Genomic DNA, 70790 nt, shown 5'->3' on the forward strand with positions numbered 1-70790 from the left:
AATAGATGGACTACAACCTGTGATTATTGAACTACTAAGTGCTCTTGTGTGGTCAGAGGAGCTGATAAAATGGACACAGTGTAGAAACAAGGATGTCATAATGTTGTGGCTGGTGCAGATATAAATCGTTACACGTTTCTCCAGGTTTCTCCATCCAATATAAAGTAAAATCAGAGAAAGTGCACATCGGAGCCTCTGTGAACCAGCTGCAGATAAACTGCCAATAACAGGCTCTAGAGGGCGTTTGGAGCACCAGAGGGCATCGGAACTCCAAAACTGGGTCCAGCTGGTTCTACGGGTTGGAATCAATCTTTGAGACAGATCCCAGTGTTGCCATAGACCAGAACATAGCTCTTCAGAATCCAATAACATTGGATTCGTGTGTGTGTGTGTGTGTGTGTGTGTGGGAATGGGACGGGGATTGGGATAGAATTTGCCCTTTTGTTTTTACACCAGAGGGCATCTGAACTCCAAAACTGGGTTCAGTTAGTTCTACAGGTTGGAATCAATCTTTTAAAAAGATCCCAGTGTTGTCATAGACCAGAACCTAGCCCTTCAGAATCCAATAACGTTGGATTCATGTGTGTGTGTGTGTGGGGGGGGGGTAGATAGAATTGGCCCTTCTTTTACATTTCTTTAATAACTGATATAGAGTGATCCCTCGTTTTTTGCGGGGGATGCGTTCCAAGACCAAAAAGACAAAACAAAAAAAAAAAACAAATTTCCGCGAAGTAGAGGAAAGACATTTTTTTATGTATTTAACCAGTATTTGGACTTTTAAACCCCTCCCTGTTACTGTTAACAACCCACCCTTTGCATTAAACAGTCTTCTATAATGTTTTTCAGCTGGAACTACATCCCACCAGTTTCTTTAATAGAGTCATTCCTAAGCTGTGATTTAGCGTCAGTAAATTTCACTCGGATGTGGACATGAAAAACACATGTACTGTACGTAAGAAACACTTGTAAATGATATACTTTGTCACCTACAGGCCCAGTCTAATACATGGAAATAATACTTAAAACTAAAGTATTATTAATTAAAATTATTATTAGTAGTATTATTAATACTAAAAATACTTTTAATTTACACACCATAAGAAAATGATAGTTTTAAGCACCTAGGTCTAATAAATACTTTACAGTACACTAATAAAAAAACCTGCGAAGTAGCAAACCTGCGAAAGATGAACCGCAAAGCAGCGAAGGATTACTGTAACATAATTCATTGTATTTAATCTTTGGCCATTTATGCTGTGTTCATCCATGTCTGACAAATGAATGAAAATCTATTTAGAGACTGGAGAACCAAGAGTGACACTAGAGTCTTTTCACCTGCAATGAGTCTTGTTAAAAAAATTATAATAGGACATTACTCAAGTACATTTGAAAGTAAATGCATTACTTAAGTACATTCATTCATTCATTATCTGTAACCCTTATCCAATTCAGGGACGCGGTGGGTCCAGAGCCTACCTGGAATCATTGGGCATAAGGTGGGGATACACCCTGGAGGGGGCACCAGTCCTTCACAGGGCAACACAGACACGGTCACTTTTGAGTCACCAATCCACATACCAACGTGTGTTTTTGAACTGTGGGAGGAAACCGGAGCACCCGGAGGAAACCCACGCAGACACAGAGAGAACACACCACACTCCTCACAGACAGTCACCCGGAGGAAACCCACGCAGACACAGGGAGAACACACCACACTCCTCACAGACAGTCACCCGGAGGAAACCCACGCAGACACAGGGAGAACACACCACACTCCTCACAGACAGTCACCCGGAGGAAACCCACACAGACACAGGGAGAACACACCACACTCCTCACAGACAGTCACCCGGAGCGGGAATCGAACCCACAACCTCCAGGCCCCTGGAGCTGTGCGACTGCTAGATCTACAACGAGGACTTCTGGAGTAATATTTTACCTTGAGTATCTGTACTTTTACTCAAGCACATGGTTTGTGTACTTTGTCCACCACTGGTTAACAGGTATGGATGTGTTGAATTTATAGGTACAGTTTTGTTGTACTGTTGTAAAATTAAAATGTAAAAAATCGAATCTAATAATAAACAATTCTGTAGTTCTGTAATTAGAGAATGTAGTCCATCTGTTGTTCTGCATACTTTGTTACCCCTTTTACCCTCTTCTTCAATAGTCAGGACCCCCACAGAAAAGAATGTAGCAACAGATGGGCTACAGTCTGTAACAACTGTTACTAAGTGGAACCTTGAAAACGGACAGTAGTGTAGAAACAAAGACGTTGCTTTAGTTGCTGTGTAAATATGTTGTAGAAATTAGTTTTTATGTGTTTTATTCCAGTTGTGCAGCAAAAAGCGTCGCCGCGAGGTAACGGTCGTGCCGTGGTTGCCAGGGCGACGCGCCCTCCTTTGTTTGGATTCAAAATTCGTGACGTCACGCCGCTTGCATTTTCTCGCCCCAGAGTCCTTTGCGGCAGTTGAAAACACAGCAGTGGCTATCGGGGCGCAGAAATTATACAAATCCGGACAGAAATACGAGGATTTAAGGCCACAATACACCATCCAGCGGCTCGTCTCATCCGCGATAGAGTCCCGTACAGCGGCGGAGAACAGCGAGGTGAGTGCGCGGCTCTGGGGCAGAAACAGCGGCTGGTGTCCTGTAGCCACAGTCTTCAACAACGAGCTCTACGACCGTCCAACAAAAACACATCTCTAACTGCCGATTTGCTCGGTTTATTAGTTTGAGTTTCCTCTAGCGACTGTAATTAAACTGGATTAAAGGGCCAAGCTCACGATACTGATCTAATATCACTCCGTACACGGTCGGAGATCAGTCTACGGAGGAACACAACTGGTCTTTATTGTCATTGCTGATGTCACCCCTTCAGATTCAAACAAAGCTGTGCGAACGAATGAACAATGCGAGCTAATGAGATATTTAATACATGGCAACGACTTAATAACTCAAAAGCTGTTACAGTCGTCCCCACAACTAATCAAGTCGTTTATACGACTCAGTTAATTATTACCACGTATTATCGAATGGTCCCAATGTTTCATTAAGTCATTAGGTCATTCCCACGTATGTTTAAGTCGTTCCCACGCCTTAGTTTTGTCATAAAGGAATGTCACCAGCAGGGCTCTGAAGATTCCTCAGTATGACTTCTACTGGACAACTTTATAAGGTTTTAAAGAGCAAAATAATACTCTCTTCATTGAAAACCCAGTGTTTATCCTTGTTTTCATGAGTGTGGTGTTTAAACTAGGAGGCCTATCCTGAGTGAATAAGAGGTCAGCGCTGTGGCTGAACATTTCCTCTTTGGAAGTCTCAGAAACCCAGATTCAGACAAACCGAGGAGTTCATATGTCACAAACCTAAGGAACCAGTCCAGGTGTGGGTGGGGTTTTCAAGCTTCAAGTGAGAGGTGGAGGGGTGGGTGAACTTTGAGGTGGGAACTAGGGTTAGGGTTAACTGTATTCAAAGATATTTAGGGATAGAGTTACATCTCAACCACTGTTAACGCATTGGAATATATATCTTCTTTATTTTGGGAAATAACGTCTATTTCTGTAACTCTGTAACTGAGGGAGTTGGGTTTTAAACGTTTAAGTGATGACTGGAGGCGGACATTAATGTATCTTCTCACTGTGAGATAAAAGTCATCTGGTAAATCTCCATAATGGTAACTTTTTGGGAAGCTGAAATAATAAGATTTAAGAAGACTTTTATCTCTTATTTTTCCATTCCTTGTGAAATGTTTCTCCAATATAAAGAGTGGCTGAAAAGTGGAAATAATTAGCGATACACAGGTTTATAGTAGTGTGCTCAGTATTTCCCCATGGTTGAACTCTCAGGGTCGGCTGTGAACAAATACCCAGTCACGGCCAGTGTCTCTCTTAGAATTATGGAAAACTAAAGATTAACAAAACCAAACAAAATTTAAGAGCAAACCTGCACTAAAATCAATGACGGCAGATCCCAGTGCAAACCAAACAATAATTACTGGTCTGTGAGGGCTGAGATGAGTTCTTGTTTTTTAATGCTGCAATAATGCCGTTGATAAGAACTCGGCGTTACATCCAGGATAATGTTCTACTTTCTGAAATATATTTTCATCCTGGTTAATGTTTCCAGTGCAGTGCAACGTTTCTTACAGTGTAATCTTAGGAGGAGAAAACAGAGCAGGCCAGTCAAACCAGCAGTCGCGAATTCAAGCACTCAGCACTGACTTTGCTCGTACTTGGATATTATCAAATACTGTATTTCATATGTATGTGTTTTTATAGTTTAGAAAATACTGCCCAGGCTTAGAAGGGGTCTGTCCTCAGAGATTGCAGAGACGAGGTTTTCTGGCACCCAAATAAAGACGTGCTGCCTGAGCATTTGCTGGATCACCTGTTAGTGGAGTGTCCAAACAGGTGGTATGTGTTGTATACTGTTTTGTTCCCAAGGATATGACCTTTGGAACATGTGTTGGACATGTGTTTAACTGTAATCTAGGAGAAACAGTGGACTTGTCCTAATAAATATATTTGATCTGGTATTCAGCTGTAGGATGTAGTTCCTCCTGTCTCCTTAGGTGGCACAGACAGGTTTGTTTGTTGTTGTTGTTTTTTTTTTTGTGGGAGACACTATGAACAACAAAAATGTGCGGAGTGTAACAGTTTTAATTAAGTTCTAATTTTAACCAATTACATATGTGATGAGAAATCTCCTGTCCTGTCCCCTCTTTGCTGCAGTGTAAAATACTGTCTGTCTCTCTCTCTGTCTGTCTCTCTCTCTCTCTCCCTCTCTCTCTGTCTGTCTCTCTCTCTCTGTGTCTCTCTCTCTCTGTGTGTCTCTCTCTCTGTGTGTCTCTCTCTCTGTGTGTCTCTCTCTCTGTGTGTGTCTCTCTCTGTCTGTCTGTCTGTCTCTGTCTCTCTCTCTCTCCCTCTCTGTCTGTCTGTCTCTCTCTCTCTCTCTCTCTCTCTCTCTCTCTCTCTCGCTCTGTGTCTCTGTCTTTCTGTCTGTCTGTCTCTCTCTCTGTGTGTCTCTGTCTCTCTCTCAATGTCTCTCTCTCTCTCTCTCTGTCTGTCTGTCTCTGTCTCTCTCTCTCTCTCCCTATCTCTCTGTCTCCCTCTCTCTGTGTCTATGTCTCTCTCTCTCTGTGTCTCTGTCTGTCTGTCTCTCTCTCTCTCTCTCGCTCTGTGTCTCTGTCTTTCTGTCTGTCTGTCTCTCTCTCTGTGTGTCTCTGTCTCTCTCTCAATGTCTCTCTCTCTCTCTCTGTCTGTCTGTCTCTGTCTCTCTCTCTCTCCCTATCTCTCTGTCTCCCTCTCTCTGTGTCTATGTCTCTCTCTCTCTCTGTGTCTCTGTCTGTCTGTCTCTGTCTCTCTCTCTCTCCCTCTCTGTCTGTCTGTCTCTCTCTCTCTCTCTCTCTCTCGCTCTGTGTCTCTGTCTTTCTGTCTGTCTGTCTCTCTCTCTGTGTGTCTCTGTCTCTCTCTCAATGTCTCTCTCTCTCTCTCTCTGTCTGTCTGTCTCTGTCTCTCTCTCTCTCTCCCTATCTCTCTGTCTCCCTCTCTCTGTGTCTATGTCTCTCTCTCTCTGTGTCTCTGTCTGTCTGTCTCTCTCTCTCTCTCCCTCTCTCTCTCTGTCTGTCTGTCTCTCTCTCTCTCTCTCGCTCTGTGTCTCTGTCTTTCTGTCTGTCTGTCTCTCTCTCTGTGTGTCTCTGTCTCTCTCTCAATGTCTCTCTCTCTCTCTCTCTGTCTGTCTGTCTCTGTCTCTCTCTCTCTCCCTATCTCTCTGTCTCCCTCTCTCTGTGTCTATGTCTCTCTCTCTCTCTGTGTCTCTGTCTGTCTGTCTCTGTCTCTCTCTCTCTCTCCCTCTCTCTCTCTGTCTGTCTGTCTCTCTCTCTCTCTCTCGCTCTGTGTCTCTGTCTTTCTGTCTGTCTGTCTCTCTCTCTGTGTGTCTCTGTCTCTCTCTCAATGTCTCTCTCTCTCTCTCTCTGTCTGTCTGTCTGTCTCTGTCTCTCTCTCTCTCTCCCTATCTCTCTGTCTCTCTCTCTCTGTGTCTCTGTCTCTCTCTCTCTGTCTCTGTCTCTCTCTCTCTCTGTGTCTCTGTCTCTCTCTCTCTCTGTGTCTCTGTCTCTCTCTCTCTGTGTCTCTGTCTCTCTGTCTGTCTGTCTCTGTCTGTCTGTCTGTTTGTCTGTTTCTCTCTCTGTCTGTCTGTCTCTCTCTCTGTCTGTTCGGTCTGTCTCTCTCTATGTCTGCCTGTTCTCTGTCTCTCTCTGTCTGTCTGTCCTTTCTGTCTGTCTGTCTCTGTCTCTGTGTTTCTGTCTCTCTGTTTCTCTCTCTGTCTGTCTGTCTGTTCTCTCTGTCTGTCTTTTCTCTCTGTCTGTCTGTCTGTCTCTCTCTGTATCTCTCTCTTTGTCTCTGTCTGTCTGTTCTGTCTGTCTGTCTCTCTCTCTGTCTCTGTCTGTCTGGTCTGTCTGTCTGTCTCTCTTTGTCTGTCTCTCTTTCTCTCTGTCTGTCTGTTTGTCTGGTCTGTCTCTCTCTGTCTGTCTGTTCTCTCTCTCTCTCTCTCTCTCTCAGCTGTGGCCTAAATGTTAGAGATGTGAGCTTCAAAAATGCCCCCCTTATGTGTTTACTGCCACAGATTGGTTAATTATTGAGGCTCACCATCTCCTCTTCTTCTTCACCTTTATCATTTACGATTATGATTTTACATTTTCTATTAATGCAGATCTATCCTTGTGGACCTTCACCTTTCTGACCAGTCATCTCCATGGATCAGGACTATGAGTGCCGACTACTGCGGCAGATCAACATCCAGAATGACAACGCCAGCCCTGTTGTGAGTGTCTCAGTACCTCGCTCGTTCACGTGATTATTCTTCTATTTTCATTTCTGTTCCAAATAGCATTTAGTTTCGTAACATGGGCATTTTTTATTTGTCGTTGTGTAAGTGCTCTTTGTTGTCTCTGTGTCAAAATGGCCCCTAAACAGAAAGTCACAGACGTGATACGCCACTTAACTCCCACCAAATCTCCGATGTCCTCGCCCAGCAAGCACGGAGACCGCTTCATACCGTCACGAGCAGGAGCCAACTGGAGCATTAACTTCCACAGGATCAATGTAAGTACTCATTTGTCTATTGTATTAATCTTACATTATGTTGTTCTCTGTTGATGTCCCAGATGTACGACTTAAACTAACCAGGCACAGGCTCCTCAGGGCAAGGAATATTGATTATTTTCTTCTCTTTGCTCAGGAAAATGAGAAGTCCCCAAGCCAGAATAAGAAAACCAAGGATGCAACAACAGACACTGGCAAAGGTGAGATTGGGCGCTTGCCTCTTGGAGCTTTTTTATTAAAAGCCTGTAAGAGTTTCTCCATTCAGTGAATCGTTGCTCTTTCCTTCACAGTGGACGGCTTGGCGTACTCTGCACTGCTGAAAAATGAGCTGCTGGGAGCTGGCATTGAGAAAGTTCAGGACCCTCAAACTGAGGACAGGAGGCTCCAGCCCTCAACGCCAGAGAAAAGGAGTCTTTTTAGTGTAAGCCATGCTTCGTTCTTGCTTTAACAAACAGTTATGAAAATGCAACAGCTTTAGAGTCTGTTACAGTTGTCGTGTTCCTGTACTCTTTCTCTAAAGCATAGTCTTCCTCTCTTTGTAGAGTGTCATTTGATGCCCAGCTGCAATAATAGCCTGTTTTGAATGAGTTGTATTTGTAAATGTCCTAAAAGTCAGTGCATTCAGTAAGGACCTGTCCAGCCTCAGCAGCTTATCTCTGCCATTCTCACAGATGTTAGGAGGAGCGTTTCAGGGCTGAGTGCATTTGAACAACCTTAAACTTAACCTTTATTGATGAGTATAATCAGGAGTGATTGAGCAGGGAAAACAACTCTACTGAGCTCTTGCCTTCTAGGAGCACTCCTGTTTGAGTGACGGTCCTGTAGTGGTTTAACTGCGGAGATTAGTAGGTTTTGGAGCAGTGAACGGGAACTTGAGAAGCTGATTTCTGATCTCAGTACAAGAGCCTCTTTGTTGCACATAATCAGTTTACACTGCGTTTTATTTTTGTCTAAGTATGTTTTCTCTTTTGTAGTATTCTCTCAATGCAAAGAGATCCGTCCCTGATGAAGGCAACAACGTGTCTCCGTACTCATTATCACCTGTTAGCAGTAAAAGGTTAGTAGTAAATCTATTCTTCTGAAATGAACAAGTAGAGGGTGGTTACCCAGACAGGGATTAAAGCCTGGTCCTGGACCTACACGGCGTTTTGTTATGATTTTCCTTTGAAAGAAATGTCTAGTCCAAGACTAGGCTTAATCCCTTTCTGAGAAACATCATAAATATCTAAAAACAATAAGATTAAGGAATAGTTTATTCACTAATGCAGTTTCATAACTGTAGGCACTAAAGAAAAGAAGGTAATGTTTGTAGGATTAATAAAAATGAAACACAAATCCTTATTCAGATTGGGCTTGTTGTAGAGTGAGGCAGTCATGTGAGGGTCTATAAGGAAGGCTGTGAAATCCCACATGTTTTCTGACATTTATTTATTTATTTAAATTGACATTTGACCTGATTATCAAGATAAATGTCTTCAGGAAACTTATAACATCAATAAACCAAGGTCAGGTCATGGACAATGTTTGTAGGAAAAGCACACTTTGATGACAGCCCCCTGCTGTTGTACCTGACCGACCCTATACTGCCCTGATAAAGTTGGAAAAAGGCACCAAGAAAGCTCTTAAATATAAGACTTGAGAGTGAAATGAGAAAGTAAAGTCGAGAGTTTGTTTGCTGGGAAGGGACGTGAAGTGACAACCTCATCACACGCTCTTCTCTCCTGCCTCTGACACGTGCGTGCACAAAAACAAGAAGCATGTAGAGATCTAGGAGCTGAAACCTCAGTCAGTGTCTGGAGAGTACGAGAACATGCTCAAATGTCTTTGCCTGTCTTGTGTACTTTTAGTCAGAAGCTACTCCGCTCTCCAAGGAAGCCCACTCGCAAAATCTCCAAGATCCCCTTTAAAGTGCTCGACGCGCCAGAACTACAAGACGATTTCTACCTCAACCTAGTGGACTGGTCGTCCTTAAACGTGCTCAGCGTTGGACTGGGCACCTGTGTTTACCTGTGGAGCGCCTGCACGAGCCAGGTACACACCAGTTCTGCCCCGGTTCATTTGAAGGGGAGCTTTTAAGCTTAACGCATTCTGAACAATTAAAAAACGAAAAATGGATTTGTCTGATTATTTCACACCAAATATAATCTTCCTCTTGCTGAAAGCATTCAGTTGTTTAAAGATCCTTTTTCCTTATTGTGCTATTGTCACTGCATTTATTCACTAAACTCTAAGCCAGAAGAATAACACCGTTTATTAAGAGTCAAATTTGCCCAAGGACCCACCAAACATGAGTTTAAATATTACACAAATAGGGATTTGTCACCAGATTGGTTTACAGAGACAAACACCTCTTATACTAGCAGTAATATAATGAATAAACACCAGGATTACAATAGAGTAGATGCATGTTGATTAAGTAAGACACATGGAATATGACTATTATGACCCACTTATACACGAGCAGCCAGTTGCAGCGGCTGAATTTAAGTTCAGTCGTAAGTGTATTTGGGGTAAAGCCCATTCAGTCGAGAGTATTTAGTTTCTGATTTCTCACAGAGCTGGAGTTTATGGTTGTAGCAGGCTATATATTTGCTTTGTGTGCAGGTAACGCGTCTGTGTGACCTGTCAGTAGAGGGAGACTCTGTGACGTCGGTCGGATGGTCAGAAAGGGTGAGCAAAGAGAAAGTGACAATTTACATTCATCTGAAACTAGAACATATCCAAGTGAATTTCTTTATTTCTTTTTGTTTCTACTCCAGGGTAATCACGTAGCAGTAGGAACACATAAAGGATTTGTACAGATTTGGGATGCAGCAGCTGGAAAGAAACTCTTTGCACTAGAGGGACACACAGCCAGAGTTGGTAAGAGATTTCAGACGTTGCTCAACTTATGCTGTATTTTGTTGAAATATATAAACATTTTACTGGGCGGCACGGTGGCGCAGCAGGTAGCGTCACTGTCATAGCTCCGGGGTCCTGGAGGTTGTGGGTTCGAGTCCCACTCCGGGTGACTGTCTGTGAGGAGTGTGGTGTGTTCTCTCTGTGTCTGCGTGGGTTTCCTCCGGGTGACTGTCTGTGAGGAGTGTGGTGTGTTCTCTCTGTGTCTGCGTGGGTTTCCTCTGGGTGACTGTCTGTGAGGAGGGTGGTGTGTTCTCTCTGTGTCTGCTTGGGTTTCCTCCGGGTGACTGTCTGTGAGGAGTGTGGTGTGTTCTCTCTGTGTCTGTGTGGGTTTCCTCCGGGTGACTGTCTGTGAGGAGTGTGGTGTGTTCTCCCTGTGTCTGTGTGGGTTTCCTCCGGGTGACTGTCTGTGAGGAGTGTGGTGTGTTCTCCCTGTGTCTGTGTGGGTTTCCTCCGGGTACTCCGGTTTTGTCCCATGGTCCAAAAACACACGTTGGTATGTGGATTGGCGACTCAAGAATGGCCATAATCGTGCGTGTGTGTAGCCCTGCTAAGGTCGGGCGCCCCCCCCCCAGGTAGGCTCTGGACCCACCGCAATCCTGAGCCTGATGCGTGATTGCAGACCGTGAATGAACAATTTAGTGTAGTTTTCGTGTCTGTTATCACTGTATTCTCTCCACGTGTCCAGGTGCATTGGCGTGGAATGCAGATCAGTTATCCTCAGGCAGTCGTGATCGTATGATTCTTCAGAGGGACATCCGGACACCTCCGCTACAGTCTGAGCGCAGGCTGCAGGGACACAGGCAGGAGGTCTGCGGACTCAAATGGAGCACCGACCACCAGTTACTTGCCTCTGGAGGAAACGACAACAAGGTCAAAAAAAAAAAAAAAAGAAGAGAGATTTTCCCCTTTTCTACAACACAGTTCTGGGTCTTAATCAAACATCTGTGAACTGAGATACCTATATTGTGTAAAATGAAGTAGCTAAACAGTGCGTGTAAACCAGCAGATACAACTCATTGATATTACAACCATTTCTGAACGTTCTGTGCCTTGTTCCTCTGACACATCAGCTGCTGGTGTGGAATCACTCGACTGTGCAGCCGGTTCAACAGTACACAGAGCACCTGGCTGCAGTAAAGGCCATCGCCTGGTCCCCTCACCAGCACGGCCTTCTGGCGTCCGGAGGAGGAACCGCCGACCGCTGCATCCGCTTCTGGAACACGCTCACGGCTCAGCCACTCCAGTGCATCGACACGGGATCTCAGGTCTGCAACCTCGCCTGGTCTAAACACACCAACGAACTGGTGAGTGTACAAACAACACCATTTTATTTGGTTATGTCCAGTCCAGTGCATCCTCTCCACTTTCCTGGCATCGTAACCCGGATGTGCCGCACCCAGGGGCCTAGTTTTGATGAATGCTTTTCATGTAATTGGAATCAAAGAGGCTTGGAAGAGACACGGTGATCACAGATAGAAAAAAAAATGCAGGACAGTTTTGAGCATTCAGGTGTTAAATTGTTTAATATTTCATTAAAATCATTGCACCATTTTATAAGCATTTTGGACAGTTATTAATGTCCTCTACCTTGCGGGCTCATGTTGAATTCCCTGCCCAGTCTACTGTAAATAATCCTAGGGCAGGGCTGATGAACGCTACCTGATTAAATTGCAGTCATTTGCACTCTCAAAGGTGTTTTTTTGCATGTATTTGTGCGGTGTTTATTTGCTGAGCTCATATTTGAGGGAAATATAGTGCCCTACCTTTTGCACAGATCAGTTTTTATTTTCCTCCTGATGTGTTAACATCAGCTGATTGGCTATAAATATGCATTCAAATGGGCAGAAGTGTAGGGGTCTGCTGTGGCCTGAAGGTTAGGGAAGTGGGCTTGGAACTGAAGGATCATTGGATCGATCCCCTCAACCAGCAGGAAAATTAGGGGTGGGGAGTGAAGGAATAGTGCCCCATTTCCCCTCAATATCCATCACTCTGATACCTTTGAGCACCTCCCCTAACACCTTAGCTGCATCCCAGGTGCTGAGGTGACCACCTGCCCCTCTGGTGTGTGTGTGTGTTCACTGCAGGGTCAGGTAATGGGATAAATGCAGAGGCACAAATTATTTCTACTGCTGTGCAATGACACTAAATAAAGACAATTATATCTAATATAAGTTATTTTTTTTGTAGTACTAACCTCTCCTGACCACTCTGATCTTTACTGTGATCTCAGGTCAGCACACACGGATACTCTCAGAACCAGATCCTGGTGTGGAAATATCCCTCGCTCACTCAGATCGCCAAACTGACCGGCCACTCCTACAGAGTGCTCTACCTGGTGAGTGGTTTTTTTTTGTGTCTTCTGGCTTGTAACTAACACTCATTCATATACTCACTCCTGTTCCTCACGTATTCACTCACATTTACAGACTACTCCACAAGGGGGTGCTCCTGCGTTTTGGATCAGTGATGTCCTGTGCCCTTATTTACATGTGAAACCTCCCCACAAGGTGGAGCCACTCCCCCTGCTTCACAATAGCCTTTTTTTTTTTTTATAGTGCTAGACATCAAAGACAGCATGTCCTTATTAGCCGCATAATGTCTTGCTCATTCTAACACTGAGTCCAGACTCTGTCTGCAGTTTCAGTTTAGGGCTGGTTCTGCTCCAGCACTCCCTGATTAAAGAGGTGGATCATTTCAGAGAGTCAGCACTAAGCTGATCTATACACCCTCCAGTTTAAAAACTGATTTCATTATGCAAATCACATTCACATTAACTATGAGCTTCTATCTCTTGTTAGCGTTTTTAAAGCTGCTGTAAATTGAATTCCCCTGCATTTCAAGGCGATGTCTCCGGACGGCGAGGCCATTGTGACTGGCGCAGGAGACGAGACGCTGCGATTCTGGAATGTATTTAGTAAAACACGATCAACAAAGGTAAGCGCCCTGTGTTTTTTATTAATAAGCAGATTAATAGGTACAAGTCACTCCCTGATTTAAGTTTATGCTCCATAGAGTGGGTCCCCTCCATGGGTGGGGGGGGGGGGGGTGGCTGTGTTTTAAAGAGGTTTGGTACAGAATCTCATACACCCTGTCTCTGTCGGCACTGAGGATGTTTTCTCTGGTTTTGTTTCAGGAGTCAGTGTCTGTTTTAAACCTGTTCACTAGAATACGGTAATAGTACTGCTGCTCTACAGGAATTCATCTTTATATTATTTACCCACGCTCCTTAAAGACTGCTCAAGGACACAGCTTTGATTTTCTCCCACGGTGGACAATGCAATCTGAGAAGACACCTTAAAATCTTTGCAAAACGTTGGACTTCTGGGATTTGCTGCTGCACTGCCGGTGCCGTCTGTGTGTAGAAACGTCGTCTTTGTTGTTCTTGTTTATTTTTGTTTGTGTACAATTTAGTTCATGTTTTTTTTTTTCTACTACAAAGTATCTCTAAAGATCAGAGGAAGTACAACTGAAGCCTTAAGTCAGAAAATACTGTAATGTTATCTCCACAGGGTGCAGAAGAAACTAATCAGATTTGTACAGTTTGCCAATTCGTTAGAAAAACAACCACTTGTTGGGAACAAATAAGACAAAAAGATCTTTAAAACGTATCTTTAAGCCAAAAAACAAAATCATGACTCTGTGGCAGAAAATGTCAGAGACGCAGGATGCCATTTTTAAAGGAACTGAAGATTGTTGTATGGAGAAATACAAAGTGCCCTGAAACCGAACACCTCTGTCGTGTTGTGTTTGACTGTTCACCACTCTTCTGCTGATCAAAAGATAACAGTTTCATAAACTGTTTAAAACAATTTTTAATGTAGAAGACGTTTCCAAATCGGACACAGAGCACAATCAATCAAACATTAGAAAAAATGACAGTTCTGAAAAGTTTTAAAACAAGATCCACAACTTTAAAGTGCTTTCGTCGCCAGTTTCCATCTCTTCAGCCACTGCCTGAAAGTGAGTCCGTCTCGCTGCATCTCCGGCAGAGCGAACTGAGCCGGCTGCTCCCACCTGCACACAGCCCCAGACCAATCATGAACAGATAAAAATGACAGCACAAGGTTTGTGGATACCTTTGTCCCCGTTTACAGCAGTAACAGCTTCTCTGAAGGCTTTACTCTGGATATCGGAACGTTGCTACGAGGATTTGATGAAGCTGTGAATCCAGTTCATGTCAAAGGTAGTGGATGATGCTCCACCATAGGTTACTGTACGGGGGGAGGTCCAGAGTACCACCCCATGGCATGCTTTACGAAGGGAGGTTAAAGTTAACTTTAATATAATATTGTCGCCCCAGGGGAATTTTCTTGGGTAAAAGAAGACAATGTCATTAGAAAAGAAAACACACATCCAATTTATAAAACTTCACCTTATTGTTTAAAAATAAAAATAAAAATACTGAGTACCGAGACATCATAGAAACGGACATAAATCTACCTGAAGATCGAAGGAAAGACATGATCTGGATCAGAAATGGTTCTTCTCTATAAACTAAAATGTTCAATTAAATTAAACATCTCCATGCAGCTGATACAAATGTATCGTCACTGTCCAATGAAAGACCTAACCGTAGGAAGGAAGGAAGGAAATTTAAAACAACTTTTAACAGAAGGCAATGTCAGTTCACCACAAAATGAAGCACAGCTGCTGTGTCCAAAGGATGCACAAAGTTGACAAAACTGAGTACTAGGGGCGAGCGATTGTGGCACTAAAATATCAAGGAATTTCAACGATACGACAGAACACTGAAAAAACAGACAATAAAGTCCATATTATTTTAATATGAATTATATTTAATATATATTTATAATATTAGAGGCTTCTTTTATTTCTAACATAATACCATTATCTACCATATCACCTGCTATTTTATAACTAAGCCACTTTTTTGGAGCCAATTCCTCCGTCTCAGAGCCACTTTCCACCGTACTTCACTGTGGATAAATGTCTCATGTAAAGAGCGTAGGCCGTAGTACGCGTAACTGCATGATGTCATAACGTAAAAAAGTCTGAATATCACGATATACATTTCGTTTTAAAAATTATACGATATTTTTGCGAATGATTCGGTGTGGCACAGCCCTACCGAGGACGTTCAGTACGTTTTTCATTGGATAGCGACGTTATAAATTAGCAGGGCATGAGAGTCAGTGCTTCTCCCTGGACAGCATCTCTCCACATTCACGGTAAGTGACAGGTTAAAGCGAACTGCTTAAAAAGCCCTTCAGAAAAAAGCGGACAGATGAAAGGGGGAGAAATCATCGACTCTCACCCATCTCTCTCTCATTACAGTGTTCTGTTAAACCTCCAAAGGGACAGAGATATGAAACTGGTTCTGAAGTCTTGATGAGCCAGCATCAGAGCTGACACGCTTCAGGGGGGCTTTGCAAACCACTTCCATTAAAAGGGTCTATAACCATGGAAAAGTGATTTTATTTTTCCACTTGTGAAAAATAAGTTTATAGTACTACGTTAGTAAAGCTTCCACACGTCCACTCTACGGTTCGTATACTGAAACCGAGCCGAACAAATGACCAATTTTGAAGTAATTGGTTTTATGATCTCACAAATTCAACATTCCCATTCAGGAAGTCGTTTCACGGCACAATACAGGGCGTCCAATCAGATCAGAGATAAGATCATTTACATATTGTCACTGTCCAAAGAAAAACCATGCATCTTTACATCATTTGAACCCAGCAGCTGTCAAAAAGAATGAAATGGACCAATAGAAATACTTTTACATTAAAATTGACATTCCTTCTCCTGTGAAGTTACTATTTTGGAGATACATGTTTTTTCTTTGGACAGTGACGATATATCAGTCTTAAAAGAAGATTTGGCATTTTTGCTTCTGGGCTCCCCCTACAGTTCTGAAGTCAAGAGGGGAGGGCGAGTGGTTTCCTACCCTCCTCCAGAAGTTACATATGGTGCTTTTCCACAGCATGGGTCCGGCTCTACACGACTAAAATCACTTAAAGCTTGTCGCTTTCACACAGGCTCCGCCGTAAAATAGAGGCGGTGACGTTGAAAACCCCGTCTCTAACAAGATTCGAAAACCACAACCATGGCGGCGGTAAATTTAGGCGCTGTTCACTCACTGTGTATTTGTGTGTTGTTTTAGTTGTTGGACTGAACACAGCTCCGCCCCCAGTTCTCACAGATCAGTTTTACTTGTTGCATGTTCAGCTTTCACTGGAAGTTTTCTTCGGCCATTGGCTCAAGGAGCATATAAACCTCTTAAACACCTCGAGGTAAAGTTACGAGCTGCCGCTGTGAGTCCGATAAAAATAAACGTGAAAGTTGCAGTAACTTTAGAGATTTAATAAGCGGAGAGTTTGAGCTGGATTTGAATGAGCTCTGCATTTCGTGGTGATAGACCTCTCTCTGGCCAATCAGGGTTTACACGTCACCATTTAGTACGTACTCAGCTCGGCTTGAACCCGGAGCAAGCTGGGATTGAAAACTTACCCGGTTCCAGGTACCAGATTTAGCTGGGGGAAAAGCTAAAGAGTCGTGTAGATTCCATGCAGTGGAAAAGCCCCAATAGTGCATAGAGCAGGATTTCTCAATTTAGCCAGATAACGTAAGCCCAAAGTAAGGGGAACCTGCACTGTGCAGGTTCAACCAAGCAGAAGCCACCCACACTGGCCTGCTCTAATGAGTTAAAAGGCCAGGGGACATCTGGGCTTATGTTACCTGGTTTACCTGAGAAATCCAGGGGGTATTCCACAAAGCAGGGTTTCTCAGTTAGCCAGCAAGCGTAAGCCCAAAGTCGAGGAGGGTCTCTCAGCTCTGTTCCTGCTGGACAGGGTTGATTTCGGGCTGAAGTTGTCTGGTTAAGCTGAGAAATCCTACGTTGTGGAATTTTGCTGGAACACAAAACACCCCTGCAACTCCCAAAAACGCACTGGATGGAGCTCTCTCTCTCTCTCCCTCTCTCCCCAGAGAACACAGTCTCACTGTTTCAATTCTTATCCAAAAAAAAAAAAAAAAACCAAACAATCCTGAGCATCTCAAGGGGGACAACAAATGAAATCACAATTTAACCTTGTTTCTGTAAATTCAAAAGGGACTAAGCACCAATAAAAGAGAAATGGTAGGTTAATAAATGTCCTCACCAGTGTGTGATGGCGGTTTGGACTTTTTTCCCGTAGAGAAGGCCTTTAGAGCAGCGCTGCATGAGCTCCTGCACACGAGGCAACAAACACTGCAACACCTCCATATCCTCCTCTTTCACACGCTGCAGTAGAGCTGTCACACAAACGCACACACACATACACACACGAGAAATAACACGCTGATATTAAACTGGCCGTTCATGGGGGAAAAAAATCGATTATACAGCAGGAGGCTTCTGGCTTTGACTCAGAGCGGATCAAAGGCAGGGGATTTAGAAAAAGCAGCAGGGGAGTCTGGCTTTGATTCAGACTGCATTCAAACAAGTGTGATTCAAAACCTTGGAGTTTATTTAAAGAAGCACGGTCACCTTTTTTGAACACACTTTCTATCTGCTGTCTCTGTGTCTGTACACACTGGAGTCTAACTATAAACAGGGCAGTACGACTGAAGACACTCTGTGAGGACAACAGTGAGGTCAGGTGCTGATGTTGATCAATTAGCTTTGGATCAGAAACACCACTCCAACTCAGGTATTAGATGGAGCTCTATTTCTGCAGAGAACAGTTCTTCTGCTCCACAGCCCAGTGATGGGCGTTTATACCTAGGCTTAGGCTCAAGTACAGCTGCTCCAGAGCACCTCGCTATATTTGTCCATGCTGTTTACAACGTGTGTATACAAGTGGAGAATTTTATAGGAGCTTAATTCACTGATATATAAGGGGTGTCTACATATATTTGGACAAATACTGTATATTCAAGGTTGTATCGAAAAGCCAGAGCGTTTGCTTGTTTGTTTTACCCTGCTGGCTGGGGGCAGGAAGCCGGGACGTCCGTCTGTGCGCGTGAGAGAGTGTGTCTGAATGGAGCTGGAGAAGTCGTTGAAGGAAGCGCAGTTCCAGCTTCCGAGCCACCGTCTGAGAACACAGTTCCTCTGGAGCCTGCAGCACAGAGAACAGACCTTTCAGCTTTAATTACTACCTTTACATTAACTGAATCACGGCTGCATCCAGGCTCCTATTCTTCATTATTTCTGCTGAAGCACAATCAGTCGGCATTGTTCTCTGTGTAATTACTGAATAATCAGCCGTTAGACGTGGAATAAAATAAATTACAGAGCACAACATTTATTTTTGTGTATTTTCTACCACATTTTATCGAAATAAGGATTTACTTCATCATCAAAACCTTGAAAGTATTGTGTTGAAGTTAATGTTGTTAACACTGAAGTTGTGTGCATCCGGCACTGGTTAGTTGCCATTATGCCGTGATAATGAAATATATAAATCCTCATGTCATCAACACAGAGAAAATGACCTGATCACACCCACACACAGAGACAGAGGCAGGAAGAGAGAGATGTTGATTGCTGGAGAGAAGAGACCAATGCTTTGTTTTGATCTGCAGTGTGAGTAGTGATCAGTGCTTTCTAGCTCAGAAATGTGTGTACAGAGCCTTAAGATGGAAGTGAGTACATGTGCAGACTGCAGAACACATGCACAAGTGTGTACAGGTCATGAAGAAGATGGCATTCAAGTAGACCATCCAATACAGTTCAGTAGATAAGTGCCTATCTTTTATGATTCGATTTGTTGACTGCTTTCAGGATGCAAAAGAATCATTTACAAACTGGAACAAAAATGCTATTAAAATGAATGACCTACTCCAGATTTTTTATATCAGCGCGTGTTTGCGTCTCACCATGTACATCGGTGTGGAGAGGCTGCGGCGTACTCTCTGGAGAGCTGGAGAGTTAGTGCGATATAGAGAGAGCTGCTCCACTTGTATTCTCTCACTACAACAAACAAGAAAAAAAAAGACGTCAAAAAGAAGGTAAAACAACAACAGACAAAACTCTCTCTGTCACAGAGAATAAACATTTAAACCAATGTAAACCTTAAATAAGGGTGTATTTAACTACATTGATGTACTGAGGCCGGGCCGAGTGGTATTTACCCATCTATGACTCTGCGATCCAGAGCAGTGAGAGACACTGAATTAAACTGCTTCACCTCCTGGGAAATGGAGTTACGAAGCTCACCAGCAGCTTGGACCACTCCTTCAAACTGAGGGCTGAGCTTCTCTCGCACAAACTGCCTTAACTGAGGAAAATTCAAAATATAAAACAGTTATATATTAGTTATAGGGGCTTCTAGGAGTTTCTATAGGAGATTCACCAAATTATTAAAACGCATTCTTTATGAACATTCAAAAAAAGTTGAGCTGGAATTGTACACAGTGCCTTTAATCTTCACCAAAACGGTCTGTTTCACATCAGGAAATCAAACACTTTGTGGCTTTAATACAAGTTTTTGAATATTTCTATTGGATTTCGGCCAAAGCTACAATAGCTATATAATCAGACACTGCAATTAAAGCTATAATAAATCTCTGCAATCACCGTTCTAGCTCACATCAAATGGGAAACACTGAAGAGAAGGATGTTCATTTGCACAAATTATCTCTTAAGAGGGAACAATTTGTAATCAGCCTTCCTGTTTCTTTCAGTAACAATAAAGTGAGAGTTCTTACCTCAGAGTGAACGCGGGTGAGTTCAGTTTTTAAAGTGGAGTTTCCTTTGATTAGACTCCTTATCTGTTCCTGTCTAATATCCTGCAAAGCAGAAAAAAAACATTTTAAACATTTACATACGGAAATTACTGAGGAGTTTAATTTATTCAGATGTAGAAAGATACACCCGAATTAACCCCCTCTCCACCTGAAACTAGGGCTTAAATCAGATCATTTTCAGCCCTAAGTTAGGGGCGTAGATGATCACTACAACATACCACCAGCTGTCTGAAGTCCACGATGCTTTGCCACTGAGTCTGGAGGCCTCTGAGAGCTTCGCGTTTCTCTCTGCTCTGCAGCTGCAGCCGAGAACACTGTTCCCTCACAGCGTCTCTCACTGCTGCCTGCCGCACCATCTGCATCTCCAGCTCAAACACACTCCTGAAACACATGGTGGAACAAGAAAAGAGCAACTGTCACACACACATCTACAGCTGTTTTTACAAATCTGACAGAATCCATTTATTTGCAGCAAAAACCACAAACACACAAGTCCAGAATTCATTTAGTCTTTTAGACTTGACTTTACAAACAATAAAAATACGTTTTGCCCTACGTTAAACCCTTATTTCCTGGGTGAAGAGAGCGAACCGACCTGGCGATGGGGTCAGGGCTATCGTCCTGGTTGAGAATTTTTAGCTGCTTCATGAGATCAGAGAGATCAGTCTGTAACCTCTGAGTTCTCCTCCGCGCCTCAGCCAACTGCATATAGCACTGCTCCACATCCTCCCAGGCAGACTACACACACACACACACAATAATAATTCCAGGATTGCAAATGTGCTTTAAGCCACATATATTTATACTTGATAAGTTGTGAATCATAATATATTTTTGATTTTCAACTATTCATGTGTATATATATTGCGAAATGGGCAATGATAAGGACACAGACACATGCTTCATCCAAATCAGGGCCATGGTGGGCTCTGAGCCTCCCCGGGGTCTACCAGGCCATTACAGGGCATCACACAGTTAACTATTCACTCAGGCACATTTCTGAGAAAATCACAGCCAATCCACCTAGCAACATGTGTTCGGACTGTGAGAAGAATTCAAATGCCAAGAGGAAACCCATACAGACACAGGGAGTACACAGACAATGACCCGAGGTGAGGATTAACTCGGGACCCTGGAGCTGGAGCTGCGTGGCAGTAACGCCACCTGCTGTGCTACTGTGTCGCCGTCTGTAAGATTAGTAACGATCTATTCCAGTAGACAGCAGTGAACGTGACCAACAGGTCTCCACTGTAACCTCAGTTCTGTTCACCTGTAAGAGACTGCTGACCGGCGGCAGGTCCTCCTCCTCCTCCATCGACACGTCGAGCAGGTGATTACCCTCGTAACGAAATCTAGAAACGTCAGACAATTAGCCACATTCAAGGCTCAATTTCAGTGTCATACCTTTAATGACACCTTTATTGGTGCTTCTAACACATCAAGCTTCACTCTGTATGTATCTGTTAAACCACACGTTTTTAAACCTGTTTATAAAATGTCAAATGACACCTTTCTGATGCTAATATCCAAGACTACATAAAGTTCAGATCTTAAGCTAGAGTGCTGTACCACATAAATATAACCAGCCAAGCTAATATCCCTCAAACTGATTTACCCAAGAGCAGAAACATCATGGTCCACGTTCAGATCTGACGTCTTCTCCTCCAGAGCCGCCTGCTGCTGGGAGGCCAGGGTCTGCAGAGCTAAGAGCACCTGATTTGGAGGGTGGGAACGAAGCACATCCTACAAGAGAACAACTAGATTTTAGATTTCACTCCCCTATGAATGTAAAAGTCTTCACTGTTTAAAGTTACGGACACAAAACCTGTCGAGAATGAATCCCGGAGAATCACAATACAGACAGCACAGGGGCTATGAATACAAAATATCTTATTAGAGACATGATTCTGAGACGCTCAGTGGGCCGTTTGGTATAAAAAGACTTCACTGTGTTGAAATTCTGAAGATGAAAACTAAAATAATGAAGAATAAACTTTGATGCAGATTCATGAACGATACATCAGCTTCTTCTCATTTTAAAGAGGACTAAGCATGGCTTTCTCTGAGTCATTACAATCAGTGATGGACCTGCCTCTCTGAGAGTGTAAAAGAATGAGGTTAAATGGAGCAAAACAAACAATCCACATTGAAAAACAAATCTAATTATTAAAATTGGACAAAAACAAAAACGAAAAAGAAAGAGAACAAAATGTAATCTGCTATTTGTGCCTCACTCCTGGGCGCATCACACCTGAAAGAAACCAAGGCTCATTCTCAAATGTGGCTAAATTGGGCTGTTCTGAACAAGGCTGTTAAGATTGGGTAAGAAAAATGCTGTGCTTTTTGATCCTTGTGGTATTCTGATCAAAGCAGGTCAGACATCTTGTCTCTTAAACTACAAACCAAAAATTTGTTTGGTTTAAACCAGAACGTGAGGTGCATGTTGTCCATAATGTGTTACAGCCAAATACAGTAACCAATATTACAATTATATAATAAAACAGCAATCAGCACTTATTTGATCACAAACACTGATAAGACACGTATTTATTTGATATTGAGTTTACAAGTATGAACAAAGAATGCTTTACATTTTATTTAACGCTGTCCAACAAAAAGTAAGAAGTAATTTCTTATGTGATATATCTTAAAAAAAAAAAAAAAAAAAAAAAAAAAAAAAAAAAAATGTATCACACGCACTGGTCACATTTTAACACTGTCCAACAACGTACAGACCCACCATAACCCACCTCAACTCCACTGAGCCAGTGCTGATACGCTGCACTTCTCTGGTTAGGAGTAAATCTGCATAGAATTAAACCAGATTATTAACAGGTATACACACTCACACACTCCTGATTGGTCTGAACACAACAGTTCTTACTCTGAAGAGGTGACTTTCAGCATGTTATCTTGGAGAGTCTTGAAGAAGAGAATTCTCTCACTGCAGAGCTCACGAACATCCCGCTGAGGAGCGAAAAAAAATTCAGAATATAACCATCAACTACAGGAACTACTTTTTTTTTCAAATGAAACGCTGTTTACTTTCCCAACCGTGGGATGCAGGCTGCTCAGAGATTAAACCTACAACAGGACTGAACGGGAGTCCAGGAAACTGACTCTAACCACTTTGCCATTTAGCTAATGTCTGAACTCCTGGGATGTTTGGCTAACCAGAATGATGGATTATACAAATGAAACCACTCACTAATTGGTCACTAGAGGCTTCCTTTTGTTGTTCAACACATTTGCATGTCTTTATATAGCTGCAAAAACTCATACGTCAAACTGGCTTTGAGAGAGCAGATCTTACTAAAACCAGAGGCTCTGCAGCTGATGCAGTGTTTCCGCTGTCAGACGATCCAAACACCAGCTTCACCTCTGCTTTCCTGCAAAAATAAGACAACTTCTCAATGACCTGTGCATTTAAAAATGTGCATCACTGTTACTTAATGTTTAGAGCCAGTAAAAAGCACAGAAAATACATAAGCATTTTGGATATTACTTGGAGAGCTGTTCGAGGTCTTGCCGCTGGCTGCTGATCCTCTGTATGTCGTCAGTGAGAGAGTTTCGCTCGTCCGTACAGCGCTGTCTGAAAGACTCCAACATAAGCTCCCTCAGTCTGCTCTCCTCATAAAGCTCCCAGTGCTCCCCCATGTTCTTCTCTACTCAGTGCACAAAAACAGAGAGATATCCAAGAGTATAATATATAGGTTCATTCATTCATCTCCTGTAGCCTCTTCATCGTTTTCAGGGTGAGGCTGGATCCAGAGTCTATCCCCAAATCATTGGACGCAAATAAGGAACTCACCCTGGAAAGATGGCTGGTCCACCACAGAATATATTCATTCATTCATTGTCTGTAACCCTTATACATTTCAGGGTCGCGGTGGGTCCAGAGCCTACCTGGAATCATTGGGCACAAGGCAGGAATACACCCTGGAGGGGGCACCAGTCCTTCACAGGGCAACACACACACATTTGAGTCGCCAATCCACCTACCAACGTGTGTTTTTGGACTGTGGGAGGAAACCGGAGCACCCGGAGACCAGAGAATATATAAACTACTTAAATAAATAATTGAACAAAGAGAGCGAGAAACAGAAAAAGGAAGAAAAGGCAGGATGAAAGAGCGAGAAAACATAAAAATAGAAAGAGTGAGACTTAGAAAACAATGAATTTTGTTATCCAAGTAGTACAAATTAGCTGTTCGACATGAGCTGAAGGTCAACTACATGCTCTCGAGGCGGAATGCCTTCAAATCTTTGCAGGAATGTTCTGATATTTAGTGTAAAATCCTTAGAGGCTGTTGATGCAACAGAGGAGAACAAACCATATTTTGGAAGTGCTGTCCATAAACTTTTGGCCACATGCTGTATTAATATTTAGGCCCATGTGTATTTAACTTACTCTTAAGCCCCAGAGCTGCAACACTATGATAAGTTTATTTCCCCCCACTCCTGCCATGTTTTAAACCCAAAATATTGTGAAGCCATCTCCCAGCCCTGGAAAAGAGAAAGAGGAAGAGAGAGACAGAGAGAGGGAATTAAAAAAGGGTGTTTAATCTTCACCATTGTTTGAGAGGTGTTCCTCCACGGTGCTGATCTTCTGATCTAACTGAGTGAGCTCTGTCTGCAGTTCCTCTATCTCTCTCTGCAGTTCCACACTCTGGGCGTCTTTATTCCGTCCTTCCACCTGCTTCAGCTGCGCAAAACAGCAACACACAACAACGTTCATCCTCCGGGATTCGGTTCAATCAGAAATCTGAGCCAGGACTCAGGCAGAAGCAGTGGGCAACGTGACACTGAATCTGTTACAAGCCCATGGGCCAGATCAGTTTGATTCATCAGGGTAAGAGTGCCTTCAGGTTTGTCAGAAGATTCGTTTCTGAGGTTGGCCAATTAAAAAAAATAATAATAAAAATTACGACTGGGCAATTAATCTAAAAATCGACATTCAGAACTTGTAGTTGATATAACTATTATTTTTATTCTGTAATGTCCCCACTGTGTGTTTATGCACTGTCCCTTTAAAACCATGCTACCAAGCTGTAGTCACATGACTCTACCCCCTATCTGCCACATGGAGGAGAACCTAAACGCCGAGGCCGACCGAGCAACTCAAGCAGCTCGTATCAAAGACAAACACAGCGTCTGTGGTTTGGACGTGTTGTGTTTTGACTATTGTTAAGGCGACACCGAACAAAGCACAATCACACACTGAATATAAACAGTGCACAGAAAACAAGAGAGGAACAAGCCTCATCACTGAACTATGAGGGGTCAAAAACATAAAAACAAAATATTTGTTCATTAAATCGTAATCGTGGTAAAATGTACAATTAATCGTGATATTGATTCACGCTCATATCGACCAGCGCTAGGTCTAGATGTTTTTAATATTTTCAGTGTTAGAAATGTGTTCAGGTATTTAACTCTGAGATTCATAATAAATATGGGCCTAAAAATGTACTTTTCAAAGTGATCAAACCTCTTTTTCCCTCTTACCTCTTTGTCCTGTAATATTTTGTACCTTAGGAATGAAAACATTGAGGAAAACAACACGTTTTTTGAGGGTGTATATACTTAAATCACTTGACATCAGAAAGCAGATGATTTCCAGTTCCACAGAATTTACCAACATCAGTATTACACCTTTAAACACAACTCAGAAACTTAGAAGGATACCACTGGATATTCCCTCGCATCATTCTCACATTCCTGCAGAGAAAGAAATACATCAGGCCCTTTAAAGTTCAACAGACGTCTTAGGAATATTATATTTGTCACGATGGAGGACAGCGTGCCTCAGCCTCGCCGCTCTCTCCCCGACCACACAGTCATCTCTCTGTCATCTCCCTGTCTCTCTCTCATACAGTGACTGACATCACTGAGCCTGCACTTGGTGTGTGGTGTGTGTCTCTCTATTTCTCTATACGACCGGAGTGTGTTTACTGATTGAAAATTAAAAGCTGAGACTTGTCATAAGACTATAGCAGTGTACGTAGACAAAAAAAAAATCATTTCATATATAGATCAAACATGTCATTTAAGTGGTCAGAAGGTGTAAATGCTGCACTTACCTCTCGTGGTGAATATGCTGTACGACATATTTCCAGATAGAAGCTCCAGAACCAACACACAGTCTAAAGAAGGAGAAATCTCATGAGAATGACCTGACTCTGAACAGATTTGATGTTATTAACAGGAAATGTGTGCATTTAAAAGACTCAGGAGTGTGTAAACAGCCAGTAGACTGTGAAAGGCACAATAGGAGAAGAATGTTCAGGCTGTTTTTAGTTTTAAGGAGTTTTTCTGAAAGTGGCTCAAGGGCTACTGAATGACAGTTTATCAAGTCTTTTTAAATTTCCCAAACACATATATCAGTAAACGTGGCGCTTTAAAACGAACACAGAAAAGATTATTTGATAATTATCTTGATTTAGGACTTTAATACAGTTAGTTACTCACGTTTTAATGTAGCTGATGTGTGGGAGTCTGTGAGGAGGAAACTCCAGCTCTTCAGTCGCCCATCTCATCACCTCCTGTGGTAAACTCCCCATTTTAAGCCTGAACAGATGTTAAACTGTCTACACTATACTATATATATAGCTTAATCTTTTAAAAATGTCTGTTTCTTGAGAAAAGACCCGAGTTTAAACTCTGAGCCACTGTATTGTGGCAGTATGTCCGTTGTTAAACTAATTTCGACCCCTAGCACAGCACTTTTCCAGGATTTCAACGGTTTGTCATAAAATAGAAGCGCGGTAACACCGACAAATGTGTCTCAACTAAGTTTAAAAAGGCAGGATATTATTATTCAGAGAGGTTTTCGGAGTTTGACCGCTTCAAATATCGCCCTGTTCCCGCTGCAACAGTTGGGGCTCAGTTCCAACTCTCGTCCTCGGGTCCTCTTCGAAGTGCACACTTTTTTGAAAAGTACTTGTAAAAAGCACTGAGCCGCACATTGTTCACGCAGCCTTTTACGCAATGACTGAACATGACAACAAGAAGGTCAGTGTTTAAAAACGTATTTAACATGCACCCTACGGACTTCTGCATCTACAAGTTTGAGAACAAACGAGTGCCCTTGTGTGAGTAATGGGACAGGACCGTGAAACGGTTTGAACTACGCGCGATGACGTAGGCGCCTGCATTAAAGGGCCCCTGCCATGGTAAAATGATCAGTGGAAATCAACTGGGCTACTTTCCCTAAATATACTTCTGGCCATTTATAGGAACTTTACGTAATATTTTTTTTTTTACTTTAAAAGTACAGCTTTAAAAACCATTGTGATGCTCCATTCTTAATCCATATGACTTAATATGATGTCAGCTAAAACAGCTTCAACACTTTCTGGGAAGAACTCTTTCTTTCCAGAAGCACATTTGTGAGATCAGACACCGATTTTTGACAAAGCCTGGCTCACAGGCTTCGCTCTAAATCATCCCAAAGGTGTTCTATCGAGTTGAGGTCAGCACGCTGCATGCAGTTCAAGTTCTTTGTTTCCATGTCTTTGTGGGCCTTGCTTTGTGCACTGGTGCACAGTTATGTTGGAACAGGAAAGGGCCATCCCCAAACATTTCCAACATTTCCAAAGTCGGGAGCAAGAATTTTTCCAAAATCTCTCGGCGTGCTGAAGCATTAACTGGAACTAAGGGGCAGAGGCAACCGTCAGAAAAACAATACCACACCATAGCCCTCCCTCCACCAAACTTTACACTTGGATGCAGTCAGACAGGTATCATTATCCTGGCCGCTGCCAAACCCAGACTTGTCCTTTGGATTGCCAGACAGAGAAATGTTACTCGTCACTTCAGAGAACACATCTCCACTGCTCTAGAATCCACTGGCATCATGCTTTACAACAATGCATCCGAGGCTTTCCATTGCACTTGGTGATTTAAGGCTTGGATACAGCTGCTCAGCTGTGGAAACCCATTCCATGAAGGTCTCTACGCATTTATTTGAAGGCCACATGAAGCAGCCTTGTAGTGACTGACTGACAGAAAGTTGATCCCCTTGGAACACTATGCACCTCAGCATCTGCTGACTGCACATGGCCTACCACTTTGTGGTTGAGTTGCTGTGGTTCCCAGTCACTTCCATTTTGTTATAATGCCACTGACAAATGACTGTGTAATATTTAGGAAGGAAATTCCAAGACTGGACTCGTTGCACAGGTAGAATACTATCACAGTACCATGCTGGTATTCGCTGAGCTCCTGAGAGTGACCCATTTTTTCACAGCAGTCTGCATGCCTTGGTGCTTGGTTTTATACATCTGTGGCCATGGAAGTGAGTGGAATATCTAAATTCAATGATTTGGATGAGTGAGTGAACACTTTCAGCAGTGTAGTGTATATAATTCACCAGGATAAATATATATTTATGCGTGTTTTTCAAAATGATTTTATGGAAGACTTGATATTTTTTTCCCAGGTTCCCCTTCAGTGTCTGAGTCTAAATCACTTTTAGAGCACGGTCCTGAAATCAAGGGGAACTGAGAGGATTTCCACTTGCCTCCATATTATTACCTAGTGTTGCTAGAAGACCGCACCGCAGCTTTACTTTCTAATAGTTCTAATTAAAGCACGGCACTTTATTAGAGGTGTTTAAGCTTATATGACTCTGCATTACATATTTACTGCAAAGGTGTGGTTTATTTGCTGTGACTGAACAAGTGTAACTCTTTCGAGGTCCTGTGGTTAAAAGAGAGAAAAAAAAAAAAACATTGGGGTTTAATTCAGGTCATTACTGTTAAATGGTGCTTCTAGCTAATAAAACTCATGCAATTTGGGGGTGACCTCTGTGTGTCTGATGCTGGACTGATCTCTCTCTCTCACACACACACACACACCAGAAATAACAGACACAAAAAGCCTAGTGTGATGGAATTTATTACTTTTTAACAAGGCATAAATACAGTAGTGTTGTCATGTCGGCCAGCAGAGCTTATCAGTAATAAAACATTCAGTGATATGCACTTCCTTCAACATCATTAGACTTCCTTACAAACACAAACAAACACACACACACACACACCACATTACCCACAACATAACCAGTCATTATTAAATAGCCCTCTCTTCTAGCAGGCCATAGAATTAAATTAATTTCTACATCTGTAAAGCACTAATGTGTTTTGCACAAAGTCTCAAACAAGTGGCTTGCTCTCTCTCTCTCTCTCGCTCTCACACACACAAAAACATATCTCACAGCGATGACAGGATATGTGTAACTTTCGGACATATCAGACAAGCTAGTGGCTGTGTCTGGTTTTGACCAGCGTCACTGGAGCAGACGTGGTCTACCTGCCTGGTCCCTCCGTCAGTTTCTTTACAGCAGGATTGGAAATAATTGCACATGACTGGAAGTGAGGAGTGCTGACGCTGCAGTTGCCGAGCGACTATTTCTGCTCGCGTCTCCAGATGATGACCATGCCTGTTGCGTCGGAGGAGGCCAGAAGGCTCTCGTCGCAGTTGAAGCTGACGTCCAGCACTGGGCCGCTGTGACCCTGCAGCTTGTTTACGATGGCCTTCGTGTTGCGCTCCACGTCGAAGAAATAAACACAGGCGTCTTCACTGCCGGTAACTGAGCAACGGGAAAGGATTCAAACGGACTGAGCACGAGTGAATCAAACAGAATACAACAGTAATAATAGCAGCAGAACGAACTGGTAGGTGTTCTCACTTTGCTGCAGTAATTTGGGAGCATGCACATTAATTTTATGCTTTTTTTTAAAAGGAGATTATTCAAGCCGTGTGTACACAATTGAGTGCAATGAAAATGCTCATTGTTCACTGCATGTGCTTATTAAAGTGTGCATATGGAACCCATTAAACCACACACTGTGAAACAAGACCAAAAATCTCTTGTGTGCTGCCCAAGTCTGATGGTGTGTTACACCAGTGGTCACCAACCTTTTTACATACAAGATCACCCTTTGAAATCTGAACAAATGAAAGGTCTACCAGCGTAAATGCCAGGCTTAGGCTACTTTAAAAAAGGTGTGTACATCCCCATCGCCTCCAATAACATAAAATTAAACTGTTTACTTACTTCATTAATGTACAGCTGAGGGTTGGCTGTGATACTTAGTGCCTGACATGTTGTGCTACTGATAACTATCCTTTATCTTTACCCTCATCAGTTGATTTAGGGTGTGCATGTCTCTTAATTATACTACTTTTGGCCTATCCAAATGCCCTTCCTTTTATTTAGAGAGCTGCACTTATGTATGGTAGCACAACTCGTCAGAACACCGGGGTTTACTGTGACTACTTGTGCTGTAATTTGTAATCCGCATGAAATATTTGTGTATTAGCTCCCGTCTTAAAACCGCACCCGTCAGATCTGCTGCCGTGTCGACTCAGACAGGGCAGAAGCGGAGCTGCAGCACTATTGGTATCGGTATTCCCGGACACGAACCCTGTGTGACCACGACTTTAAGTGTCCCTGCTTAAGTAGCTCGCGAACCACTGCGGATACAGAATGACGCAGCTATAGTAACTTAAAGGACATAACTGAAGCAGCCATGGTTTATCTTGCATGGTCTTGGGGCAACCACTGTGTTACATCATACATACTGTGTTCACTTGTGGGAAATGGGTATTATACTTCCCTTTAAAAGTAGATTCATTGTTTCAAACAAGCAAAGCAGAAAGATATCTCTCTCTTTCTCCCTCTCTCTCTCTCTCTCGCTTTCTATTTCAAGGTCAAGGTTTGCTGAGTATGCAGGAGGTGATCTTACCGACACAGGCGCCCTGCCTGAAGGACATGAGTGGACAGAAGATGCTGTGGAGAGGCTGGGAGCCATGCTGGATGGGGAAACTCCTCTTCAGCTGCAGGGTGCCTTCATTATCGACAACTCTACAAAGTTATTAAAACATCCATCAAGCTGACATTTAATCTTCGGACATTTAAGATTTCCAATCATGCAGAATAAATGGTCATATGCCAAAGTCACTGGGTTTTAATCACTCAGAGAAGGGTATCTTCTAAAAGTTAAAGTGACTGGTCAACTCCCGTTCACTTTCACGGGATCTTAAAGTGTTTAAAGTTGTTATGAATTCAGAAAACGTGTCTGTTCCGACCTGTAGAGCAGTAGTTTGTTGACACATGCGTTGACGAGCAGAGACGGGTCTCGAGCCTCTCGGCTGATCCAGGAACGGGCAGAGATGCTGGAGATGGAGCTTCCCTCGCTCACCACCAGCCTCTTGGCTTTAGTCAGCTTCCCTGTGCAGACAACACAACCTCAGGACGTGCAAACCTTTCCCCTTCACGCTGCTGCCTCGCACAGTTTATTAAAAATGTCTGTGAATGGCCCCTGAAAATGTTAAGACATACAAATTCTAACCCACTTTCTTTCCATGAGCCCTGGGCAGCACTGTTAACATTCAATATCATGAATATAAGGCACTACCAAGTGTTATTTGAGAACTCTTGACAGACTTCAGCAGATTGTATTCATATGGACATTGTCCAGTGCTGCACCGTTACTGCTGCTTCAATATCCCTACAGGGTCCGGACCGTCTCACCTGTGGCCATGTCAAAGAGGAAGGAGAAAATGCTCCCTCTATCATCCCCTGCCCACAGGATCCTCCCCGGAGCATCAAATGAGAGCGAGAGCACACGGCCGGTCAGTTTACTAGAGCCCCCCTTCACTTTCTTCCCTGTGGAGATGTTCACCACCTGCAGCAAATGTTTACTGTTGCCAACCTGCAAAGAAAACATAGTGGGTACATTTTGTCAGCATTAAAGTCCTATTCTCTAGTTGGAGGGTTGCCAGTGCCTCAGTTAATCCATGCTGATGTACATCTCTGAATTCACAACAGTTCAGTCTGATTATAATTCTGTAGGAACCAATTCTATACGTCATGACTTTTTATATTAATTATTATTATTTATCATTATTAATAAGCATTTGTCACTCCATCATTAATCAATTCCACTCCCCTGTCTCACACACACCCCACCATCGACACCGATAAGGTGAGGAGAAGACTGGACTTTCTCAGAAACAGTCGATGTCACCACCTCTTAAAATTGTCATTAAGAGGAGAACACCAACTGCCCAGATCTGTCACATCAGCTGACAGACGCCAGTGTACTCGGGCACTGCGGTGTGATGAGGAGTGGGAGGGGGCAGTCCCACCAACCCAGACAGAGCGAGGTTAACTGTGCTCTCTTAGGACTCCCAGCTCTCCTGATGATAGGCTTCACGCTTAGACCATTGCACCACTCAGGAGCCCCCCACGTAAAGATTTTCTGCCACAAATATGTTACTACACTGTTTAAAAAACCCAATACAAACAAATTTCAAAATGTTTTTGAACATATTTCTGTTTGAAATCAACCAAAGCTTTATTTGTACACAGAAAAAAAAGAAATAATCTTATTAATAATAATAATAATAACCACCAAACTGTCTGATCTTCACTCTCCTCTCTCTCTGGCAGAACTCACCACAGTGAGGTTGTTGTTCATTGGCTGGAAGGTGCAGCAGAGCAGCTCACTGGCCTCAGGGTCGACCACTTCTCGAATGCAGCGTCCATCCTCCGTGTTCCAGATCCGCAGCGTGCCGTCCTGAGACGTGGACACGATGACGTCGTTGCTGAGTGACCAGGCAAAGTCAGTCACGGGTCCAGCGTGTCCCTTCAGCGTCACCTTCACAGCCGGCGGAGATGGGGACAGGGTCATGATCGACAAGGTGCCGTCCAAAGAGCAGCAAGCCAGGAGATGCTTATCGTCATTGGCAAACTGCAGCCGAGGAACTGGGGAAACAATAGAACCAGAGAACGTATTAATAAAGACACATATTGGAATAATAAAGACATAACATCTACGGAACACAACGGGTGTCTGAGTGGACCGAGAGAGGCTGTTAGGACATATTTATGTGTATTTTTATTTGTGTGTGAACACATCTTGACTGATCCGCAACATTTAAAATCAATGTTTAAGTGGAAAACGAAATCTTTTTCCAGCTAACAGAACTCGATCGACTGCCCTGACGTAAATATTCCTCACCAGCCGAGTCGACGTGTTGGTCGAAGATGTGGTGCATGCCAGCAAAGGCGTAATTCTCACTCAGAGTTGTGTCACCTGCCATAGCGCGACTCGCCTCTGCCACGGATGTGGGCACTAGACTGCCCGGAGGCCTGGCGGAAATAAAAAGTTATCAATATTCAAGAGTATTCTACAGTGCATTTCTTTCCTGAAATAGATCTTTGAGGACAGAGGATAAATAAACAAGCAACAAAACATCAGCATAGTGCCCTATTTCCTAATAAAAAACACCAAAGTTCAGACGGTGGCGCTGGGTTCAGAAAGCTTGGAAACATTAGGTACAATGAAGAACACTCAGTGTGTGACTGAGGGGATAACACTGAGGGAGATTTAAAACAACAGTCAAGGACAGAGCGAATAAGAAGGCATTAAGCTATTATTAAAGGCCTACAGTTGTTTTTTGGATCATGTGACTATCGGGTCCTCTGTTGGGGTGTTTAATCTTCTTACTGCTTTGTTCCCGATCATACGAATGAACATGCTTAGATATGTCATTCAGAAATGAACGAATGAATAAGCTACATACCTCTCCTCGTACACCGCTCTGTTCATTTGGGCCTGAAGCTGATAGGAACCGCGACTCACTGACCGGCGATGACCTCGAGCGCCCTGAGCACGGGGGTCCTCCTCAAAGTCCTGGTAGGAGGGAAGGGACAGAGAATAGGAGGAGATGGCAGGAAGCAAGGCAGAGACAGGGAGAGGCATGTGAAGCAAAGGATAGCAGGAAAGGAAAACACACGAAAGAAAATCCAGAGACAAACACAAGGGAGATGGAAAAGAAAGAAGATGGAGATGGAAAAGAAGAAAAGGAAGGAGAGAGAGACAGATCTCGGAGAGTTGATCTGGTGCTACAAAGTCTGTTTTATCACACAAAAGCCATGCACAGTGATCACAGCGGTAGATTCAGCAGCTCTCACATAATACACTCACAATGCACTCCACATGCAATTTCCCACAGCTCAGTATAATCCCACTGGACAATCACTGACAAGATAACAGCAGTCTCTTCTGCAGTACAAAAGCCTTAATATCAGATCAGGGTGCATGCACAGGGGGTCTAAGAGGGGGCTGACTTCACTGTCTCAATATCAAGCTCCTAGATGAAGCGCAGGTCAGTATTAAGAATGTAATGATTTCATTATCCATACTGAACAACTGAATAAGAGATTGTCAGAATTTAGAGGCTCTCTTTTGGTGTTTTCCCAGTGGTCAGTTTGATACAACACAGTTCAGTTCTTAATCCAAACCCAGTATTGTTCACACCCTGCTCCAGCACCCGTGTCCATTCCTCAATGTTAAATAGAGCCGTGAAGGTGGGTGGAGTCTCTGAAGGCTGTGTTTTGGTCACAGGACACTGATGTAAACTGTAGCAAACAGGGACAAGCTCCAAGTTCTGATTTCCCTTTTACTCAGCGCTCGGTTTTACAGGAAGAGGCAGAGACTCTGTTTAACAGAACACTGGAACCTCTTTTCAAGTAACGGCTGTTTCTATTGCTGGACTCCAGATGCTCCATACAGAGAGAGACAGGGGCTTGTACCAGCAGTGAGTGACCAGTCAGAGGTTTCTGTCCTGGTCACAGTCAGCGGTTCAAGTTTGTATCTTCCACTTCCAAAACAGCTCAACTCAGATGTTTTTGTGACTTATGGAGCTTTTCCACTGCATGGAACCTACACGACTCTGCTCGGATCTCTCGCTTTTCCACTGGCCAAATCTGGTACCTGGTCCTTGGAAACAGGTACTTTTTCAGTCCCAGCTCACGTCGGGTTCCAACCGAGTCGAGTAGGTACTAAATGGTGAGGTGTAAACCCTGCAGAGCGCTGATTGGCCAGAGCCATGTCAATCACCAAGAAATGCAGAGCTCATTCAAATCCAGCTCAAACTCTCCGCTTGTTAAATCTCTAAAGTTACTGCAGCTTTCTCATTTATTTTTAATCGGACTCACAACGGCTGCTCGTAACTTTACCTCGATGTGTTTTGGAGAGGTTTATATGCTTCTCAGGCTGATGGCCAAAGCTGAACTTGCAACATGGTCAACTGATCTGTGAGAAGTGGGGCGCAGTGGAGCGCGAAGCGCCTAACTTTACCGTCGTGGTTGTTATGGTTTTCAAAGCCAGCGATTCCCGTTACAGTTTCGTTTCCTGATATGAACCACGACTCTAGAAACGAACCCGAGCCTCCTCCGAGCCGGCGGCTGGAAACGGCCACTGACCCCAATAGGCGAGTCTCCCAGCGCCCGGACTTGAGTGAGCTTTTAAGATTAGCACACTGTAGCTTTAGCAATTTAGCATTAGTGTAAATAGCAGACACTGAAATTCGTGCTAAGTTAAGCCGTATCTACGCTTCGTCTCCCCACATTCACCGCCTACTCTCCGTTATTCCACCCACCCCCCCCCACCTCCCGTCATACAGCCAGTGCCTGTGTTACTCCTCAAGCGAGTCTTCACGTCTTCAAGGTAGCGGTGTGTAACCACTTACAACTTTATTATTTCTTTTTTATTACTGTTTCCACTGTATTTCTCTTTTATTTTTAGTAACGCTACATGTGTTTTTTTTTACTAATTTGAGAGTGTTGGGGGGGCAGGAACGCATTAATTGCTTTTCCATTATTTTAAATGGGGAAAATTGACTCGAGAAACTAACTTTTCTACTTACGAACCGGGTCACGGAACGGATCAAGTTCGTAGGTAGAGGTTCCACTGTAATTTAAAAAAAATATTGAACCAATGGCAGTGCTCTGTAATGAACGTCAGTCAGTGACAGATGCTGTAAATAATGTATATTGTAATATAAAAACGTGTTTAAAAATCATATCATTGTTATTGCAACATTTTAAACTGTGATATATGTGTTTGTATTGAATTATTGTCCAGGCCGAAGTACACGTCTGCGCAGTGAAAAAAGGGGAAAAACCATGTGATAACTGATTTGAAACCGTACCACTCTGCCCTGTGGAAATAGAAGAAAGTGGGAAGAAATTTAATATCTAAAACGTGAAGAATTGAATATCTGAAATTATGATGTTATCGGGCACGGTGTATCACGTTTGGACGGTAAAATTACTGCAGGGTGGGAATGTTAATCAAGAGGGTCGTATTTTTCCTCTAAGCTCTAACAATGCTAACTGAGAGCATGTCCCCTTTTGCTGCAGTACCACCATCTGCAATTTGGTAATTTGGATTTACACTAGATGTTGGCTCACTAGTGTGAGGATTTGATTGCGTTCAGCCTCAAGAGCCTAAGTGAAGTCAGGTGTTGATACTGAATGATTATTTTGGACCAGAAATGCCACTCCAACTCGTCCCAAAAGCACTGGACATGCTACTTTGCGTTTAATTTCTCTGGGGGGAAAAAAAGTCAGCATTTTATCAAAAACCCCGGTCGGACCTAGATCTGGTCTTGATCCTGACACTATGCCTCATCACATCCCTCAAGTCTTTAGCTGAGACACCCCTATCAATGCTTTTATAAATCTGATTATCCCTCTGTCTTTTCTGTCTGTTGCTGACCTCAGTTCTGTCCAGTGTGGGTTCTCTATTTGTCTAATTCTTTCAATAAAGCGCAGTGTCAATGCTTTTCCCAAAATAACATTTTTCTTTATCTGTCTGTCTAACCCTTCGCCTGTCTGTCTGTCTAACCCTTCGCCTGTCTGTCTGTCTGTCTAACCCTTCGCCTGTCTGTCTGTCTGTCTAACCCTTCGCCTGCCTGTCTGTCTGTCTGTCTAACCCTTCGCCTGCCTGTCTGTCTGTCTAACCCTTCGCCTGCCTGTCTGTCTGTCTGTCTAACCCTTCGCCTGCCTGTCTGTCTGTCTAACCCTTCGCCTGCCTGTCTGTCTGTCTGTCTGTCTGTCTAACCCTTCGCCTGCCTGTCTGTCTGTCTGTCTAACCCTTCGCCTGCCTGTCTGTCTGTCTGTCTGTCTGTCTAACCCTTCGCCTGCCTGTCTGTCTGTCTGTCTGTCTGTCTAACCCTTCGCCTGCCTGTCTGTCTGTCTGTCTGTCTGTCTAACCCTTCGCCTGCCTGTCTGTCTGTCTGTCTAACCCTTCGCCTGCCTGTCTGTCTGTCTAACCCTTCGCCTGTCTGTCTGTCTAACCCTTCGCCTGTCTGTCTGTCTGTCTAACCCTTCGCCTGCCTGTCTGTCTGTCTGTCTAACCCTTCGCCTGCCTGTCTGTCTGTCTGTCTGTCTAACCCTTCGCCTGCCTGTCTGTCTGTCTGTCTGTCTAACCCTTCGCCTGCCTGTCTGTCTGTCTAACCCTTCGCCTGCCTGTCTGTCTGTCTGTCTAACCCTTCGCCTGCCTGTCTGTCTGTCTGTCTGTCTAACCCTTCGCCTGCCTGTCTGTCTGTCTGTCTGTCTAACCCTTCGCCTGCCTGTCTGTCTGTCTGTCTAACCCTTCGCCTGCCTGTCTGTCTGTCTAACCCTTCGCCTGTCTGTCTGTCTGTCTAACCCTTCGCCTGCCTGTCTGTCTGTCTAACCCTTCGCCTGCCTGTCTGTCTGTCTGTCTGTCTAACCCTTCGCCTGCCTGTCTGTCTGTCTAACCCTTCGCCTGCCTGTCTGTCTGTCTAACCCTTCGCCTGCCTGTCTGTCTGTCTAACCCTTCGCCTGCCTGTCTGTCTGTCTGTCTGTCTAACCCTTCGCCTGCCTGTCTGTCTGTCTGTCTAACCCTTCGCCTGTCTGTCTGTCTAACCCTTCGCCTGTCTGTCTGTCTAACCCTTCGCCTGTCTGTCTGTCTAACCCTTCGCCTGTCTGTCTGTCTAACCCTTCGCCTGTCTGTCTGTCTAACCCTTCGCCTGTCTGTCTGTCTAACCCTTCGCCTGTCTGTCTGTCTAACCCTTCGCCTGTCTGTCTGTCTAACCCTTCGCCTGTCTGTCTGTCTGTCTGTCTAACCCCTCCCCTGTCTGTCTGTCTGTCTGTCTAACCCTTCGCCTGTCTGTCTGTCTGTCTAACCCTTCGCCTGTCTGTCTGTCTGTCTAACCCTTCGTCTGTCTGTCTGTCTGTCTGTCTGTCTAACCCTTCGCCTGTCTGTCTCCCTGCCTGTCTGTCTGTCTAACCCTTCGCCTGTCTGTCTGTCTAACCCTTCGCCTGTCTGTCTGTCTAACCCTTCGCCTGTCTGTCTGTCTGTCTGTCTAACCCTTCGCCTGCCTGTCTGTCTAACCCTTCGCCTGCCTGTCTGTCTAACCCTTCGCCTGCCTGTCTGTCTAACCCTTCGCCTGCCTGTCTGTCTAACCCTTCGCCTGCCTGTCTGTCTAACCCTTCGCCTGTCTGCCTGTCTAACCCTTCGCCTGTCTGCCTGTCTAACCCTTCGCCTGTCTGTCTGTCTGTCTGTCTAACCCTTCGCCTGTCTGTCTCCCTGCCTGTCTGTCTGTCTGTCTAACCCTTCGCCTGTCTGTCTGTCTAACCCTTCGCCTGTCTGTCTGTCTGTCTAACCCTTCGCCTGTCTGTCTGTCTAACCCTTCGCCTGCCTGTCTGTCTGTCTGTCTAACCCTTCGCCTGCCTGTCTGTCTGTCTAACCCTTCGCCTGCCTGTCTGTCTGTCTAACCCTTCGCCTGCCTGTCTGTCTGTCTAACCCTTCGCCTGTCTGTCTGTCTGTCTAACCCTTCGCCTGTCTGTCTGTCTGTCTAACCCTTCGCCTGTCTGTCTGTCTGTCTGTCTAACCCTTCGCCTGTCTGTCTGTCTGTCTGTCTAACCCTTCGCCTGTCTGTCTGTCTGTCTGTCTAACCCTTCGCCTGTCTGTCTGTCTGTCTGTCTGTCTGTCCCTTCGCCTGTCTGTCTGTCTGTCTGTCTAACCCTTCGCCTGTCTGTCTGTCTAACCCTTCGCCTGTCTGTCTGTCTGTCTAACCCTTCGCCTGTCTGTCTGTCTGTCTGTCTAACCCTTCGCCTGCCTGTCTGTCTGTCTGTCTAACCCTTCGCCTGCCTGTTTGTCTGTCTGTCTGTCTAACCCTTCGCCTGCCTGTCTGTCTGTCTGTCTGTCTGTCTAACCCTTCGCCTGTCTGTCTGTCTAACCCTTCGCCTGTCTGTCTGTCTGTCTAACCCTTCGCCTGTCTGTCTGTCTGTCTAACCCTTCGCCTGTCTGTCTGTCTGTCTAACCCTTCGCCTGTCTGTCTGTCTGTCTAACCCTTCGCCTGTCTGTCTGTCTGTCTAACCCTTCGCCTGTCTGTCTGTCTGTCTAACCCTTCGCCTGTCTGTCTGTCTGTCTAACCCTTCGCCTGTCTGTCTGTCTGTCTAACCCTTCGCCTGTCTGTCTGTCTGTCTAACCCTTCGCCTGTCTGTCTGTCTGTCTAACCCTTCGCCTGTCTGTCTGTCTGTCTAACCCTTCGCCTGTCTGTCTGTCTGTCTAACCCTTCGCCTGTCTGTCTGTCTGTCTAACCCTTCGCCTGTCTGTCTGTCTGTCTAACCCTTCGCCTGTCTGTCTGTCTGTCTAACCCTTCGCCTGTCTGTCTGTCTGTCTAACCCTCCGCCTGTCTGTCTGTCTGTCTAACCCTCCGCCTGTCTGTCTGTCTGTCTAACTCTTCGCCTATCTGTTTGTCTGTAGCCTGGCTCTGACCTCCATTCGGTCCAGTGTGGTGCGGGAGCTGCGCACACTGCTGGCTCTGAAGCTGCTTTGCTCAGACAGCGGCCCGTATCGCAGGGCGAGCAGCTGGCTGCGCAGACGCAGGTACTGCCTGCGCAGCACTGGCTCAAAGCCACACTTGGCATTCTCACGGAGCAGCTGGCTGCGCCGGCGGATGTACTGCGTGCGGAACTGGGGGTACGTAGGCGTGCGGTAAGCATTGTACCTGGGAGAGGGAGATGGAGACAAAAACACAGAGAGAAACAGACAGACAGACAGAGAGAGATGGAGCGAGAGAGAGGAAATGTAACATTAATGACTAAAATACTACTCACATTAAACTTCTGGGTCTTTCACTGATGATTATATTAATAACTCAGTCATTCATGAGTTTATAAAAAGTTCAGTAAGGCCAAACAATAAAATTAAATTCATGCCAAGAAATAAAATTGAAATAATTATGGCCATTATAATAAATGTTGGGAGAAAAAGAGGACAGAAAAGCTAGAGCAGATCAAAGCATAAAGCAACTAACTGAACAAATCCAGTAGTCAATAAATCATGAAATGATAAAACCTTGTTTGTTTTAATATTTTGAATTATTGACGAATAGGCAAAATAAGTGACTGACTCTCGTTTCCGTTTCCACATTCCTACCCACAATATATCAGACCCATGAATGGGGAAATGGCTGTGTGGAACAGATAACTATAGTCCAATAAGATCCCTTGCAAAAAATTAATTATAATAATAATTACACACACACACACACACACACGCACGCACACTTTGAACACCCTAGGCCTGAATGGGGCCCTTTTAACTGTAACATCAGGCTGTGTCTGGTCAGTACTCTGTAATCTCAGACTCTCACCTTGCGTCCACTGCCAGCACTTGCTGCCAAACTGCAGCCATTCCACAAAAGCTGAGGGCAGCAGGGTTCACGCCTGGTCCCTACAAAGAAGACAACAGAGAATACCATCGTTCCAGTGAATCTCAGATAAAAGGAAACATGCCAGTCTTTTTCCAGTCTTGTTCCCATGCCTGACATAAATATACTGTTGCTCTTGGCAGGTCATCTTCAAATTAGGGCTGAAAGATGATTGCAATCACAAAATGCCATAGTTCAACTATCACACAAGCTGCCATTTTGATTGATAAAATAAAACAGTGGTGACACAGTGGCACAGCAGTCAGTGTTGCTTCCACACAGCTCCAGGGTCTCGGGGTCCTGGGTTCATTCCTCCCTTCATTCCTGACTGGGTGAAATTCTCAGCAGGTGTGTGCATGTGTGATGCCCTGTCCAGGGTGTGTTCCTGCCTTGCTCCCAGTGATTCCGGGTACGATCCAGACCCACCACCACCCCAAACAGGTTGAAACAGTTAGAGGATGAAAGAATGAATGATTCTGCTGAGTAAACACATCTGTTGTGCTACTGCAATTCTCACAATCTGTTAAAATAATACTGAACTGTGCTTCTAAGGTGTGACACTTTAGAAACAAACCACACCTTCCCTTATAACCATTAAATACCCTTCAGTATGAATGATCAGCAGCAGCCTAAACCCTGACAGGAAGAAAGCAGTTTTCAGATTCATTATTTAAGGTGTGACAACCCAGTTATAAACAAAACCATCCATTAAAAGCCTTTCAATACAAATGGCCGTTAATATCCTACACCCCCCCCCCCTCTGTAACAGTAACTAACCCACATTTTCTCCTTTTAAATTAATCTTTCTGACAACAGAAACGCAGTAATTACACGTCTGCACGGTTTAAGCCATTTAAGGTGGAACGGGAAATTCGTATCTCAAGCTAACATCAAATTCAGACGCCATTAGCTCCAAAATAAAGCGAATTATTCTCCTACACTTGTCATGGTCGGAGAGAGACTCATGTCGACGCAGAATTCACCAGGAAAAGAGGGTAAAGCTTGTTTTAATTTATAAAATAAAGCCCAAAATCCACCCCTGCGTCGCTGGGCAACAGTTAGCTGCTGTAGCTTCACGGCTGCGGAAAACCGCCCACAGAAGCTACAGAGCAACACCCTGCATCCGACAGCGGCTCCAGGGCGGAATAATCTCTGTCAGTAACCGCAAAAGACAGCGTCGCGACCCTCCGAGTCTGTACGTCCTTAAACCGGCTCCGAATAGCTGTTAAATCCGTATTATTTCTGTTTTAATACAGCACCCCTACCTCCCAATCATCCTCGGCTCATTCCGCCTGGACGGACGCCGTAACGTGACGATTTTCCCGGAGCCGGGAACAGCGCTGATCTCTAAACCATCCGTTCCTCTCAAATTTCCCATACCCTGTCCATTCGGATAGTTTAAAAATCTGCAGCTATAACTATTCCTCTTCCGGTTATCAATTAAACCCCTAAAACTCATATCTGTTCATCAGATGGAGACGGTATTTCCAAGTAATAAATCCCCCAATGCCGGGATTGGTTCCTTTATGACGTATGAAACCCTGATTGTATGTTGCTGCATTCACACAGCGTCAGAAACTGGGAAAGACCAGTTTTCACACTTGTAAATTGATTAGAATGGCTGACTAATTTGTATTAACCACTGGTAAACTCTATTCTAGATGATAAACAGTTTTACAAGATGTGATATATATATATATATATATATATATATATATATATATATATATATATATATATATATATATATATATATATATATATATGTTTTAAAGTTGTTTCAAAAAATGCATAAGAAATTTCCCATATTCCTGTGCCATTTATCCAACACACCTCCAGTTGTTTATTAATGCAGAGTCTTATTAATACAACTCTGATTCCTAAAAGAAAGCCTCATAATTTTCAAAAATGTTTCTGTTTCATTCTGCTTTATCATAGTTTTACTCTAATTCTAAAAAAATCTTTAAGAGCCACACAATGATTTTGTAAAATAAGGTATTAATCTCTGTATTTCCTCTAGATATTAGACTATTGTACTGTGTATGTGACACAAACACTTTGAAAAAGCACTTGAAGATAAAACCATAGATCAAATTAAAAATAAGAAATACACACAAATGTTCACTTTAAAAAGAGCAGTGTTCAATTCAAATCCAGATATGTTTTAAAAGTCTGCAGTGAGTGGAACTCATTAAAAGAAGAATGGAGTTCCACAGTTTAAAGAGGCCTTGCCTTTTCCTTATATTTTACTGAAGGTAGTTTTAGAAAGAAGTACAGACCTAAGGTTGTGAACTGGGAAGTAAACTCAGAGGCATTCTCTGGTGTAACCCGGAGCCTTTAGGAACTTTACAAAGACGTAAAAACTTTAAACATTAAAGATACAGGCGGCCAGTGGAGTTCTTAAAAACGTTTTGCAGACTCTAAACAAATGCAGAAGATTAGAAGAAGGAGAAGCTGAACTTCCACCATCTTCTCTCTGCTTCCCCCAGATGTTTGCTCATCCATTTTCAGAACTCTCCTTTTCTTCTGGAAATTAGGTCATGCACATTATTCCAAAGAGAAACCTGAGGCACAACAACAATACGCTCTTCGGGATATGGGTCAGGACTGAACTGTACGGAGCATTCAGGGCTGAGCCAGGCCTCGCCTGAGTCAGAGAAGACATGTGAATTGAAATGTACATTTTCTTTGCAGAATTTTTAGATGAAAATTGACCCTTTGTTCACTTTTATACTGTTCCAGACAATGGCAAGCAATAAGAGCGAAACATCCATCATTTTCTTAACAATAAAAGGATTAACTGTACAAAAGGATCCCGGTCACCGTGGTTTGTCCTGAGCTCAGCAGAGAGCGGCTGACGGGGCTCTTTGCTTTCTCCCAGCGCGCTTTCCCGAAGGGGCCCTGCTCTCGGACCCATTCACTGTCCGCCGCAATAAATGAGCGAAGCAGCCCGGGCCCGGCACCTCATTTTCAAAAAGGACGCAAAGACTTTGGAGCACAGCCAACATGCCTGGAACAAAAGGTACACTCGGAAGAGTCGGGCCGAGGCAGATTTTAGAATATGAGAAAAGTAACTGGTCTTATCTTTAAAAGGAGGATTATTATTCAAACTATTAAAGACTGGGGCAGTTTTAGGCAGCAGCTCATGTCTTGAGATGTGTTTCTGAAGGTCAGGGTCCACCGCTTCATTAAAATATAACTGGAATATCTGTAGGTTCTAGTGTGCATTTTTACATGTTACCTCCTGGATTACTGCTGTGTACTCGATGCAAGTTTAGTTAGAAGCCAATTTGATGGATGTAGTTTTCAAGTAATTATTACCATTTTTAAAAACATTGCTGCATTGTTGTCTACCAAACGCAAGAATGATTCCAAGAAATTCAGCCACACGTGGAATATTTTTATGATTGTTCTCACATCCTTCTCCATCTTTTCCAGGTAACAAGTCGGACAAGAAATCAACCACCAAGGTAAATATAGGCCCCTCCACAGCGCCGCTCCCAACCCACGCTGTATGTTCTCAGTAAAAGATCATATAAAAAGCTCTGGTAGTGTTCAATTCACACCAAAGCACTCTGATCTGAAGTATATTTCTGTAGGCGGCAATTTAACACACTCATTTACTACAAGGTCAACAGGATAACCACCGTGATACACACAGAGCAAAAAAAACACTGAGAACAGAGAAAAACCTCACTGTCTCACCTCCAGTCCAAGAGATGACACTCGGATTAACGGGAGCTGTTATTTATTTGAGTATTTTGAGAATCCTGGTCTTGTTAAATGTCTCCTTCTTCGTGTCCTTTCCCCCTCGCAGCAGCCTCAGAGTCCTAAGGAGCAGCCGAAGAAAGGTGATCAGAAAGGAGATGACAATAAAAAGCAAGGAGGTAAGTATTAACAGCCCCTCAGTGCGTGAAGGCCTCAGATTTTAGACAGAAATAAACTGAACGTTAGAATTACAGTGAGCCGTGACTCGGCCTCTGACATAATGAAGTTTAATAGAAAACAAATATATCAACTAAACGTTAAAGGAACACTAGGTAAGAGTTGGTGTTTTTGCTCCTGGGCTCCCCCTACAGTTTCAGAGTGTTATTGACTTCTACAGCACTGCCCTGAAATCACGGGGGAGGGATGGGGAGGGAGTGGGGCAGTTTTCTGCCCTCCTTTAAAGATTACATAGTGCAGTTTCTGCAGTGCTGAGCTCAGAGTATCAGAGTCCTTATTATAGCTCAGTGTCACATAATAATAATAATTTTAAAGCTTTAATTTACAGGTAAAAACCACCTAGAGTTCCTTTAATGACTAATATATAAACAGAATATTTTCTCTGTCCAATGAAAACCATGGATCAGAAAAGTGACTGAACAGAAGGGAAATCCTTTTTTAACTTTGAGAGGAAGTCAATGTAAATAAGATTTTATTCCACGAAATTCTAGAGCACTTCTATTGGTCCATTCGTCATGAAATGTTCACACAGCATAAGGACAGCTTCTGTGTTCAAAAGACGTAGTAAACAAAATAAAAGAGGAACATTAATATTAATTAAGTCATTCATTTATTCATTTCCTGTAACTGCTTTATCGAGACCAGGGCCACAATGTGTCCAGAGCCTACACAGAATCACTGAGTGCAAGGCAGTAACACGCCCCGGAGAGGCCGCCAGTCTTAGAGCATCACACACCCACTCACACACTCACCCAGTCATAATTAGATCATGTGTTCACTAATATATTTCACTAGAAGCAGTTACAAAAATCCAGGTCCAATCTAATTGCACTTGAATACAAATCAGTGTAAATGCGCTATTCACCACCTGGTACTTTAAAAAAACAACAACAAAAAAACAAAAGCATAGTTCACATTTTTAATCATTTTAGTCGAAAGCCAAGTACGGTGTGTGCACCTTGGTTTTAGTAAAGAGTCTAGCGGTGTGTGTTAAGCAGGACATATTTTCAGCCCGAGGGAGATTTAAGGAAGATGAGGGCAGAAACTTGGATGGATTTCGGCATCTTGGCTCTATGAATTACAGTCTGTCACTTACGGAGTGTTTAGCTCTGGTACCTGACGGCGAGGGTGCAGAGAGATGGCTGCAGAAGCTGTGTGTTTCCAGTGAAGGTATCTGTGTGTGTGTGTCTTTCCCTCGCAGGACAGCCGAAGGGAGAGAAGCAGTAATTTCCAGGCCTTTGTGAAAATGGCTCTGGAGACGCTGCTGGGCTCGTGCAGGCGTAAACATGGAGGCCCTCGGGGTCGGCAGGGTTAGAGGGAAAGAAGCACCAACCCATCACTTCCAACCCATCCAGCCAGTCAGCGCACATCCAGTCCACCTTAAAAACCTCTTGATCCCTAGAAAACAAATAAATATGATTTAAATTAACTATGAAATTATGAAATTTCTACTACGAAGAGTTTCTGTGACACATGTTGTACTGAGAATCAGGAACTAAAGGGTGGCTCCTGTAAGATCTAAAGAGGCAGAGAACGGTCCGGACCTCCATCTGTCATCAAGTAGAAACCCCTCTGTTCAAACCTACCCCAGCTAAAGGCTCACAGAGCAAAATAAACACATGACCCATGACTCTTCCCTGTCCAACCCCCACTTTACACCTCACCACTTCTTTCTCAACTCCGCCCATGTGATGGTACCTCACTGTGTTGTATATAAGTGAACTGATGACCTAATAAACATTATATAATACTGTTATCACACCAAGCTTTTCTGTTTGATTAATAATATGCATTCATTCATTCATTGTCTGTAACCCTTATCCAGTTCAGGGTCACGGTGGGTCCAGAGCCTACCTGGAATCATTGGGCGCCAGTCCTTCACAGGGCAACACACACACTCACACATTCACTCACACACTCACACCTACAGACACTTTTTGAGTCGCCAATCTACCCACCAAGGTGTGTTTTTGGAGCGTGGGAGGAAACCGGGGCACCCGGAGGAAACCCACACAGACAGAGAGAGAACACACCACACTCCTCGCAGACAGTCGCCCGGAGGAAACCCACACAGACACAGAGAGAACACACCACACTCCTCACAGACAGTCACCTGGAGGAAACCCATGCAGACACAGAGAGAACACACCACACTCCTCACAGTCACCCGGAGGAAACCCACGCAGACACAGGGAGAACACAACACACTCCTCACAAACAGTCACCCGGAGGAAACCCACGCAGACACAGAGAGAACACACCACACTCCTCACAAACAGGCACCCGGAAGAAAACCCACGCAGACACAGAGAGAACACACCGCACTCCTCACAAACAGTCACCCGGAGGAAACCCACGCAGACACAGAGAGAACACACCACACTCCTCACAAACAGTCACCCGGAGGAAACCCACGTAGACACAGAGAGAACACACCACACTCCTCACAGACAGTCACCCGGAGGAAACCCACGCAGACACAGGGAGAACACACCACACTCCTTACAAACAGTCACCCGGAGGAAACCCATGCAGACACAGGGAGAACACACCACACTCCTCACAGACAGTCACCCGGAGGAAACCCACACAGACACAGGGAGAACACAAAACACTCCTCACAAACAGTCACCCGGAGGAAACCCACACAGACACAGGGAGAACACACCACACTCCTCACAGACAGTCACCCGGAGGAAACCCATGCAGACACAGAGAGAACACACCACACTCCTCACAAACAGTCACCCGGAGGAAACCCACGCAGACACAGAGAGAACACACCACACTCCTCACAAACAGTCACCCGGAGGAAACCCACGCAGACACAGGGAGAACACACCACACTCCTTACAAACAGTCACCCGGAGGAAACCCATGCAGACACAGGGAGAACACACCACACTCCTCACAGACAGTCACCCGGAGGAAACCCACACAGACACAGGGAGAACACAAAACACTCCTCACAAACAGTCACCCGGAGGAAACCCACACAGACACAGGGAGAACACACCACACTCCTCACAGACAGTCACCCGGAGGAAACCCATGCAGACACAGAGAGAACACACCACACTCCTCACAAACAGTCACCCGGAGGAAACCCACGCAGACACAGAGAGAACACACCACACTCCTCACAAACAGTCACCCGGAGGAAACCCACGCAGACACAGAGAGAACACACCACACTCCTCACAAACAGTCACCCGGAGGAAACCCACGCAGACACAGAGAGAACACACTCCTCACAAACAGTCACCCGGAGGAAACCCACGCAGACACAGAGAGAACACACCACACTCCTCACAGACAGTCACCCGGAGGAAACCCACGCAGACACAGGGAGAACACAAAACACTCCTCACAGTCAGTCACACGGAGGAAACCCACGCAGACACAGAGAGAACACACCACACTCCTCACAAACAGTCACCCGGAGGAAACCCACGCAGACACAGAGAGAACACACTCCTCACAAACAGTCACCCGGAGGAAACCCACGCAGACACAGGGAGAACACACCACACTCCTCACAAACAGTCACCCGGAGGAAACCCACACAGACACAGAGAGAACACACCACACTCCTCACAGACAGTCACCCGGAGGAAACCCACGCAGACACAGGGAGAACACACCACACTCCTCACAGACAGTCACCCGGAGGAAACCCACGCAGACACAGGGAGAACACACCACACTCCTCACAGACAGTCACACGGAGGAAACCCACGCAGACACAGGGAGAACACACCACACTCCTCACAGACAGTCACCCGGAGCGGGACTTGAACCCACAACCTCCAGGTCCCTGGAGCTGTGTGATGGAGACACTACCTCCTGCACCACCGTGCTGCCCTGATAAATAATATCTTACATAAAAATTACAAATCTTATATCCAGAAAAGCAGTGATATTTTTAAAGAAATGAGATAAAAACCAGAGTCTGTGAATTCTGTATTCTCTTAAAGCATTAATTAATTCAGTTCAGTAGAGAGAGACATGAGAGCGAGGACAGTGTGTGTGGTCAGTTCAGTAGAGAGAGAGAGAGAGAGAGAGAGAGAGAGAGAGAGAGAGAGAGAGAGAGAGAGAGAGGGAGAGGGCAGCGTGGTCTAACTGCTATGAGAGGTTTGGACCATTGCTGGGAGGAAACTTTACCAACTGGACCTCACCGGGATGTGAATGAACACTCCTTACAATAATAATTGGCCACTGGGATTTTCAAATGATGAAATGATGTGCAAAATTTACACATACACAGACCTTTTTTATGACACTTGGCAGATATTTTCCACAATCTACTCAGGAACAATCTAATATGTCCGTGGAGGATTCCTGTTCAGGATAGTCTCTGACCTCAGTGTGCTGTATGTATTTCTATTATTGGCTTTTACAGTTTCATGGCACATAAATCATTCAGGTGAAAACAAAATCGGAGCAGTGGCTTTTCCAGTGTAATCTTGTGGTAGGATTCCTGAAAAGAAGCAGGACATCTCCACTGAGACTTACATACGTGTACATGCATACACACACACACACACACACACACTCTCTCTCTCTCTCCTGCCTTTCTTTCAGCAGTGCACTGTCATGTCAGATGTCCTCTGAATGTGTGTGTGTGTGAGAGAGAGTGTGGGTCGGTGTGGATGCATCTGTCTGTCTGCATAAGTCACATGGCACCATTTATTCCTGCTATAGCGATGTAGGCACTGTTCACCTCCTGTTCCATTAAAGTTTAAGAGGACATTATAAATATTTCCTTACATTAGTAAAGGTTGAACTAGTTCATCATCCGTATACGCCTCAGACTCACCTGAGGTCAGAGAGGGCACTGAATCTGTGCAATGTTTGTGTACGACAGGCCGAGGGGGAATCATATAAAACCTTGCCACAGAGCCCCTCAACCCACGTAAATAATTAAAAACCACATTACAAGTGTGAGCAAACACAATAACTTTCACGGATCATTCGACCGCTGCTGCAGCAAATGAAAACGTGAAAATGAGCTCGAAATAAGAACACAAAGTTGATTTCTGGAGTGTGGTGTGTTCTCCCTGTGTCTGCATGGGTTTCTTCCGGGTGCTCAAGTTCTCTCCCACAGTCCAAACACACATTGGTAGGTGACTGGCTGTGTCAAACTGTGCACATAGGTTTGTGACTGGGTGAGTCCACGAGTGGGTGAATGCATGAAACTGTCCACATGTGTAAGTGATTGGGTGAGTGTGTGAACCTGTTTACAGTGTGTGTGTGTGTGTGAGTGACTGTAGGAATGTGAGTCACCTATTGTGTTAATTTACCCACAGTTGTGTGTGAATGACTGGGTGAATGTGTGAGTGACAGGGTGAGGGTGTGAAATGGAGTGAGTCACTCAAAACACAAAATTGTATTATTTAAAACCATAAAATGTCACTTCACTTGAAGTCAAGCTGGAATTAAAATGAAATTTGTTTATTTTACTGGCTCCTGTCCTAGGTGGCGTTTAGTGGAGTTCATCGTGTCATATCTTTTAACATAAACAATTCTTCCTAGTTCATAATCCTTCATCAAAGTGTGAAGACGTTTTCTTCCAGTAAAATGCCTTATGGTGTGATCGGGTATGCGAGAGGCTTACAAAAATGTGCAATGACATCATTGTAATATCACCATTTTGAAAATGCCCATCCAATCACGCCATGACAGATACAGTCAAGTCAGACCCTTAGGTCTTAGTGTTGTTTTCCGTTACACGTTGACCTTAAAAAAATGAATGGTGTCTTTAAAGTGAAGCACTGAATAGCACCCCCTTGTGGTGTATGTAAGTAAGTAAGTGAAAGAGTGTGTGATGGAGTGAGGGAGTTGCGACCCAGTTTCTTGAGGTGCTTTGTATCTAAGAAACCAGGAAATCTGAATCTTCTTGGCTATCTCAAATGGAGTGAACTTTCAGAGAATTTTTATATCTCTGGTCAATTTGGCTTTGTTTGTCCCAGATTGATTTTGACATTAATGTCCCTCATTAAACATTAAGTGATTTTAAAATATATCTGTATATATCTATATATTCAACACACACACTCACACGAACACACACACACACACACCTACGGACACTTTTGAGTCGCCAATCTACCTACCAACATGTGTTTTTGGACTGTGGGAGGAAACCGGAGCACCCGGAGGTAACCCATTCGGACACAGAGAGAACACACCACCCTCCTCACAGACAGTCACCTGGAGGAAACCCACACAGACACAGAGAGAACACACCACACTCCTCACAGACAGTCACCCGGAGGAAACCCACGCAGACACAGAGAGAACACACCACTCTCCTCACAGACAGTCACCTGGAGGAAACCCACACAGACACAGAGAGAACACACCACTCTCCTCACAGACAGTCACCTGGAGGAAACCCACGCAGACACAGGGAGAACACACCACACTCCTCACAGACAGTCACCCGGAGGAAACCCACGCAGACACAGGGAGAACACACCACACTCCTCACAGACAGTCACCCGGAGCGGGAATCGAACCCACCAGGCCCCAGGAGCTGCGTGACTGCGACACTAACCTGCTGCGCCACCGTGCCGCCCGTATTTTAAACATATAAAACTTAAATAAAGACATGGATGTGGGTGGTGTTTGGTAACTGGGAGACTTCACGTATAACAATGCTTCAAGTTACAGTAAGAGACACAATACGATAATTTAAAGTGAGCCATAAAAGACGACATGAAAGCATGAATATTGCAAGATGGTTCTTTTTTATATTCTTCTGTAGAGACTAATTTAAAAAGGGACCCAGCATATTTGGGCAGACTGCACTTCACTGCTTTGATCTTCACTCCTTTGGTGTAATAATAATGTATTCTAATTATAGTTCACCTAATTTAATTTTGTAGACACATACTCAACAGAAATCAGGTATTAACAAGGTCTTTGGTCCCTCTTTGCTGTAGGACCAGCCTCTTTCCTTCTGGGTAGGGATTATATAAAGATGCTATTTTAAGGATTTAATGGCAATCAGCCATAAAAATCACATATTGTCAGGTGTTGATGTTGGTTAGTTCTGGATCAAAGACCTCACTCCAACTCGGCACACTGGACCAACGTTATACTCCTCTAGCTGACACCTGACATTGGGCTTGGTCACCCAGGACTCGTGTGGCTGCAGGAGAGTGTCCCATTCTGTTGGTAATGCTTTTGACCCATTTCAGCCATATGAACATCAGTAAAGACACTCTAATCTCCCAAAGGTACCAGATGGAGCATCATACGGCTTTATACTTCTCTAGCCAGCACTTGGCATTGGGCTGTGTGACCTTGACTGGGCAACTGCCCCAGAGTGTCCTACAATTCATCAGTACATTTCCAGGGATATTATGACTTGGTTTATTGCACATGAACCAGTGTGAGCCATGGATGCTGCTAAAATCAACGATCACAAAGAGTATCTTTATACTTTTGGACATCTATAGGGTATTTGGTGCACTGAACACTGAGCCGCTAGCTTAAACTGAAAGGGAGAAAAAAAGGAAAAAGTAGCAAAGTGCAATTCAAGGTCCCTTGGTTTATCTGCCTGAATGATGTCTGCGACTGGAGCCTGTGGAGAAGCTACAGCAGATGCACCTGCGCCTGCCATATGCCCCCATCTCCCATTCACTCCAGCAGTAATGGCACGGGTGGGGTGGGGGGGCATGGGGGAGTTGTATTTAGACGTTTTGGGGACGTCTGGTTCTTCTTCATAATTTCTTCCTTTAAAAATCAGAAGCTTACGAATGACAATCAGAATGAGAATATAATTATTTAAAAGAATTTGAATAAATATGAATGATTCGGTTGTTAACACTAAAATACTAACAAGAATAAAGATTCCTAAATGATTCTTGGATTGGAAACAGTGTTTGGGATTTTTGGTGAAGGAATACATTCCATTTACAAAAATATTTCTTTAAAGATGGTTTAACCAATCATTGTCAGCAATTCCACCCAGTTAGCTAGGGCTCCCTGAGCCACTCACAATGCTCTGAGACACTGATAATTACCCAACCGCCTTTAACTGGACAGCTCAATGCACTAAAGGAGAACACAAGCTGCCCAGATCTGCCACAACAGCCAACACTGGCTGGTCCTGCGTTTGTGTGAAGCCGGTTGTGCTCTTTTGGCGTAGGTTGGCTGAAACATCACAAGGGACTGGGACAGCTCTACAGCTCCTTTCAGACACGAAGTGTTGAGCTGTTCCTCTCGCAGTGGACATGCCTGGCTCTGGATGTGTTCAGATATGAAGGGAGAGTGGAACTCTGAGGAGAATTCTGAACTCCATTTTCTTTTGACTTTGTCCCACCTTCTGCAAATACAGATCCCCATATGTAATTTCCTCCCAGTTATATCCAGAAAAAAAGAGATGTTTTGACTAGAAAAACAATCAATCTCTCGTTTGCACAATGCAGCCTTTTTCTTTTATTAAAGAATCCTTTAAGAAACACTTGCTAGTTCATAGTAGTGACCTGAAATAACATTAGCATCAGTACAGAGGCTAATATATTTAGCTAATAGAAACCTAACGAAAGTAGGTGTACACACCTCTCTCTCTCTGTGTGTGTGTGTGTGTGTGTGTGTGTGTGTGAGAGAGAGAGAGAGAAAGAGAGAGAGGAGTGTGTGTGTGTGTGGTGGGGGCGGAAGAAGAGAGAGAGTCTCCATCCTCAAGCTCTCAGAGGCTCGGACTCCATCAAAGCTTGAGGAGACCATCAGATATGGACAAAAAGAATGATGACACCTCGCCTCTTTTCTACTCCTCCTTTTCACCAGCTTTCTGTCCTCCTCTAAATGGACGAACCGGGTCGATTGGACATCAGTTCTGAGGAAAACCTGCCTGTTTGCACAGCTGGTAGGGTTTCTCGTACCTCTTGACAGAAGAAATCCTTTAGCTTCAACCTACCTTTCGTTTTTTTTTAAGTAAAACCCGAAGTGAACAGGCGCTCAGTGGAGATAGGAGCCCTTTGGGGAAAAAAAAAACACATTTTAGATTCGTGACCATGTGAATTCGTGCGTGGCAGCAGTTGTAAATAACGTACTCGCCGTTCCCACCTCTTTCGTGTCACGCCTACGAGGGACGGCACACAAACCGCTTTTCCAGTCTTTTTCTGACAGAAAACAGTAGTTGAACTGCTTTGTTTGTCATTTTCTGAGAGAAAATATCGCCAAAACCGACCATACTCGAGCTGCTCGCCTTAACCGAAGCCTCAGCGACCGTTTAACGGTCGGTCGTTCCGCGGCGCGCGAGCTGAAACCCTGGATTCAAAAATCACGAGAGGAGGAAGAAATATTGGCGCCATTATGCGTATTAGTAGTGAATTTCTGTCAGTTTAAACACTTTATGTATTTATAAACACACACACGGGAACGCGCGCGTACGTTTACAACTGAGGGATGAAGAGCTGCCCCCACGCGCCAGTTCGCCGTACGATACACGTGATGCCGAGCGTACTGCTGAATGTTGAAAAATTAAAGGTGTTCTAGCTTAGATTTATTTTGCGCATATTCACCAGGGTCAAGATGCTAGGAAGTCCTGGACCCTGGTCTCTGCTTAACCACTGTGTTCTACCTGTAGACCTTCTTTTAGAGTTGTGTTCTTTAAATAAAGCAGACTAGATTCAGGTGCGTGAACGGCTTAGTAAGGTGTGGGAACAATTTAACAATCTGCATCTGCATATCTCTAAAGATTTAAAACAATATTGTGAATGTGCAGTGACATTTTATAAGCTCTGTGTGAAACCAGCTTAAAGGAACATTAGGTAATATTTTACCTTAAAATTATAGCTTCAATATCACTGTGTTACTCCACTGACCAGTAAGAGTGAAAAGAGCCTCTGTCGTTGCTACTGCAGGCACAGCACTGCAGAAACTGTACTTTTTAGCTTTTGGAGGAGGGTAGGAAACAACCCCCTTTCCGTTTGTTTTCAGGACAGAGCTGTAAAACTGAGTTACACTCTGCAACTGTAGGGGGAGCCCGGGAACAAAACGACCAGATCTTACCTAATGTTTCTTCAAGTCATTTGTACACTAATTTAATTTTGTGTTCTGTTGACATGTTTTTTATTTTTCCATCCATCCATCCATTATCCACCGCTTATCCGGGTCCGGGTCGCGGGGAAAGCAGTCGGAGCAAAGAAACCCAGACCGAGGCGTTCCCAGGCCAGTCGAGATCCGAGACATCCGGACGTTTTCATTTTTATTCTGCTCTATTCTTTTACACCATTATGTTCAACTTCATTCAGTTTATTGATTCATTTCATGAATAAGTTGCATGTAGATGTTTATGTTCTGTTTTATCAATACTTTCTGCTATGTTTCATTCCACTCATTGTATTCTGTTACTTTTGGAAAAATTGGTGAATCTTTCCTTTACACAGTAAATTCTCCGTGTTAAATCTTAACTTAACAGTCTGTAACCCTTATCCAGTTCAGGGTCGCGGTGGGTCCAGAGCCTACCTGGAATCATTGGGCGCAAGAAGGGAATACACCCTAGAGGGGGGTGCCAGTCCTTCACAGGGCAACACAGACACACACACACACATTCGCTCACTCACACACACGGACACTTTTGAGTCGCCAATCCACCTACCAACATGTGGTTTTGGACTGTGGGAGGAAACCGGAGCACCCGAAGGAAACCCACGCGGACACAGGGAGAACACACCAACTCCTCATAGACAGTCACCCGAAGGAAACCCACGCGGACACAGGGAGAACACACCACACTCCTCACAGACAGTCACCCGGAGGAAACCCACGCAGACACAGAGAGAACACACCACACTCCTCACAGACAGTCACCCGGAGGAAACCCACACAGACACAGAGAACACACCACACTCCTCACAGACATTCACCCGGAGCGGGAATCGAACCCACAACCTCCAGGCCCCTGGAGCTGTGTGACTGCGACACTAACCTGCTGCACCACCGTGCCGCCCTAACTTAACACTGAGAGTGTTAAACTATTACACTAACAGTGTTAATTTAACACTAATAGTGTTGATTTAACACTTGTGAATTTACTGTGTACTAGCCACACTGTGATTTCCAAGTTTAGTCCAGAGCTGTCAGTGTATCTCCTCTGGGCATTAGCTAATGCTGTTTTGTTATTCCAAAGGTATCCGAGGTGAACCCTGGTGGATTTAAAGGGAGAAGCTGACCTCTCTTTGTTATTGAGCTTGTTGAGAGCGGTGTTCAGTATTTGGATGAAACCGGCCACTGCGATGGATCTGAAGGTGGAGCGGGAAAGTGTGGACGAGCCGCCGCCTCTGCAGGTGTTCGCCAACACGTCCACGCTTCACGGCATTGCGCATATCTTCTCCTACGACAGGATCACGGCCAGGTGCTGCCTGTGGCTGCTCTTCTTCCTCAGCTCTGTGGCCTTCCTGATGTGTGTGTGTGTGGACCGTGTGCTCTTCTACTTGGAGTATCCTCACGTCACTAAACTGGACGAGGTCGTGGCGCCTTCCATGGTCTTCCCTGCTGTGACCATCTGCAACCTGAATGCCTTCCGCTTCGGCAGAGTCACCAGAAATGACCTCTACCACGCTGGCGAGCTGCTCGCACTTCTCAACTCAAGGTGTGTGTATGAGTGTGTGCCACAAAATACCAATGAACTTTGTTGTTGTTCTGAAAGTTTTTTCCTTAAAGGAACACTAAGTAAGATTGGGTAATTTTGCTCATATGCTCCCCCTACAGTTGCAGAGTGTAATTCACTTTTACAGCACTGTCCTGAAATCAGCGGTGAGGGGGAGGAATCGGGGATGGCTACCTACCCTCCTCCAAAAGTTACATAGTGCAATTTCTGCACTGCTGAGCTTGGAGTAGAGACTCTCTTCTCGCTAGTACAGCTCAGTGGAGCATCACAATGATTTTGAAGCTGTAATTTTAAATTAAATATTCTACCTAGTGTTGCTTTAACTGCCTGCATGCACAGCCATAGTTTACGTTTAGTCTTGTGTAAAGTATTTCCACTCGAAGGGAGAAGACAGCTGTTGGTACGGCATAGCAGTGGATAACAACACTAGCCTCATAACTGCAAAACAGGCTTCGATTAAAAGCTTTACAACTGTCGAAGTATTACTTAATTGGCCTCGTTCTCTCAGGGCGTGCAGATTGGTTCTCCCTATCACCCCATTAGTCAACGTGATGTTTGCCAACCTAAAAGCTGTCAGCAAATATAAACAGAACTGGGCAGTTAATGTTCTCCTCAGCGTGTGTAGAGCCATTTAGTGGCACTGTGTTAGCAGCAGAATGAAAAAGAAGCAGAGTCTAGCTTCTCATGAAGGAGCCTTCACCCTCCCAACCTGGCAGCAGTATGTAAATGGATATTGGATGTTGGTGGAATTGAACTGGTAATGATAATGAGTTTTTTTTTTAAGTGTTACAGCATTTTTGGGGCTAACAAACACACATTTTAGAGGCAAATAATTTTCATGTTAAACAATTTGTTTAAAACAGAAAGAAGGAGGATAAGGTGGAAAGGCAGATTTGTCTAAACCAGGGGTATTCAATTTAAATTGGGTGAGGTCCAGTTGCTGAAATGTCCTCCCAGTAAATGTCCAAACCTCAGGATCCATGCTTGGTCTCATAGTGGCACTTCACATTGCGGCTGTTGATTAACGCCATATTTTTGGGAAAAGTAAGAACCGAACACAGGAAAAACCACAACCTCCATCTTTAAATCTTCCCGTTTCCTTTCCAACTTTCCTACTGCTTCAACTGCTCCTCCTAAAGATGCTGTCTTTTCTGACATTATGATTTATTTTAATTTATTTATTACAAATTGGTGACAGATCCAGTTAGAACCATAATTCTTTCCAGACCGATGTCTGCCATTTGATGATGTCTGGTCTAAACAATGGGTAACTGATTACTGATTAACTGAAGAGTCTTCTAAATGGGCGTTCACCCTTAGAAAGCTGACTGTGCTGCCGGGCGTGTAAATGGAATATTGAAGGACTAGACTTTCAGGAAGGTCTTGGATTGCTTCAGTTTTTCAGAAGAACTCCAAATCCACCTGTGCATATAAATGTAGTTATACACACACTAGTTTACTTTTACTCAGCCAAGTGTCTTAGAAGGTACTTAACAGAGTTACGAGAAACTGCACGTTTCATTTTATGGATATTTTTGAAAGTGTGTGTGTGTGTGTGTGTGTGTGCGGATGTGGGGGATGCGGTGAGCAGCAGTAGGTGTGTGACTCACAGAGAGAAAGGTGTGATTCACCAACAGCATGCAGTCAGATTCAACAGTGATTGCATGAAATCAGGCACGCTGCTCATATCCGGACCTGATTTAGAGCCCTGTGGAGGTCATTTGTTCCAACTCACCAACACGCATCAAAAGCCCCAGTGCTGAAATAAGCCCAACAGTGAGAAAGGTAGGAATGGTAAATTACCTCTCACTTCCAGAGTACCGCAGACACCTGATCGTCCAGTGCTTCTGTTGAAATGAAGGGTATTTGTCCCCAGTTATTTGCTGCAGTAAACACTGTGGTGGGACCCTCAAGGGCACGTAATCTGTACCTTTAATTAGGGAACATATTAGAAACATAATCTCTCATAATTGTAGACTTTTAAGTTGTGTTGATTTCATACGGCCTCCGATTCATCTCCAGGACTTTAGTTTACACAGTTCTGTAACAGAAGATAACAGAGATCCCCCTCTCCGTCTGGAGAAGAAGATGTAAAGTACCTTTAGGGAACAACACCTGACTTTAACACCACTGCTGTACCTTAAATTGATCTAATATCACTCCAAAGGACACAGTTCCACTGACTCACATCCCAGTGTCGAGGGGGGTATTATACCCCTCTAGCCCACGCTTGGCATTGGGCGTGGTGATTACAGATGGGTTTCAGTGGTGACTGAATGGTGGTCTTTGAACGAACTCTTAGAGCTGGATTAGATCACACAATGCTGAATTTGGTCATACAAGGTTAAGTTGTGTTTGGCTACACTTATATAAACCCTGAAGATTCTGCAGTGTGAGGAAACAGCGGGAACACATGGTGCAAATGAACTACAAGGTACAGGTGTTGGGTTGTTAGTTTTGGATCTGCAGTGTTGTATAGGCTTCCACGACTGGAGTTTGCCCCCCACCACCGCCAACACCACCACATTGATTTTACTCAGCATGGGGAAACAGCAGGATGTATGTTCCATATTCAGCTGCGGATTCATTTCCTTTCCCGTCTAGCACTCCAGTCTTTTTCACTCCATCTTTTTCCGATTAGAAAGGCTGGAAACTTGTAGAGTTTACTGTTGTTTTGACGAGAATGGACATCAGAAACACTGTTCACTAGCCACAGGTGATCAGTCTCCCCCAGGACGCGGAGAGTGGTGTTAAAGGTCTCAACTGCTGAGATGCAACACCCACCGAACCTCAGATTTAAATGCTATTTCTGGCACTGCTATCAATGGCAGCTGCAGTTTGGCAGGAAAAATTGTAATGCGAATTTTGATGCTGCAGTGTCGCAGTGTCATGTGACAGAGGATTGTTGCTGTGACCAAATTTAATATCTCCTATTTGGTTAACTTTTTATTCAGTTCATTTCAGTTTTATTTACAGACTGCTTTACAGCTGGTGTTGTCACAAAGCAGCTTTACAGAATTAAGGGTCCTAGCCCAAAGCGAGCACCACGGGACTGTGGCAGGAATCACTCCCTGAAAGCGCGAGGAACTCTAAAGGAACACACATCATCTTCTGGCTGACACAGGAGCAAGCAAATAAACAAAGAGCTGTATATAAACCCAGAGCAGTCTATAAGAATAGAGCAGCATATCAAGAGAAAGCAGTTTAAAAGCAGAAAGTAGTTTATAAAGAAAGAGCAGTGTGTGGAGAGAGATATTGTTGTATATAGAGACATTGTTGTAATAAAAGATACAGATAAAATTAATAATGCTGCACAAAGACACAGCTACTCTATCTGCACTAGAGAGAGTCTCACAACACTTAGAAGCACAGAAGCCCATTGTGTCTTTGCATCGGGATCCCATTGATAAAGGTTCCCACTGTGCCCCATAACAAGGAAGAAAGACCATTACCCTCAGTTAGCCATATTAGCATTTCTGCCATTGGATTTAATGGAAAACTGTTCACACGTTAGACTCCAGACCTAATAATACTGTACAATGACTGACTTAAATAATTTTCAACATACCACACACTACATGGGTGCAGAAACTGTTATTTTATAACACTTTGCCCTATGGAGAGTGTAGGAAAACATTTGATGCCAATTTTCTGTGGCGTTGAAACATCTCTCACAAAACGTTATCCTTCAAGAATCTGCTACACTCAGATGGAAAGCAGGGATCAGATTATTTACCTGTAAACAGGGTAAAGAATGAGCCAAAAGAATATGTGGCCTGTGTCTGTAGTGTCTTACAGAAAAAAAAGTGAAATAGCACTTTTACTGAAGCTTGTGTATGGTCTGTGCATGAAAAACTCAGTCATTAGAGCAGAGAAATGCAGTGGAGTCTGACATGTGAACAGTTCCACTGGCAAAAATGCTAATATGGCTAACAGTGAAAAATGGTCTTTCTTCCTTGTTATGAAACACAGTGGGATCCTTTACCCCTGACACAAAGAGACAATGGGCTTCTGTGCTTCTAATTGTTGTGAGACTCTCTCCAGTGCAGGGAGAGGAAATGTGTGAGTCAATTCATCTGTTTACATTAGTGCTGCAACCCATGGATAGTGAGCTGTTAAAATAAAAGCCCAGTCTCCATGGTCACACACAGCTGCAGAAGTCTCCAAGGGAGAGAATAAGGACACTCCCCAGATTTCGAGGCTTGCTCTGGAGTGTGTAGCTGTTGTCTCTTGAGGTGGTCAGATGTCAGACAGGCAGGGACACTCCAATCTCTCTCCAGCATCAGGTCAGACAGGATGGGAAGTTGTTCAGCTGGGCAGTTTTAATCTGCACACAGAGGCACATACACACTCTTTTCTCCACTCATTCTTCTTTCTCTTTTTCCCTCTGGTCAGGGAATTAAACTTCACTGCTATCCTTTTTGAAAATATTATTTTATGCTCATTTATGGGTTTAATGAGCCAAATCCCTTTTGCTGTATCAGAGTTACACTGAAAGTGCTGACTCCTCTTTGATCTTTCACATAATCCATGTGTCTGCTGCTAATACTAATACACTTTAATTCATTCAGAATTCAGCAGAAGTCTGCTGCAAGGCGAAGAAAACATGAATGGATGTTAGGGATCTGTACTGGTTAATTGTGTATATTATATATTGCTAGTGACAAGTAATTTCTACATTATTAAATGATTAAGGTGTAAACAAAGTCATTTAGAGCAGCTTTATGTAAGATGCTTCATTCTTGACACACCGAGACTGAGTCTCTTACAGTGGTGGTTATAGGATCCAGATGTCTGAAGCCTCTTAAATTTTCCTCACAGAAAGTCACTGCATGTAATGGTTACCAATGAGCTGCCTGAGACATTTGTGAGGACTGTTTTGAGAAGAGTTTTTGCCCAAACTGCAGGACATTTGAGAGGAAAAATAGACACGTAACTGAAATATAGAATAAATATTTGTTATGGTTTATACTCATAATTAAAGCCGAAAGAGGATGAGTTGTTTTTGGTGTTATCCTCATATTCTGAGGGGAAATGTATGTTTTACAAATGATTCTAAGGAACTATATGAATGACTGTATTTAGATGTGCCTGCAGCCATATTACTTGAACAGCAGAACGTATAAATCCTCTGAAGCTAAGTGGATTTGTTTGTGGGCCAGTAATTGGATGGGAGACCTCCAAGGAAAGCTGTACAGGGGGCGCTGTACTTATAATTTGTATGGATCCCAATGCCTGAGTGCAGTAACAGGGACACTGTACTGAATAAGCACTCCCACCCTTCATGAGATGTAAAACCGCAGACCTCACCGTCTTACTTCTTATCCATCAAACCACATCCACCTACATTTGCCCCAGTTTTAATGGGATCCAAGACTGTGTCCCATCACAGAGCTGCTGTCTGTTTTAACCAGGACAGCCACAAAAAACCAGAGTGGGTCAGGACCGAGTCATGGTTTATCCACAGTTTACAGCAGGGTCAGATCATAGAGCATTTTATTCCCTAGCAATTTTTTACTTTCAAACTGAAAGCTGTGCCAGAACCCTTTAATCTCTGAGCTCTTTCTGGAGCATCTTTAGCTCCACACTCCCACAGACGTCGTCACTGTTCCTGCTGGAGAACCTGTTGTAATTTGGTTCCTGCTGAGAATGAACCTTTCTGGTTCTGGAAGCTAGGTTTGTATGGTTTTAATATTGTGGAAACGGGTTCATTGTAAAAGTCTTTTTTTTTTTGTCTGTTTGCATTTTTAAGTGACAAAATCTAATAAAAATATTGGGAAAATAAAACATGATCATTGTCATAATTTTCATTCTCATGTTATCTTAGAGTTATATATACACATGTGAATCCTAGAGGTGGTGTCCATAGGTGTAAGTGTATAAGTGAATGTGTGAGTGTGTGTTGCCCTGCGAAGCACTGGCACCCCCTCCAGGGTGTGTTCCCACCTTGTGCCCAATGATTCCAGGTAGGCTCCGGACCCACCGCGACCCTGAACTGGATAAGGGTTACAGACAATGAACGAATGAATGACTCTCTCTCTCTCTCTCTCTGTCTTCAGGTATGAGATTCGTGATGTGCACCTGATTGAGGAGAGTGTTCTGGAAGCTCTGAAGACCAAAGCTGATTTCCAGAACTTCAAGCCCCGGCCCTTTAACATGCTCGAGTTCTATAACCGTACAGGGCACGATATCAGAGACATGCTGCTCTCGTGTCAGTTCAAGGGAACACCCTGCCGGCCAGAGGACTTTAAAGTGGTGAGTCTTTACATGCAGTGTACATAGGTGCTAATTTAAATATGCAGTACACTTTATGTTAATCATGTGATTCTCATTCATATGCATTAGTATGACGTCCATGCGGTGGTTAGTTTTAATTGTATTTTATTTCCTCTGCCTTTTAAAACAGTCCATACATTTGTTAGCCTCAGTGTCCAGGGGGAAGCATAGGCCTTGAACATCATTTGAATGAATATCTATCATCTGAATAGTGCTTTTATAAAGTACATAAAGGAGCCACAGTGTGCATGCACTTTCCTTATTATTGTTTCAAAAGCTCTAATTCATTTATAAATATAGTTATCTTTTCATCGCGGGACGTTTATTTTCTGTTTTGTTTCAAAATTATTTTGCTTTGGTCTTATTTCTCTGCCTCTTTCAAATAATGGTTTGTTGTTTTGTTCCTTTGCGTACTTCTAGCAAAGGAAACGTTAAAGGAGGCATATTATGAAAAGAAAATCACTTGTCTTCTGCCTGTGCACATTAATGTAAAGATCTGCAACCCACCAGCCCACACACTGTGAAACAAGACCACCCAGTCACTTTCCTGTGCGCTGCTCAAGTCTGAAAACACGGGATAAAATGGGTCGTTCTGATTCTGCTCTGCTTCTGAAGTCTGTCCAATCACAGGCTGGACCCACGTTTATGTGAGAGCGCAAAGACGAGGTGAAACACAGCAAAACAGACACAACGAGCGCGGAGAGATAAGAGCACTGAGTAAAAACGGAGAAAATGAGAACAGCAAACCGGCTGTGCGCTCGGCTCGGGGTGAACAATGAGAAGCTCATTATCATTTAAAGGAACAGGCGCTGAAACCGTCTGTTCTGAGCAGGGCTGTTTAGACAGGGGGAGAACGCTGATGTGGGGTTTGTGCCTTGTGGTGTTTTGACACAAGCAGGGTCACAGACATTATATTAAGACCCAGAACTCTGTTTACTGATGGGGAAAAGGGGAGAATATGGCGCATTTAAAAACGTAGAGCCATATTGTGGCTGCACCAAGACATTATTCAGCTGCACCTGCACTCCCTCCTGCATACACCTGGCCCTCAGAGTGTGTCTGGTTCCAGTGCGGCCCTGAGGAGTCGTTTTCAATTACCGCGTCAAATCCCTTCGCTGCGGATGATTAAATTCCAGCAAGGTTTTCAGCCTTGAGATGTTTAATAGGTTTGTGGCTGTCCGCTGCACCGGAGCGGCTCTGAACAGGTGCTGAACAGCACAGTAACAGGATGTGACAGCGCATCATTTAAACAAAGCCATGCAGAGATGCTCCGCTCTGATTTCTCAGCAGTCTCTCGGCTCGACAACAGGCGGCTTCGTCCAGCTTTGTCAGAACGTACAAACAGTTTACACTGGAACAGCTGCTGAGACAACGGCTTTGGCGAGAGGAACTGGAGCATAGAAGAGCTTGATGTTCAGCTTTCAGGGCTGTGTACTGCTCTGCGTGGTGCAGATATTTACTTATTAAAACTGTATTCTTTTTTTAGAGGAGGCATGTTATAATAGAATCACTTGTTCAATGCATGTGCACATTAAATTGGGGATCTGGAGCCCTCCAGCCAACACACTGTGAAACAGGACCAGCTTGTTAGTTTTCTATGGGATATAATGAGCTGTTTTGATTTGGCATGTGAAGAAGAGGTCATTAGAATTGCCCCGCCCCCTCTTCTGAGTCTAAATCACAGCGTCCAATCACAGCGCTGGACCTGCATTTATGTGAGAGTGCAACGACAAGATTAAACAGAGAAAACAGAGTAAACAAGAATGGAGAATAAACAGAACCAAGTGAAAAACGACTAAAAGGCAGAGCTTCTGCTCCTCGCTCCTCACTGCTGTGCGCTCGGGGTCGGGGTGAACAGCGAGCGGCTCATTATCATTTAAAGGAACAGGTGCTAAAAGCGGGCGTTCTGAACAGGGCTGTTTACACAGGGGGAGAACACTGCTGTGGGGTTTGATCCTTGTGATATTTTGACCAAAGCAGGTCACACGCATTTCATTAAGACCCAAGGGCCTGGACATAAATGCCTTTCAATTAAAGTGATGGAGAGTTATAATCATTAGTTACTTTGAACAACTGAACTTAAAATATACGACCAAAATATGGACACCTGCTCATCCAACACTTCTACTGAAATTGAGTGGGTTCATAAGGAGAGTGTCCCCTGCTTTGTTTCATTAACAGTTTCTACTCCTCCTATATGTTTTAGCTGATATACAGGAAATTTGCTCTGAGGATTTGATGGCATTCAACCACAAATTTTAATGAGATAAGGTACTGATGATGATTTGGGAGTGAATCTAAAGCTAAACCTCTAACATCAGGTCTGTCAGATCTGGTATGGTGATATGGTGATTTCCCTCTGCATGTTCCCTTCTCGATTCAACTCTATTCAGCTAAATCCAGGTGAATCAGGTCCTGGTTCTGGATGCGGGTTCTTGTTTAGTGGCTGTTCTCTCGTGGTTCAGAGCGAGTCGAGTAGGGACTAAACCGTGGCGTGTAAACCTTGCAGAGCGCTGATCGTCCAGAGAGAGTCGTCACTCTACGCAACGCAGACGACCAGCACCAACTCTCGATCTGTAAAATCTCCAGCTGCAGCAGAGATCACGTTTGTTTTTATCCGACTCACGACGGCAGCTCGTAAAATGACGCCGTTGGTCGAGAGACAAGAGATGGACACTGCCACAAGGAAGGAACAAACTCTACTGATCTGTCTGAACCGAACAACACCCCAATACACGATGAGTAAACAACACTTAAATTTACCACCGCCGTTGTTGTGGTTTCCAAAGCACCGTTCTCATTAGAGACAGGGTTTTGAGACGACACCCAATACGTTGTGAGGGGGAGTGGTGGGGTGGAGCTGTGGTAGTGGAAAACCAACCCAGTGACAAGTTACCAAAGAGAACAGAGTCTAGTAGGTTTGAGTAAAGTATGCAGCGGGAAACCATTAGATTATTAACTCTGGAGTCTTTAAACCACCCTACCTAGAGGCTTGGCATTGTGCAGCTGCTCAGGAGCATCTTCACTTCATGCTTTCCTATTGAAAATATACAGATCGTATGTATTAGAATCCTGAATGGTTGAACATTAAAGTAGCTGAAGTGTACAGTCTTTGTATATGTAGAGGGACAAGGCTGTGGTCTAAGATTAAGAGCCCTGTATATCAGTTTATTGTAATACTTTGTCCTTGTAAAAATAACACTCAGCGACTAAGCAATGAGGCAAAATGACTTGACTGTACTGTGGCCTCTGAAGAGCCTCTGTGCCTGTTCTGTAAACCTTGCCAGCTGTTATTTTAAGGTCGACACAGAGTTTGTGACGGTGCATTTGATGCTCAGTGTTCAGTGATGTTTAGTTGAAGGTGACAGCACTTCCGTCCACCTCTTTGACGTTGCTATGGAGATATGCTTTTCCTCCAGGCTATGAAGAAACGAGTGAAGACAGAGAGATACAGGGACAGTCACTCAGAGCAGTCCCGAGGGGAGAGGGTCCCATACGGCAACATGCTATTTTTATTTTCATTCGCAAAAAAAATAGCCACACAGCACCTCATGTGAGGAGCAGAAGGATGAAGGTCTTCTTTACTACAGCAGCTAGAGCCGAGGACAAGGTTGCAGACTTGAGTCTGAGAGCTTTCAGAGAAAGACAGAGTCTCCATGTCCACTTCCACCCCTCCTTTCCTCTGGTTTAAGCTCCCAGAGCAGGTCCAAAATACTGTACCCCGCAGCCTTTAAAATAGGTCAGTGTTAAATATTAGATTGGATGTGAGGTATGATGGGGGTGCTGGCAGATTCAGAGCTTTCTCGCTCTCTCTTACGCTCTTGCTGTTCTGACTCACCGCTGTGGGGGGGTGGAAATAGCTCTGAGAAACACACCAGACCCCATATCGCTTTGAGTGAAATTTAGACAGTGCTGGATTTTCTCTCTTCCTGCATTTTAACAAACTCCCTTCAAAGAACCAGGCTGTGGTTTCTCACTTCATCCTTCGAATGAACTACTCTGCATTATTTTCTACAATAAATGATGCGTGACGATGCAAAAAAAGAAAAAAGGTGTAATGCAGAGATGAATGACACTATGATCTCGACACGTGCATTCTGTTTATGACCTGAGCGCACAGCAGTGAGGAGCAAGCAGCAGAAGCTCTGGTTTTAGCTGTTTTCTCTCTGTTCTCTTTTTTCTCCGTTGTCATTTTCTCTGTTTTTACTCAGTGCTCTTATTTCTCTGTACAATCAAATAATTGCAAATGTTGTTTAAGGGTGGGGAGGCACGGTCTCTGTCACAGCTCCAGGGACCCAGAGGTTGTGGGTTCGAGTCCCGCTCCGGGTGACTGTCTGTGAGGAGTGTGGTGTGTTCTCTCTGTGTCTGCGTGGGTTTCCTCCGGGTGACTGTGAGGAGTGTGGTGTGTTCTCTCTGTGTCTGCGTGGGTTTCCTCCGGGTGACTGTCTGTGAGGAGTGTGGTGTGTTCTCCCTGTGTCTGCGTGGGTTTTCTCCGGGTGACTGTCTGTGAGGAGTGTGGTGTGTTCTCTCTGTGTCTGTGTGGGTTTCCTCCGGGTGACTGTCTGTGAGGAGTGTGGTGTGTTCTCCCTGTGTCTGCGTGGGTTTCCTCTGGGTGTTCCGGTTTCCTCCCACGCTCCAAAAACACTCGTTGGTAGGTGGATTGGAGACTCAAAAGTGTCCGTAGGTGTGAGTGTGTGAGTGAATGTGTGAGTGTGTGTTGCCCTTTGAAGGACTGGCGCCCCCTCCAGGGTGTGTTCCTGCCTTGCGCCCAGTGATTCCAGGTAGGCTCCGGACCCACCGCGACCCTGAACTGGATAAGGGTTACAGATAATGAATGAATAAAATGTGCATTTCTCTTCACACAAAAAAGGAGTGATTTTAATGAAATGTGGTGATATTAATTACATTGATAAAGTCTGATCAGGAACCCAGATTGTAAACCAAATCGAATCATAAGCAGAATGTATCATTACACCCCAGTAACAGGAGTAAAGAAGCAATAATCCTCCGTCGGTAATGGATTTTACAGTTGATAACACCGTCTGAAGGCTGTCTACAGCACTGCGCCTTAGTCAGAGGCCATTTATTTAATTTCCAGCCAAGAAAGACCATTAAGGAAAAGTTATGCGGTTTCCAGGAAATATTTCTGAGGAGATTAGATTAATATAATCCACTTGCATAAGGAAGGGCACGTCACGGGAAAGTAAGTAAATGAGAAAGAAGTTTCCAAAGTCAATTCAAATCGGGATTAAAGGAGAAAATGGGACTGATAACAAAAGACCAGGGGTTATTCCAGTATAGAACAGATAATACAGGGCTTGAGCTCTGTCCAATAGGAATGTCCCTCAGCCATTTTCCTATTAGACAGGGCTGACTTTGGGCTTTGGGGGGTGTGTGTGTGTGTGTGGAAGATGTTGAAGCACTCATTTCTTACATGAATACATTTACATACACATTAATGTGCAAAAGTCTTAGGCACCTAATAATTGAAATGTTATAATATAACAAATGATGTTTTTAAAAGAATTTAATAAAAAACTAAACAATAGAATAAAGATTAAATAGTGTATTACAGTTTTATAATATTTTAAATAAAAAAAGCTACTCAGTATGTGTGGTGCTCATAAAATGATATAAAATGGCAATAAATATAAAACAAGGGCGGCACGGTGGTGCCGCAGGTAGTGCTCTAGGTGACTGTCTGTGAGGAGTGTGGTGTGTTCTCTCTGTGTCTGCGTGGGTTTCCTCCGGGTGACTGTCTGTGAGGAGTGTGATGTGTTCTCCCTGTGTCTGTGTGGGTTTCCTCCGGGTGACTGTCTGTGAGGAGTGTGGTGTGTTCTCCCTGTGTCTGTGTGGGTTTCCTCCGGGTGACTGTCTGTGAGGAGTGTGGTGTGTTCTCCCTGTGTCTGCGTGGGTTTCCTCCGGGTGACTGTCTGTGAGGAGTGTGGTGTGTTCTCTCTGTGTCTGCGTGCGTTTCCTCCAGGTGACTGTCTGTGAGGAGTGTGGTGTGTTCTCTCTGTGTCTGCGTGGGTTTCCTCCGGGTGACTGTCTGTGAGGAGTGTGGTGTGTTCTCTCTGTGTCTGCGTGGGTTTCCTCCGGGTGACTGTCTGTGAGGAGTGTGGTGTGTTCTCCCTGTGTCTGCGTGCGTTTCCTCCAGGTGACTGTCTGTGAGGAGTGTGGTGTGTTCTCTCTGTGTCTGCGTGGGTTTCCTCCGGGTGACTGTCTGTGAGGAGTGTGGTGTGTTCTCCCTGTGTCTGCGTGGGTTTCCTCCGGGTGACTGTCTGTGAGGAGTGTGGTGTGTTCTCTCTGTGTCTGTGTGGGTTTCCTCCGGGTGACTGTCTGTGAGGAGTGTGGTGTGTTCTCCCTGTGTCTGCATGGGTTTCCTCCCACAGTCCAAAAGCACACGTTGGTAGGTGGATTGGCGACTCAAAAGTGTCCATAGGTGTGAGTGTGTGTTGCCCTGTGAAGGACTGGCGCCCCCTCCAGGGTGTATTCCCACCTTGCACCCAGTGATTCCAGGTAGGCTCCGGACCCACCGCGACCCTGAAGTGGATAAGGGTTACAGATAATGAACGAATCAATGAATGAATTAACCAATTAATGGAAAAAATATATAAAACATAAATACAGTAAAATTAAAATGATTTTAGTTTTCTAAAAACTAGTAGCTGTGGTGTGAGCGAGTGAAGAACAAAGTGTGTTTCTAGATGTTTCTCCTGATCGTATGTGTTTCTAAAAATCAGCAGAGCACTCAATTTAACACAATGAAGTATTTATTAACCGTTAAAACTGGGGACTGGACGATAACCTCAAATAACACTGGACTGTCACCAGGAGAGGTGTGGAAACACACACACACACACAAATACACAAACACACACATACACTATTGCATTCACTGTGATGATATTATTGGCGTTACACTAGTATTAGGAGGAGGTTTGTATGTTTGTTATGAGCAAATATACTCTTACTGCTCAGATAAATAGCTTTTTAAATCTAATAAACCTTTTCACTGTACTGCACATATACACCATCATTTCCAAAGGTTTATAGACACCCTTATTACTGCAATTTATGGCACTTACAATCTGCATCCATTGCTGTCACAGGTGTTCAGATGTACTCTCAGTCTCAGTTGGCAGTGTCCTGCTAATAGAATGGGCCGCTTTGGGGGATGCACATCTACAATGAAGCAGAAGTGCAAACAGCAGTGAGTGCTCCTTTGATCGAACCCAAGGCAATTTAATGAATCATACGGCCATTTCTTTACACCAGAATAATTAACTTTTAAAGCTGCACTAATAAACTGCGGTTTTGAAGCTGCTACACGTTTCAAGACACCGTTAAAGATGGCACTTATTTCTAAAGGAGCAGTGGAACTGTGTCCTCTCGAGTGATGGAGCACTATCCATTACCTTTGGGAGCAGTTGGCATAGTGTTTGGGATTAAAAGGAATTGTAAATCAAGCCCATGGCGTGTTTTATAGTCGAGACTCTGCTCGTTCGGTTCTCTTCGCTTTGCATCTCTGGATTAATAGACGCAGTCATACACAGATGTCATTCCTCTCTAATGGAGGCTGAAGAGCTGATGTTCCAGGTGACTGCGAGTGTTTACGGCTGATTATTTTTCCCATCACTGAGTTCCGCTGCTGAGTGTTTTGAGCTGCGTCACCATTGTCTTCCAGCCCACGGCGCGTCCATATTTCACTTACGACATTATTATTTTTTTCACACTGGAACATCGAGGACAAAAATCCTCAGACATGTCAAAAAATAATCTGCATCTCTCCAAGCGTGGCAGGAGGCCATAACTGGAGCTGTCATTATTTCACCCACACAGTCTGCGCCGCCACTTCAGACGCCACAAAGATCTCAACATTTCTGCGCCGCTGTGCAGCGTGCCTGCCATTAGCTGCCGCGAAGGGGTAATTTAGTGTTACATCAAATTACAATTTGACTCTGGGTTTTAGAGCGAAGGCAGAACCTTCCCTTCCTTCACAGCTCCTTACGTAACTGGCATGTGGCTTGTATAAAGTTTCCTCATCAGGGATGTAACTCTCTCTTATTTAACATGTCATCTGCAGTGCATCCAGAGACTTTAACATGATCTTGACCTTTTTAACCCTGCAGTACGGCGTTCGCATTTACAAATCTGCGCCCACAGTAGTTCAAGTCTTTGAAGCAAGCTTCTAGTTCATTTTTTGTCACTTTCAAAAAGATTGACCGATGGAATTGGAGATTTCTCTGTGCTAATACGTCTCCTATCACTGTGTAAAAGATGCTCAATGCTGCCTTTGTTGCTTAATATCAGTTTTCCTTATCGGAGAAGCATTAAGAGTTTGTTTTTAATGATGTAATTGTTAATTTGCTTCAAATTCTTGGTGCTTTTTTTAATCAGCTTTTGACACATTAAAATAAAGGCAACAACAGCGTTCAAAAAGCAAAGTTCCACTTGGTTTAGATGTAGTTTTTATGAATGTATATAGTTTTCATACTTATATTTTCACAAAATGGTAACAAAACTACTCTCAATTCACTAAAACATTAAAAAACCAACACCTCACATGGAAAACTGGTGTCTACAAACTTGTGGACACCTCGTGCATAGTTACCTGCCTGACAAAGCCTGTTGGAGAGAAGAAGAAACTTCATTGAACACACACACACACACACACACACACACACACACTTGGAGCAGAGT

General features: G+C 44.0%; 4 protein-coding genes across 7 annotated transcripts in view; 2 read left to right on the forward strand and 2 right to left on the reverse strand.

Annotated features, from left to right (window-relative positions):
- Positions 1-2453: 2453 nt before the first annotated feature.
- Positions 2454-13690, forward strand: fzr1a (fizzy/cell division cycle 20 related 1a). Of its 3 annotated transcripts, none has more exons than XM_066644128.1 (14): positions 2454-2610; positions 6712-6822; positions 6975-7103; positions 7240-7303; positions 7394-7524; positions 8078-8160; positions 8951-9134; positions 9708-9773; positions 9863-9965; positions 10690-10874; positions 11075-11308; positions 12235-12339; positions 12846-12938; positions 13138-13689. In XM_066644128.1, the coding sequence occupies exons 2-14, from the start codon at positions 6754-6756 to the stop codon at positions 13177-13179; spliced, it is 1488 nt and encodes a 495-aa protein (XP_066500225.1). In that variant the 5' UTR covers positions 2454-2610; positions 6712-6753; the 3' UTR covers positions 13180-13689. The 3 variants fall into 3 exon arrangements, with proteins under 3 accessions (XP_066500225.1, XP_066500226.1, XP_066500227.1); XM_066644129.1 differs by lacking the exon at positions 2454-2610 and adding an exon at positions 3111-3178 and having other exon boundaries at positions 13138-13690; XM_066644130.1 differs by lacking the exon at positions 2454-2610 and adding an exon at positions 4371-4391 and having other exon boundaries at positions 13138-13690.
- A 31-nt stretch (positions 13691-13721) lies between these two features.
- Positions 13722-26687, reverse strand: haus5 (HAUS augmin-like complex, subunit 5). The gene is made up of 19 exons (XM_066644127.1): positions 26168-26687; positions 25780-25842; positions 25385-25417; positions 25205-25229; positions 24269-24401; positions 23203-23362; positions 23011-23086; positions 22582-22664; positions 22448-22502; positions 21313-21440; positions 20968-21049; positions 20293-20435; positions 19916-20078; positions 19659-19739; positions 19083-19228; positions 18828-18921; positions 17929-18067; positions 17129-17261; positions 13722-14018 (listed from the first exon to the last, which is right to left on the reverse strand). Exons 1-19 carry the CDS (start codon positions 26257-26259, stop codon positions 13916-13918), a joined length of 1932 nt encoding a protein of 643 aa, XP_066500224.1. The 5' UTR covers positions 26260-26687; the 3' UTR covers positions 13722-13915.
- Positions 26688-28585: 1898 nt separating this feature from the next.
- On the reverse strand, positions 28586-41460 carry wdr13 (WD repeat domain 13). The gene is made up of 10 exons (XM_066644240.1): positions 41183-41460; positions 40187-40266; positions 39307-39538; positions 33296-33405; positions 32731-32861; positions 32167-32474; positions 31239-31419; positions 30794-30935; positions 30451-30569; positions 28586-29291 (listed from the first exon to the last, which is right to left on the reverse strand). The coding sequence occupies exons 1-10, from the start codon at positions 41207-41209 to the stop codon at positions 29107-29109; spliced, it is 1515 nt and encodes a 504-aa protein (XP_066500337.1). The 5' UTR covers positions 41210-41460; the 3' UTR covers positions 28586-29106.
- An 11192-nt stretch (positions 41461-52652) lies between these two features.
- asic1a (acid-sensing (proton-gated) ion channel 1a) overlaps positions 52653-70790 on the forward strand; it is a 34963-nt gene continuing 16825 nt past the window's right edge. The window contains exons 1-3 of one of the 2 annotated variants that reach the window (XM_066644514.1): positions 52653-53063; positions 55332-55793; positions 61871-62066. In XM_066644514.1, coding sequence (XP_066500611.1) covers positions 55420-55793; positions 61871-62066 — 570 coding nt within the window. In that variant the 5' untranslated portion in view covers positions 52653-53063; positions 55332-55419. Of the gene's footprint in view, positions 53064-53633; positions 53687-55331; positions 55794-61870; positions 62067-70790 lie in introns of those variants that run through there. The other variant, XM_066644515.1, reaches the window with a different exon arrangement.

The sequence above is a fragment of the Hoplias malabaricus genome, chromosome 14 (genome assembly GCF_029633855.1).
Source record: "Hoplias malabaricus isolate fHopMal1 chromosome 14, fHopMal1.hap1, whole genome shotgun sequence".
NCBI classification, from domain to species: Eukaryota; Metazoa; Chordata; class Actinopteri; order Characiformes; family Erythrinidae; genus Hoplias; species Hoplias malabaricus.

Bases quoted from the DNA above. Each gene is read 5' to 3' on its own strand.
- fzr1a (XM_066644128.1), top strand. From the start codon at position 6,754: ATGGATCAGGACTATGAGTGCCGACTACTGCGGCAGATCAACATCCAG. The intron at 7,304-7,393 runs GTGAGATTGGGC...TTTCCTTCACAG, and splicing joins AACAACAGACACTGGCAAAG to TGGACGGCTTGGCGTACTCT. The intron at 9,774-9,862 runs GTGAGCAAAGAG...TTTCTACTCCAG, and splicing joins CGGTCGGATGGTCAGAAAGG to GGTAATCACGTAGCAGTAGG.
- wdr13 (XM_066644240.1), bottom strand. From the start codon at position 41,209: ATGAGTCTCTCTCCGACCATGACAAGT. The intron at 39,539-40,186 runs GTGAGAGTCTGA...TCCCTCTCCCAG, and splicing joins GTGCTGGCAGTGGACGCAAG to GTACAATGCTTACCGCACGC. The intron at 32,475-32,730 runs GTGAGGAATATT...TTGTTTCCCCAG, and splicing joins CCAACACGTCGACTCGGCTG to TTCCTCGGCTGCAGTTTGCC.
- haus5 (XM_066644127.1), bottom strand. From the start codon at position 26,259: ATGGGGAGTTTACCACAGGAGGTGATGAGATGGGCGACTGAAGAGCTG. The intron at 22,503-22,581 runs GTAAGAACTGTT...AATTCTATGCAG, and splicing joins CTGAAAGTCACCTCTTCAGA to ATTTACTCCTAACCAGAGAA. The intron at 19,740-19,915 runs GTATGTTGTAGT...TCTGCTTTGCAG, and splicing joins TGGACTTCAGACAGCTGGTG to GATATTAGACAGGAACAGAT.